This window comes from Hevea brasiliensis, chromosome 8, assembly GCF_030052815.1.
Source record: "Hevea brasiliensis isolate MT/VB/25A 57/8 chromosome 8, ASM3005281v1, whole genome shotgun sequence".
NCBI lineage: Eukaryota > Viridiplantae > Streptophyta > Magnoliopsida > Malpighiales > Euphorbiaceae > Hevea > Hevea brasiliensis.
The window spans coordinates 1522756-1594324 of record NC_079500.1 but is presented as its reverse complement, the minus strand read 5'-3'; the positions used below and the strand labels follow the sequence as shown (position 1 = coordinate 1594324).

Genomic DNA, 71569 nt, shown 5'->3' with positions numbered 1-71569 from the left:
AGGCATTGTTGTTCCCTCTTCCATATATGGATTAACTTCTATGATTCATAATTGTGCTTCAAATCAGCTCATAGTGGAGCACTACAAAGTCTTGGCCTTTCAAAGCCTTGAAGATTTTGCTCTTTTGGATTCCTCGTCCTTTAGAATTAATGTAAGTTTAAATGGTACATTGACGGATCTCTCTTTGGAACACTGAAAGAACCATTCTTGGTAAAGAGAGGACCTGCAAATTGAACCAGATTTTGCTCTTCGAAGGGTGGTTCATCGCATCATCTCCCTAGCAATCTCAATCGAACAAGATTGATGATATGATTAGTCTCTTCCCTTATCAACTGCAGGTTCACTCATTGTTTTAGAGAGGCAATAAAGAAATTTATTATTATTATTATTAGCTGATTCACTTGCTAACCAAGGTTATAACCTCTCGGCTCTCGCTGATGCTGCTTATCCTGCACCTCCGTTGGCTCTTTTCATTGTTTCTGCTTGCATTTGGCAAAGGTGGTGTTCTGCAAATTTTGAACACTCTAACCCATGATCGTGTCATAAGGACATAAACTTTGGGACATTATTAGGATGATATTTTTTTTGTTTATTGGGAGGTTAGAGGAGTGGGGACTCCAAAACGGCAATGGATAATATGTTTTTAACCACTGAACCAAACTATGCTACTAGGATAAATTGTTCAATTTTCTATTGGCAATTTTTTATAAAATAAAAATCCAATGAAACAATGATAAATAAATAAATAAGATGGTTCAATTTTTTGTTAAATAATTATCATTGAGAAAAAGATAATTATTTCAATGTATGTTGTCACCTACAATGACAGACACATCATCCTCACAAAGAAGCAGAGTTTGATAAGCAATGTATACTGAGTCATGTCCTGCGATTTGGAATGAGTCGACATAGCTGTCAAAGAATTCCTAATTTAGACAGATTACAATTATTATAATTTAATTTAAATTTCTAATTTTTGCTTCAAAAAAAATATACAAATTTCTAGTTTTAGAATAATGAGTAATATAGATAATTGATTATTGAAAGAAGCCTAACGGAATGTACTCTTTTTATCTGTTCACATCAATAATTTAAACATTGTCCACCACAGAAAAGTGAATAATTGTGGACCTGCGTGTTTGTACCTCAAATTTGTAAAGGGAAGTATGAAATATATCGTAAGACAACTTTAAGAAAACAATTAATAATACATAATGAAATTATAGAGTACTATGATTAGAAAATAAAATGGGTTAGTCTATCATATTATATATATATAAATATCATATTGAATCATTAGATTTATCTCTTAAATTGAACTATATCTCAAAATTAATACCCTCTTGATCAATCTCCTTTATAAATAAAACAAAAATGTGAAATTAAAGGAGCCATGACTCCACCAAACTTAATTTCCACAATTTCATATGTGTATAAAAGTTTCTTGGAACCATTGAAATCTTTTTCCATTGTTAATAGACCTTTGAAATCTGAAAAAATTTTCAATTGATTCTTGAAATTTTTATGTTTTTTCATTGTTATCATTATTTATGGCTCCCTAAAATCTAAAAATTTTGATTTAATCCTTTGATTTTTCATTAATTTTCACCATTATTCTAAGCCCTTCATTCTTCAAGTTCTAGTTCCGTCCATAAAGTTATAACAACGCAAAAGTAAACTAATTAAGATGATTCATTGTTTACAAACAACTAAATCAGAATTAAATATGTCAATTATACTATTTATATTTTTAAATATAATAAAATTATGAGCTTAATGGTACTGGAGTTGTCTCTAATACTAGAGGATCCCAAATTTAAATTTTAATAGGAGCTAGCGAATTGTAAACAAAAAAAAAAAAATACGTTTTATCTTAGGAATTAGCTGTTTGAGGTAGCTTCAGGACTTGCCTGTTAGTTGTGGCTGGTTTTGGTTTCTCTTTTCCATCTTTGGTCCATTCTGGTTCTGTGTATCTGAATTTCTTTCTTTGTGCTTTTGTTCTAGTTATTTTGATGTTTTGGTTGTTTCTTCTGAGGGTTTTTTTTCATCACCATTAGAAGTTAGTTATCTAGGATGGGTGCAATTGTGACGCCCCTTACCCGTCTATTGTATAGCCAAGCAAGAAGTGCCACATTCGGTGCCGGAGCACCCTATCTTGTCTTGTCATGTCTATTGTAAATTTTAATGTCCTTTAAATCAGGTAATTTACGTGTAGAAATTTTTTTTTTTTTTTATATCTTATTTTTGTGGAGACCCGAACAAATCCTCCTCTGTTTTATTAGCATCTGGCGGGTTCCACTATCACCTGTTAACATATTCATAGTCATCTCACATATTTCCATATCATATTCTCTTTTATCATATCATTCGCAACTATTTATGAGATCTCAAAATGAAGTGTCATCTATTGCATTCATATTGAAATTCATAGATAATAAATTATAAGTTTTCATTTCAAGTCCAAAATAAAATACATCATAAACTAGTAATTACATAATGACTAGACATAATGAACTAAAATACTAGGCTACACATGGGCCCTACCAAAATACAAAAGACTGATGAGGTGACTCTGATCGGTGGCAGATCTGGTCGAAACTCTGTCCGAATACTACTGTGGCGGCTGCTGATCTTCAGTACCTACGCGATGGAAAACCAATGCGCTAAGCATAATGCTTAGTGGTGCATAATTTATAATAATAATAATTAAACAATTGAAATAATATTTACAAATCATAAATTCTGGGTCTTTTACATTTTTTTTTACACTTTGGAATCAATTAAAATTATTGGGGTCTTTCCTGTTTACTTATTGTATATTCAGTATTAATTAATTATTATCAATGCCCAAGAATCCTATAACAAATTATAAAAGCTGGATACACGGGAGTATACGGGTTAGACAGCCATATGTCTACCCTGTATACATCCATCGTGCACGAGGCCACCGTCGCACGAGACCATTGTCAGGCTTGTAAAGCCAGAAATAAAGTAGGCACAATGGCCAGTAAGTAGGCATATAGCCTGTAGAACAATCATACCAGACATATATTGTCAGTTCATGATTTGCTCTGTAAGCAGTACTGCTATCTGTGATCCCTAATTGGTATACCAATTTATCCAAACTAAATAAATAAGTCTAGGTATACTATGGGCAATTAAACATTTTTAATTATTTTAGCACTATTCACTGTTACTATTTTCTGGTACTGTTCATTGGTACCATTAATTTCATATTAATGGGACATTAGTCCCAATTTACATATTCATATCATTTTTAATATTTAATTATCCTTATGAGTATTTTAATTATCATATATAGCATTTTTGCCATGAACCTTTCTTTAGGTTCATGTTGATATGTTATCTTTATCTAGGAATTTGACTAGGTTAGGATGTCTATTTAGTCACACTTCCTTCATAACAATTGCTCCTCTATGTTTAAACTTGAATTTCAGTTTTTGAATCACTGAATTTGGGGTTATATAACTCAACTTATGGTCAAAATACCATAACTAGTCCCTTTGCCTCTAAGCTGTCCAGAATTTATAATTTCTAGTCAATAAATTTTGACCAGTCATTTGATCATTTTATTGTCATTTTTAGACTTAGGTTCCTCCACAAGATATGTTCCTCTATGTCTTAGGGACTCCCAGGTACAATTTCATAATTTTTCAAGCTTGGTATAGTGAGTTATGGTCAATGTATTAACCTGGACTCTCAGTCCTATAAGGGCAAAAATCAACTTGAGTATGTTTGACCCTCTTTTTAGGGTCTTTACACTTAGAATTTGGCAAAGGTGTCTAAATCAATATTGTATCCCTAAGTATCATGTTTCTACATCATATTGGCAAATCTCAAATGGAATTTCCTAGTGGGAGTTATGGCCAAATGAACACACAGGTATCAAATGGCATTCTGGGTTCAACTTAACATTTTCTAGATTTCAATTCCTAACTTTGGCTAATATTTTCCCTAGGATGCAATGGTTTCTAGAGCTTGGTCAAAACATAAAAATTGTTGTGCTATGTCTTATAAAACTTATGGCACTAGTTTCACTCAATTTGCAGCTTTGGAGACCAAGTTATGGCATTTTTGCCAAAACTGGTCAAGCATACCAAAGGAACAGTATTTTGGTCATTTTCTGGGTTAGCAGTTCCAGTGACCCAACTTGTGCTAATAATTTGAATTGGTTAAAAGCAAAACTGGGTTAAGTGGTCTTCATGAAAAGTGTATCCCTATGTCTAAACTTTCCATGGGTAAAATTTTAGGTCATTTGGACCAGTATAGAGAGAGTTATGACCAAATGAACACGTACTGTTCATTTGGTCATTTTCTGGGTTGGCAGTTTCAGTGACCCAACTTGTGCTAACAATTTGAATTTGTTAAAGGCAAAACTGGTGATGTGGTGAATCCGCAAGTATACGGGTCGTATCAAGTAATAGAGTGATAAGTAAAGTATCGTTCCCACGAGGAATTATGTTTGAGTACTAGACTATGGTTATTTCGATTATTTAGACTAATGACAATTTGTAAGAACTAATTTTACTAAATTCAGCAATTTAAGTAGAAAATAAAGAAAATAGGTAATGGGTAATGTAAATAAAGTGTTAATCTAAGCAAAAATTAACTAAATTAATAATGGGTAAGCAAAAACAAAGACTAATTAATAGTAAAATTGATTCCAAAGTTGGGGTTTATGAATTAAGTCTATTGGGATTTATCTTGGATCATCCAATTTTAAAAGAAAATAGAGTTTGAAGGTGATTGATTCTAAAATCCTTTGATATCTTTTTCAAGCAAACCAAAGAGTATTTTAAGAAAACCAAACCTACTTTCGTACGATATTTGATTAACTTAAAACCCATTAAGTTTTGTAATCAATCAATGAATCCTCTTAAAACCCTAGTTTATTTCTAAATCTAGGGGATTTCAAGTTCTAATCCTTGATTATCTATCAATGATTTTCACCTTTCGGTCCTTCAATCAAAGATTAAAAACTAGACCCAATGGGATCCAACATTAGGTAAGTCATAAAGCACACAAGGAAAAGAATCAAAACTCATATTTATATAAATCTAGATAAAACCCAATCCAAATCCACAAATAGATTCAAAATAGTGCAACCCAACTCTGAAATCTTAGAAAAACTATTCTATCATGATAAAATTTACAAGAGGAAATGATAAAACTAGCAAAAGAAACATAAAAATAGACTAAGAAATAGAAAAACCCAGGGGAAGGAGAGCCCAAAACTCTGAAAAACTGCAGGTGGACATCACTTGGCAGCAGCTCTCCAGCAGAAATGGCGTGCTCCTTCTCCTTCTTATTCTTTCTTGCGTTCTTTTTTTTTTCTTTTCTTTGTTTCTTTCCGTTTTTCTCTCTTTTCTCCCCCCTTGCAAAAGCTAGGAAATGATGAATTTATATGGTCCCAAAAAGTTGCCCTAAAAGTAAATAAGAGCCAAGGAGTGGATAGGAAATGAGGTGTAAAATTATCCAAGTCAGCAGCACTATTCACGTTCTGGGCAGTCTGCTTAGGGTTCGGCTTAACCCTAAGCAGCTTCTTAGCAAATTTTAGCCTCTGGTCGCACTGTCTGCTTAAGGTTAAGCAGACCTTCAGCAAATCTCGGCAGACTTAGAGTAGAATGGACTCTTCTGCTGGTGCTTGACTTGTGCTGCTCCTTAAGTACTGCCGCTTTACCCTAAGCATGACCTTAAGCAAAGTCTCAAGCAAATTTCGGCTAACTTGCTCTTTCAAAGCTTGATATCTTCAACTTTCCTCCATGCTTAAAGAATCCCAAATTTCTTCAAATCACTTCCTAATGCACTCATTGATCCTCGATTTGCCACAAAATCCTATCAAAAACAACAAAATTACAAAAATCAAATATAAAGTATCTAAAATTAACAAATAAACTAAAATAAAGCTAAAAACATAAAATATACTAAAATATAAGGGCAAAATGGATGCAAAACTACCCTAAAATGCCTATATGAAATGAGTGTAACAACTGGGTTAAGTGATCTTCATGAAAAGTGTAGCCCTATGTCTAAACTTTCCATGGTTAAAATTTTAGGTTATTTGGACCAGTATAGAGAGAGTTATGACCAAATGAACACGTACTGTTCATTTGGTCATTTTCTGGGTTGGGTTGCAGGGAAATCCGAATTTGGACAGTATTTAGGTCAAGTTTTGGACAGAATTTGGGCATGGTTTCTTCATGGAAAATGGGTTATTTTGGGTCTAGTTTCACCTCCAATTGGCCTCATACCAATTGGGGTCACACAATTTTATTTATGGCCCAAAATGTACACTGCCCTCAACAAACACAACCTGCAGAAAATTGACACTTCCAAAACTCAACCTCCTCCAACTTCCTTACTTCAATTTGCATGCAATACACTTCTATAAGCAACAATCTCATCCCAATAGATCAATTTCAACATTTTACACAAAGTCCTCAACATTTACACAAACCCTAGTTTTCAAAGTTTCAAATTTACACAAACACTACACAATCAAACACCCAAACATTTCAACTAATTACACATTCTCATAGAACCATTTTTCATCACTTAAAAGCAATAAATTTCAAGTTCCATGGCTGCCAAAAATTCAAGGGTTCTTTCCTCTAGATTTTCTTTTTGTTTTAATGGTATTTATGCTTAGCTAAACATGCTTTTCATGTTTAATAAAGAGAAGAAGAGGGATTAGTGCACTAACCTCTTGTGACCCACTTCAAACTTTAATCTTTCTTCTTCTAATGGGTATCTAAAGCTTCCTTATGGTGTGGGCTAAATTTTTTATGAAGGGGTCTATGGGTTTTGGGGAGGAGAAAGCTTGGAAAATCAAGCTTTAAGAAGAACAAAAATGGAGGGAGGGAGACACTAAGGGAGACGGCAAGGAGGGAGAGAGAAGAGGAAGAAGAAGAGGGTTGGTGGGTTTTGTCTCTTGTGGGTATTTATATATATATTTATGTGTACTTTATTATTTTTAAATTTCATAAATCTATTTCCTTTCTTTTCTTTTCTTTCATTTCTTTTCTTTTCTTTCCTTTTCTTTTCTTTTCTTTTCTTCTTCTTTCTCTTCTCATTTTTCAATTTCAAATTCATAAAATTAATTTATGTTAATTATTCTATTTCCAAATTTTAATTTGACATTTAAGTCAAAATTCACATCTAGGGGTGAAATGACCAAAATGCCTTTCATGGTGTATATCGGGTTATTTTTATTATTTTTGTACCAAATAAATAAATTCTCTAAATTTTATTTTATTTCTCAAAATTTTTCCTATATTTTTTTAATATTTATTTCATTAATTTATGCCTCCTCACTATAGTTTAAGTGTAGTTCCAGACATTTTTATTGTCCGTACAGACATTAGTCATCAGAACAGTAAAATGTACGGACTACCTTTGGTGAGGACGTTACAGCAATTGGGTTCGATCTGTTCATCAAGTATTCTTTTTTTGGTGTTTTCTCCCCTTTTTCTCATTAATAAATTTATTTGCTTATATAAAAAAAAGTTTTTGGGTTAGGGATCTTAAATTTCAGATCGGAATTAATTAATATTTTTAGTTAACATTTTAATAAAACTAGGGTTGATTCTCTAAATGTAAGAACGTTACAAGTGAAAGATTTAACGTTACAAGTGAAAGATTTTTTCCCCCCTTTTTTTCCCTTTATTAAAAGAAAAAGAAGGGCAATCACCAAGGAATCTTGCTTTGGCTTTAATCCCATGAGAGGACGAGAATAGTGCAAGTGGAGGATCATGCATGCAAATGCATCACGTTACCAATTTCAAGCCTTGGCATGAACTCTATATAAAGGGGGCATTGCCAAGAAGTGAAAACCACACAAGCACTTGAAACCATAATATCGTCTTTTGGTTATGGCTTCTAAGCACTCTCTTCAGCTGTTAGAGATGCTTATCTTCCTCATAAGCTTTTTGGCTCTTGCTAAGCTAGCTTTAATGGCAGATTGTGTCCCGGAAAATTTTAACCGCACTTATTTTCCAGATGACTTCATTTTTGGGACAGCCACTTCTGCTTACCAGGTATAGAACTTTATTCATTGATGACCTGGGATTGTAGCAGTATGTGCTTTCCCAACATCCGTTTCTTAACTTTTCTAAATAAAAGGATGAAGCTAGGGAAGAAAATAATGAACAAGTAGATTAATTCTCATTGTTCATCACTAACTATCTAGGTATAACTATACATTTGAATAATTGTTTAAAGTCTTATTTATGGTATTCAGATCGAAGGTGCAGCAAACATATCAGGCAAAGGACCTAGTGTTTGGGACACATTTACTCATGAGTATCCAGGTTACCTTTGTGTGTGTGTGTGTGTGTTTTGAGATATATTTATGTGCAAAATTTTAATTATTTCTATGTAATCTTGCAGAAAGGATAAAGGATCACAGCACCGGAGATGTTGCAGTTGATTTCTATCACCGCTACAAAGTATAATAATCAAACTTCTTATTTTTCTTTTCCCATCAAATCCTTGTTCCATGTCAACAATAAATTAAACAAAATTTGTGAAATCAATTTTGTAGGAAAATATACAAAACGTGAAGAGTATGGGTTTTAATGCTTTCAGATTCTCCATTTCCTGGCCAAGAGTTATACCTAGTAAGGACCTTATCAAAATTTGAAACTTTTCAACATGTGTTGCCATCATATGAATTTTACTACATGTTTATGATTTTTACATTTTCCGTCTTCTTAAATATTTTTCTTTTAAATATCAATATTTAGGTGGAAGAAGACGTGAAGGAGTGAACGAGGAAGGGATTAAATTCTACAACAGTGTTATCAATGAAACTATAAACCAAGGTGATAATTATTTCCTTTTCCTTGAAATGATTTAAAATAACTAATAGAAATTTTATGTCGTTAACATTTAGAAAACATTTTCAAAATGGTAATACAACAAATTTCTAATTTCTTTTCTTGTAAAAAAATCAGGTCTTCAGCCATTTGTTACTATTTTTCATTGGGATACTCCTCAAGCCCTAGAGGACAAGTATCGTGGCTTTTTAAGCCGGAATATCGTGTAAGGATATAGCTACAAATCACATTTTCAAAATATTGCTTTTTTTAATTTTATATCAAGTTAAATCAATAATAATATCTAAGTAAACATCTTATCAAATAATTTCATAAACTATGTACAGGGAAGATTACCGTGATTATGCAGATCTTCTCTTTGAAAAATTTGGTGACAGAGTGAAGTTTTGGATGACTTTCAATGAACCATGGTCTCTTAGTGGATTCTCATATGATGATGGAGTTTTTGCTCCTGGTCGATGCTCATCTTGGGTGAATCGTCAATGTCGTGCTGGAAACTCAGCCACTGAACCTTACATAGTTGCCCATCATCTACTTCTTGCTCATTCTGCAGCTGTACAATTATATAGAGGAAAGTACAAGGTATATATATGTAAAATGAATTAAATTGTTTACTTCTCAAGTAAAAATATATGCAAATTTGAGCTTATTATATTTACTGTGTAGGAAACTCAAAATGGCCAGATCGGGATCACAATTTTTACCTTCTGGTTTGAACCTCTCTCCAATAGAGCAGAAGATATTGAAGCATCCAAAACAGCACTTGATTTCATGTTCGGATTGTGAGTCTTTCTTCGAAAATAAGCTAGAAAAAGTAAGCATTTATTATGTAAAAAAGTCTTTTTTTAATAAAAACAATTTTATTTCACATTTCCTAGGTGGATGGATCCTCTGACCTATGGTCGATATCCAAGGATTGTGCGAGATTTAGCTGGAGATAGATTGCTCAATTTTACTGAGGAAGAAACTCATTTGCTTAGAGGATCATATGATTTTCTTGGGTTACAATACTACACATCATATTATGCAAAGCCAAATGCTCCGGTTGATCCAGATCATATTAGATATAAAACTGATAGTCACATTACTGAAACTCGTAAGTTTATATATAAAAATAATAAATAGAAGGTTTAAAGAAAATAATTATTTAACATGTTATTCATTGATAAGTTTTTCTTTATAAAAGAAGTTTAAATGATTTTTTTTATTTACTTTGCAGCTTATGATTATGATGGTAATCTCATTGGTCCACAGGTTAGTATGTAAGAAAATGAATTAATAAAAATATGATACAAAGAGAATTCAACATTTATGGATATATCAATAATATATAAATTAAAAATTGCAGGCTTATTCGTCTTGGTTTTACATTTTCCCGAAAGGTATCCGACATCTTTTAAACTATACCAAAGATACATACAATGATCCAGTAATTTATATTACTGAGAATGGTAAGCGGTTGATGTCTTTCTCACGTAAAAATGCTACATAGTCAATTACAATTATGTTTTGGCCTAATTTATTAATTTGAGTTTCTGTATACTATTTTAGGAGTCGACAATTTGAAAACTGAAATTGACAAAGCTGGTGAAGAGAACATAACTGCAGCACTTAAAGATGAATTCAGGATAGATTATTATAGAAAACATATGTGGAATGCTTTAGGGTCCCTCAAGTAAGTCAAATCTTTAAAATACTAATGTAGAAATTTTTGTTGGTTCTTAATTGATTTTTCTAATGATTGTTGGTTTTGGCAGGGATTACCATGTTAATCTCAAAGGTTACTTCGCATGGTCATATCTGGACAACTTCGAATGGAATATTGGTTATACTTCAAGGTTTGGTTTGTACTATGTAGACTACCACAACAACCTGACAAGAATCCGCAAAAATTCAGCTGACTTTTTCGAGAAGTTCCTGAATCCACTAAATACTTCAGAAAATATCGCCCAGATTACTTCAGAGTATTCAAGGAAGATTGGGAAATTCTACGTAATGTAGCCTGTGTTGTGCCTTGTAAAGGTGCCATATCAATCTGTGTTGCAATTAAATAATATCATCACTGGGCTACTTCTAAGCTCCTGTGATGCTGTGTGTCCCCTACGAGAGTTCCAAGCATGACTTGTTGTATTGCTATTCTATCTTTGAAATAAATGTATTTTCCTTTTGAGTTGTGTTGTATTGCTCTTGACTTGTAATTGCATTGGTTGGCTTTAAGAGTATATAGACTTTTAAGAATATATCATATTATATGACAATTCCAATTAATATTATTTTACAATATTTAAACAAAGAAATTTCAAAAAAAAAAAAAAAACTTAAAGTTTGAAAGAAATTAAAAATTATATTTGTTTAATGTTAATAAATTATATTATTTTCATATTTAGCAAAAATCTTTAAACATTAAAATCAAATAATCATTTGCACAATGCACAGATAAAGATTAATTATTATAATTTCAAATCATATCTGTAGAAAATTTAAGTTAATATAATTAAAATTTTGTACCATCATATTGAAAAGTTAAATACAAGAAATCAACAATGGAATACCGAATACCTACATAAGAACTAATATTTGGGATGTGAGCAAACATAGGCCAATACATTCCATATGGGGTGAAGTAAGATTTAATACTAATGTCAATTGGTTAGTTTTAACATGTAGCAATTGTTTATCTAAGTTTAAGCAAGTCCATATTTCATACTTCATAGATTTTAGCCTCTAGTCTAATTATTTATTTCACCCTTAAATTCAAAATTCTAATATGGTATCAAACAGATCAGGTCTGATTTCAATTCCATTTTTTGATGTTGTTGCTAGCTTGTCTGAATGTTCAGTTATAGTGAGATCCATTTCGTACCGAATCAATTTATTTTACTATTTTAATTTGATTTTGATTCTTAATTAAAAATTGATTTTATATAATTTTTTTATAATTTTTTATATATTTTCAGGATAATTATATATATTTATATACAATTAGAAATATATATATGCTTTCTTGATAAATTTAGTTATAAATATATTAAATTATTTTATAATATTTAATTATAATAAATATAATATATTATATAATATGTTTTCTAATTCTTAATTTTTTTGATAGGCTTCTAATTCTTAATTATATATGTGCAATTATATAATTAAAAAATAGGTAAAATGTGTATATATTATGTAATTATATTAACAGATAATTTTAAAGATTAAATGGTAATTTAAGTTTGACTTTTCATGACACAAATTGAATAAAATTATTTTAAGAATTAAAATTGAAATTAAAATCGAGATAAAATTAAACCGAAGTCAAAAAATTAAAAATTGAATCGAATTAATATCAAACTATTAAAAAATAAAATCCGATCGTACACCCTTAGGACTTAAGAGTTGGCAATCCGTGCTACCATTGATCAATTATTGGTATGAAAAGATTATTTTCTCTTAATAAAATTTATGATTTTTAAAAAATTGATATGAAAAATCCGATTTATTTTTTTAAATAAAAAAAAGTTCAAGAAGGTTTTTGATGAGATAAAATAATTGCTGAAATGAATTCAAATCAGCTCTTTAACTTTTCTATAATGTTAAAATAAATCCATTTTGACCTTTTAGGTTAAATAAACCCAAAAGTTTTTGTTTAGATTCAAATAAACCCACTTTTTGTCAAAAATATTAAAATAATTTTCAAATTTTTATTGATAAAATATTAATTTTTATATTTTAAATATTAAAATTTATTTATTATTTTTAATTAAAATAAAAATAAAAAAAATTAATAACACAACCAAACTCCAAAAATCAAAGAATCCCACAATCCATCTCAATGAATCCTAAGACCCACAAGCTCAATCAGCATCCATGGCTCCACCATATCTGCTCCATTTTTTTATTAGCTTTTTTTTTTTTTTACCATTTTCCATTTCAAAGCCTCATATTCTTGTTCCTTTTCATCATAGTCATCGAAAAATACCTTAAAATCAATTTTGAAAAACAAATGGGTTCTCCAATTTTGGGGATCTAGAATTGCTCAAGTGGAAGAAGTATAAAAAGCTTGATTTTAGTGCTGAACTTGTAAAGGGTATCATGGGGAGCACTACACCAAAAGAATTGGTGCTTCTATTTCTTGTTCTCGCAGCTTCGACAAGGATTAAAACATTCACTATAAAAAAAAAATAGATTTGTAATCTAATTTTTGCAACCGACTGAATTCAGGTGCTATTAACAACTGATTTATGATTTTAGATTTTTTAATAAATAGTTATTTTAAAAATAATTTAGTAACTGATTAAAAAATCAGTTACTAAATCGGTTGCTATTAGTAACCGATTCAATCTATTATTATTATTATTATTATTATTATTATTATTATTATTATTATTATTATTATTATTATTATTATTATTATTTACAGCGATACATCTATTCAAGAACTTATTGTTGCTCGAGTTATTTATAGTGCAGCTCTCTACAGGTTTCGACTAGGTATATTTTAGTATGGTGATTTTGCCTTATTATGGATGGGTTAATGTAGCAGTGATTGAAATTCTATTGTATTTCAGACTAGATCTGAGTTTGTTATTTGCATTTCGGCTTTGTGTTTGTTTGGTAAGAGAGAAAATTGGGTAAGAAAGTAAATAAATTATGAGCTTTGTTCTGGGTTATGGGTTATTTTTAATGAATTCTTGTAACGCCCTCACCATAGGTAGTCCGTACATTTTACTGTTCCGACGACTCATGTCTGTTCGGACAGTAAAAAATGTCTGGAACTATACCTAAACTATAGTGAGGAGGCATAAATTAAAGAAATAAATGTTAAAAAAAAATATAGGAAAAATTTTGAGAAATAAAATAAAATTTAGAGAATTTATTAATTGGTATAAAATAATAAAAATAACTCGATGAGCACCATAAAAGGGCATTTTGGTCATTTCACCCCCCAGAGGTGAATTGTAACACCCTAGGCAAATCCCACATCGACAAAACACGGGAGAGATGCTGGGTTCATAAGTTGACAGTTCGTAACCCCTATTGACGCGTTTTAAAACCGTGAGGGCTTCAGCCCAGAGCGGACAATATCACTAGTGGGCCGGGCCGTTACATTTGTGGTATCAGAGCCGCTCCGCGTGCAACCTTGAACGATGGTGGGGCAAACCTCAGCGAGGACGCTGAGTCCCATAAGGGGGGTGGATTGTAACACCCTAGGCAAATCCCACATCGAAAAAACACGGGAGAGATGCTGGGTTCATAAGTTGACAGTTCGTAACCCCTATTGACGCGTTTTAAAACTGTGAGGGCTTCAGCCCAGAGCGGACAGTATCACTAGTGGGCTGGGCCATTACATTTGAAAGCGGACAATACTAACTGGAGAAGGATCGGGCTGTTACATTTGGTATCAGAGCCGCTCCGCGTGCAACCTTGAACGATGGTGGGGCAAACCTCAGCGAGGACGCTGAGTCCCATAAGAGGGGTGGATTGTAACACCCTAGGCAAATCCCACATCGACAAAACACGGGAGAGATGCTAGGTTCATAAGTTGATAGTTCGTAATCCCTATTGACGCATTTTAAAACTGTGAGGGCTTCAGCCCAGAGCGGACAGTATCACTAGTGGGCCGGGCCATTACATTCCCACATCGGCAAAGCACGGAGATGGTCTTGGGCTCAAAAGTAATGATATATAAGATGGGGGAACTAATCACTAGAGGTGCCTTTTGGTGGAATGGCCTGGAGAGTTGGAAGAACTCCAGGGTTAAACGTGCTCGCTTAAGAGAAATCCTAGGATGGGTGACCTCCTGGGAAGTTCTCCATTCCACCTATGAGACAAAACCGTGAGGCTTATGGCCAAAGCGGACAATTCCTCTAGTGGTTTGAGCCCAATCGTTACATGAATTTTGACCTAAATGTCAAAATTTAAAATTTAGAGAATGGAATAATTAACATGAATTAAAATTACAAGTTTATGAATTTGAATTAGGAAAAAGAAGAAGAGAAAAGAAAAGGGAAAGAAAAGAAAATAAAGAGCTATGTCGACATGCATTCTCCAATACAGAAAAGTGAAGTTATAGGGCAAAATGTTATTAGAATTTAAAACGGGATATTTTATCATACATTTAAGTTCATACTGAATCTCTCGACAGTAGTTTGCCTCTCAATTTGAACAATATCTCAAAATTAGAGCCTTTATCTCATTTATAAATAAAAAAAAAAAAGTGAAATGAAGGAGCCATGACTCCTACAAACTTTGTACAATTTTATTTTTATTCGTATATTTTTCATAAATACTTAAAGAAATATATATTTGTCCTTCCGAATTTTAAAAATTTTCTTGAAACCATTGAAATCATTTTTCATTGTTAATCATCTTTATTTCTAGTGCTTTGAAATCTAAAAACTTTCATTGAAATTTTTATGTTTTTTCTTTCTAATCATTAATTGTTCGCAGCCTAAAATCTAAAAATTTTTGTTAAACCCTTTAAACATTTAGATCTTTTATTGCCACCATTATTCTTAGCTCTTCAATATCTAGAAGTTTGAGTTCTGTCTGAGAAGATAATTAGATAAAGAATATGCAAACTAAGATATAGAGAGAGAATTAACCCCCAAATATATATATATATATATATATATATATATATATATATATATATATATATATATATATATATATATATATATATATTTAACATGGACATATTTACTGCAGCCGGTCAGATTTGAAATAATTAATATTTTCTGTTGACATTCTAATAAATCTAGATTCTCTATATGCAATTTTCTTTGAATTAATTAAATGTAAGAACGTTGCATGTTAAACATCTTTTTCCCCCTTTTTTAAGAGAAAAAGGGGGGCAATGTCCATGGAATCTTGCTTTGGCTTTGACGCCAAGAGCCGACGAGAATAGTGCAAGTGGGAGGATCATGCATGCAAATGCATCACGTTACCGATTTCAAGCCTTGTCATGAACTCTATATAAAGAGGGCATTGCCAAGAAGTGAAAACCACACAAGCACTTGAAGCCATAATATCATCTTTTGGTTATGGCTTCTAAGCACTCTCTTCTGCTGTTAGGGGTGCTCATCGTCTTCCTCATAAGCTTGCTGGTTCTTACTAAGCTAGCAAAGGCAGATGATTGTGATGACATCCCAGCATATTTTAACCGTAGTTATTTTCCAGATGACTTCATTTTTGGGACAGCCACTTCTGCCTACCAGGTATACAAACCTTCATTCATTGCAGCAGCATGTTCTCTCCCAACTTCTATCTGTTTCAAATAATATAGGGAAATTCTTGTCTAGACTAGATTTGTCATGGATTCAATACATAAATATGTAGGAATTATGTTTTAAATAAGTAGGTCCCATCATGTATCTTGTGTCTTGGATCTCTGATGGATTGATTTTAGGTAAAAAAAAATTCATAATAACCTTCAATCTCATGTTTTAATTCTCTAACTAATACGTTGGAGCTAGCTAAACAACTAGTGAAAAGAGTAGATTAATTCTTAGTGATTATCCACTAATTAATACATAAGCTCCTTATGCATTCGTTAGGCAAAGAATTTATTAGTCAACTTTTTTCTTACAAATAATTGTTTTACTCATTTATTGTATTATCTAATAAAATTTTTATTGCTTATGAAAAAAAAAACTCATTTATGGTATTCAGATCGAAGGTGCAGCAAACATATTGGGGAAAGGACCTAGTGTCTGTGACACATTTACCCATGAGCATCCTGGTATCATTGCGTGTGTTTTTGTTTTGAGATTATATTTCTATGCAAAATGTTAATTATTTCTATGTAATCTTGCAGAGCGGATAAAGGATCACAGCACTGGAGATGTTGTAGTTGATTTCTATCATCGCTTTCGAGTATAACATAAACATTTTTAATCTTCTTTTCTTTCAAAATCCTTTTCTTTGTCAATAATAAATTAAAAAAAAAAAATGATGCTGTAGGAGGATATAAAAAACATGAAGGATATGGTTTTTAATGCTTTTAGATTCTCCATTTCATGGCCTAGAGTTATACCTAGTAAGTACCTCTATCAAAATTTTAAACGTCTCAACATTTTTTGAACTTTGCTACATTACATAATTTTCTTCCTTTTCCTTCTTTTTATTTTTTGAATTTGAATATTTAGGTGGAAAGAGACGTCGAGAGTAAATGAGGAAGGGATTGAATTCTACAACACTGTTATCAATGAAACAATAGCACAAGGTGATAATTTTCTCTGGTGATAATTATCTCCTTTTCTTTAATGCTATGTTTAGATAACAAAATTTGAAATATGAGATTTTGATTTAATTTTATATAAATTATTAATAAATTATGAATTTCAAATAGCAATATTTTAATTACTAAGAACTTTTAGAGTGGATTTTAAATAATATCATTTTATAAATCATTTCAAATACACATTTAAAAAAGATTTTTTCCACATTTATGAGTCTAATCTAAATTTATGACTCTAATAAATTGAATAAAACCTATAATTTTATCAAATTCAAATTTTACATTTTAAATTTCCCATCTAAATACAAGGTTAAAATATCTAAAACAGTGAATAGTAATTTAATGCCATTAATATTTAGAGAACATGTTCAAAATGGTAATTATATTGAAGGGCAATGTGCCTACTATTTTTTTTTTTCCATTTTAGAAGCTTAAAACACCAAGCATTTATTCAAAAGCTTGAACAACTGCAACTAATTAACTAATTTACAGTCTTTTAGTTCCTCGATTTTCTTTTTATGAAGGGAAAGAATGAACTTCACCATCTAGTCCCTTAAAAGAAGTTATAAAATTACATCTAACTTCTAATTTCTTTTGTTCCAAAATTTCAGGCCTAATTCCTTTTATTACTATTTTTCACTGGATACTCCTCAAGCCGTAGAAGACAATTATGGTGGCTTTTTGAGCCGTAATATTATGTAAGTATGTAGTTTTAAATCACATCTTCAAAATATTAAAATTTCAAATTAATCTTTGTATCAATTTCAATCAATCATAAATATTCTCATCTAAGTAATAAATCATCTTTCCAAATAATTACATAAACAGTGTATAGGGAAGATATTCGTGAATATGCAGATATTCGTGAATATGCAGATCTTGTCTTTGAAAGATTTGGTGACCGAGTGAAATTCTGGATAACTTTCAATGAACCATGGTCACTTAGTGGATTCTCCTATGATCAAGGAGTTTTTGCTCCTGGTCGATGCTCATCTTGGGTGATATTCGGGTATTAGTTTAGATATTGCCATATACTTCTCTCAAGTGGTTTAGATATCATATCAGATTTAAAATTCAATTGTATACTTTCTTATACGTAACTAGCTTATATATACTTTGTACTTATATACTGTTTATATACAAAGAGAGAAATACAAGTATCAGAGCTTCTGTTCTCATCATGAGTTCTTCCTCTTCAGCCACTTCGTCCACCTTGACTTCATCCTTCTCATCCTCTCCTTCATCTGCTCACCACACCTTCTCTATCAAGCTAACCAACAAGAATTATCTTGCTTGGAAAGCTCAGTTTTTACCTCTATTTAACTGTCTAAAATTACAAGGATTTGTTGATGGCACTTTCACTGCTCCTCCTAAAACTATTGTTAGTTCCACTACCTCTAAACCTGTCCCCAATCCTGATTATGAAAGTTAGTTTCAAAAAGATCAAATGCTCCTAAGTTGGCTACTTTACTCCATTACTGAGTAAATTTTTCCATATATTATTGGGTTGTCATCTTCTTTAGAGGTCTGGCAAGCTCTTGCCAAAGCTTTTGGCTCAATTTCTCAAAATCGATAGCTCCAAATCCACATTGAGCTCTAGGAGCTGAAGAAAAATGATCTCTCTGTTTCTGAATATCTTCATCGTGCAAAGCAGTTATGTAACGGCTTAGTCCACTAGTGATATTGTCCGCTCTGGACCGAAGCCCTCACGGTTTTAAAACGCGTCACTCGGGGTTACAAACCACCAACTTATAAACCCAACATCTCTCCCGTGTTTTGCCGATGTGAGATTTGCTTAGGGTGTTACAATCCACCCCCTTTATGGGACTCAGCGTCCTCGCTGAGGTTTGCCCCACCATCGCTCAAGGTTGCACGCGGAGCGGCTCTGATACCATAAATGTAACGGTCCGGCCCACTAGTGATATTGTCCGCTCTGGACAGAAGCCCTCACGATTTTAAAACGCATCACTAGGGGTTATGAACCACCAACTTATAAACCCAGCATCTCTCCCGTGTTTTGCCGATGTGGGATTTGCCTAGGGTGTTACAAGTTAGCTGACGAACTACAAGCAGCAGGTCGACCTCTTCAACCTGCAGAATTCAATGCTATCATTTATCGGAATATAGGAGCTGAATATCATCCTATAATCACTGCCTTGAATCTTCGGACTGAACCTATTTTGTTTTATGAACTGTATTGGCAGCTTGTAACACATGAAATCTTAATCAAAAGTGCACATGAACCTCCTATTGTCAACACTGTTATTCGATCTTCACTAAATTCGCCTCTCTTGCCAACCCCTGCACGTCCTGCTTCTTCTTTCATCAATAATAATTTCAGGCCTCATGCTCCATGTCAAATTTGTGGTCTTAAAAATCACACTGCTAATAAGTGTCGCAGGCGATTCAATCCTTCTTTTAATAGTGGTTTTCGTACATCTTCTCCACAAGTAAATTATCATTCTGTTCATTCACATTAGCAACCTACTCCTGCACCAGTCAGTTGGTTTCCTAACACTGCAGCCAATTTCCACATTACACCTGATATGTCTACTCTCAGTGTTGCACATGAGTACAAGGGTGATGATCAAGTCCATGTTGGTAATGGACATGATGGTCCTATTTCCCACAACAGGTCGCATTTATTAAGCTCGTCAGGTCAAGTTTAATGAGTCTGTGTTTCCATTTAGGCTTCCTGTCATGTTGCCTATGCCCTCTGCATCCAACTCGTCTGCAAATACGCCATGGCTTGTATTGACTGGACATTCAACACCTCACTTGGCAACTGGAGCAAATTCAGGTCAGTTACTAAATCAATCTCCTCCTTTATCTCCTATTTTGAATTCAACCTCATCTCCATCAAGTATTTCTCCTTCCCAAAATCAGTAAATTTTCACTACTAATCAACAACTTGTGTCATCAGATCTCCCAACCCCTGCCTCACCAAACCACTCTGTTTCGAATTCTAATACTAGTCAAGTTATGACTGCGTCTACTTATCCATCCCTCAATCTGTCTATTGACTTATCTCGTTATCCTCTTACCTCCTCTCACTCTAACCTGCTGCACAATCTGATATGCGCACACATGCTAGGACATTACGGCCTAAAACTATGCAGAAGCGTATTGTCAATCTTATTACTAAGGACACTGATTATCTAAAGTTTGAACCAAAGACTTATACCCAGGCCAGTTCTTATTCTGAATGGAGAGATGCTATGTCCCAAGAGATTAATTTTTTAATGCAGAATCAAACATGGGAGTTAGTATCTAGACCACCAAATAAAAATATAGTTGGGAACAAGTGGATTTATAGAATCAAAAGAAAACCTGATGGTTCAGTAGACAGGTATAAGGCTCGTTTGGTAGCCAAGGGGTACTCTCAATAGGATGGATTAGATTACGATGAGACATTTAGTCCAGCAGTGAAGATGTCAACGGTTCGCACAGTGCTCTCTTTAGCAATGGCACATGGTTGGCCAATCTGACAACTCGACATATCTAATGCCTTTCTCCATGGCTATTTGGATCATTAAATTTTTATGGACCAACCAAAAGGATTTGTTGATCCTGCTTCTCCCTCCTATGTTTATAAGCTACAGAAATCATTATATGGGCTCAAACAGGCACCACGAGCCTGGTTTTGTCATTTGTCTGGCTTCTTACTTCAGCTAGGATTTATTGCATCTAAGGCTGATTCCAGTCTCTTTATTTATCGCAATGGTGGTGTCTCTTTATTCATCCTTATATACATTGATGACATCTTGGTTACTTGTTCTGACAATTCTTATTTATAGTGGTTCATGTCTAAGATCAAGGAGGCTTTTCCGATTAGAGATATTGGAGCATTACATTATTTCCTCGGCTTAGAGGTACATCACACTTCTGCTGGCTTATTGCTTAATCAACAGAAATATATTGTGGATCTTCTTTCTCAAGCATCAATGCTGAATTGCAAGCCCTGTCAAACTCCTATGGCCACCACTCCCCCACTTACTAAATTCAATGGAGTCTCTTTTGATGATGGTGTTCTCTATCGGTAAATAGTTGGTGGATTACAATATGTGACCTTAACCCGACCAGATATCTCTTTTACAGTCAATAAATTGTGTCAATTTATGCATAATCCAACAGATGATCATTGGAAAGCCGTTAAGAGATTGTTGCGTTATCTTTAACACAATAAATCATATGGTAGGTTTTTTGCTAAAGACTCACCTTTGGACTTGCAATGTTTTTCGGATAGTGACTGGGGTAGTGATATAGATGATCGTCGGTCCACCAATGGGTATGCTGATGCATGCATTTTATATCATCATTTAGGAGTAATTTTTGTACATAATTTACCCTTGTTAATAGCTATTATTATAGATATTAGTATATATTTAGTCAATTTTACAATTTTCACATTTCTTAGTTTAATTTTTGAAATTTATTTGTTTTGTAGGGTAAATTTGGAGAAATTTGATGTATTTTGATCAGAGTAGCCATTTGGAGGAGATTAAAGTTGAATTGCAAAAATTTTGAAGATGAGTAAAAAAATGGCCGAGAGCGACACTACTGCAAAGACAACCGATTCAGCTTATGTCGCAGGTTGTGTCGAATCATCAGATATTCAGGCAGATTGTTGCACAACCTGCAGCACAACCGAATTAGCTTATGTCGCAGGTTGTGTCGATCGTCAGATATTCAGGCCGAGAGCTACACAACCCGCGACACAACCCGCGACACAACCGACTCAGCTTATGTCGTTTTTACTGGAAATGGCTGACGTGGCATTCTCATTACTCTGACTTTTTACCTCACTTTCTCTGGAACCTTCCCCCTTTTTACCCATTCTAGGGCAGACCCTTAACCCATATAAAGTCTCCTTTATCATTTTCTTTGGAGATAATGAGCAAGGGAGGCATTTTTGGCAAGAAAAGAAAGAGAGAAAGAGGGAGCACGTGAAGGGAGCAGCAACAGCTACAGAGGGGCTCGTTCTGCACTTTTCTGCAGCAGCTTCATCTACATTTTTCTGGGTTTTTCTACTCCTTAGCTTACATTTCCATTATTTCTTCATTTATACATTTGGGTTTGTTTAGAAATTATGATTAGTGAGTAGTTATTTGAGATTCTAGAGATGGGTTTGTAAATATTATTTTGTATTGTGGTTTTGAACTGATTTAGCCATTTAAATGAGGTTTGTTACATTTTGATTTATTGCTTGTGAGCTTGTTGCTGTAACACCCTAGGCAAATCCCACATTGACAAAATACGGGAGAGATGCTGGGTTTATAAGTTGGTGGTTCGTAACTCCTAGTGACGCGTTTTAAAACCGTGACGGCTTCGGCCTCAGAGCGGACAATATCACTAGTGGGCCGGGCCATTACATTTGTGGCATCAGTGTAACACCGAAGCCCTCACGGTTTTACAACGCGTCACTATGAGTTACGAACTGTCAACTTATGAACCCAGCATCTCTCCCGTGTTTTGTCGATGTGGGATTTGCCTAGGGTGTTACAATCCACCCCCCTTATGGGACTCAGCGTCCTCGCTGAGGTTTGCCCCACCATCGTTCAAGGTTGCACGCGGAGCGGCTCTGATACTACAAATGTAACGGCCTGGCCCACTAGTGATATTGTCCGCTCTGGGCTGAAGCCCTCACGGTTTTAAAACGCGTCACTATGAGTTACGAACTGTCAACTTATGAACCCAGCATCTCTCCCGTGTTTTGTCGATGTGGGATTTGCCTAGGGTGTTACAATCAGAGCCGCTCCGCGTGCAACCTTGAACGATGGTGGGGCAAACCTCAGCGAGGACGCTGAGTCCCATAAGGGGGGTGGATTGTAACACCCTAGGCAAATCCCACATCGACAAAACACGGGAGAGATGCTGGGTTTATAAGTTGGTGGTTCGTAACTCCTAGTGACGCGTTTTAAAACCGTGAGGGCTTCGGCCCAGAGCGGACAATATCACTAGTGGGCCAGGCCATTACAGTTGCCTTGCTTGATGAATGGGCCCTCATTAAGTTAAGCTTTAATCCTTAATAGATGGACTGAAAAGTGAATATTAGGGATAGATAATCTTGCAATAAACTTGGTTTTCTTGGTGTTAGAGATAAGCTAAGAAGATTAAGGGGAACTTTCCAAAAATCAATTAGAGCATTAATTGGGTTTTTGTTAGGTTTGAAATACCGTGAAAACAGGGTCTGATTTAATAAAAACCAACTTTGAGATGCTTGAAAAAGATTTCAAAAATTTAAGAATTGATTTCCCTCAAAATTGCAATTCTCATGTGTTTGGCTAAATTAGGGATAAACCACATGCAAATAATATGGAAAATCCAATCTCTAGAATCACTTTAATTTTTATTGAATTTAGATTTAAATCCTCCAAATTTCATAAATAGCAATTTCAATTTAAATTTTAGCAATCTAGTTTAATGAATTTAGTTAATTGTTTGATTTAGCTTAAATTCCTCAAATACAAATTTTAATTCCAAATTTCATTTTACATCTTTAAATTTTGTCATTCTAATTAGCTTATACTTTTATTTCCAATTTAAGCACAATTCCCTGTGGGATCGATATCATTTTTAAAACTATACTACTGTGACCCGTGCACTTGCGGATTACAGCTATCATATGCTCTCTACCTCGATCGCAACTTGATTTCTTGGATGTCCAAGAAGCAGCCTACAATAGCTCGCTTCTCTACGGAAAGTGAATATAAAGCTTTAGCCAATGCCACTGTTGAAGTTATGTGGGTTCAATCTCTTTTATGTGAACTTGGTTATCCTCTTCCACAGCCTGTTGTCCTATGGTGTGACAATGTTGGAGCTATTTATCTCAGTGCCAACCCGATATTCCATGCTCGCACCAAACACCTCAAATTAGACTATCACTTTGTGCGAGAGCAGGTAGCCAATGGTACAATCCAAGTTCGATTTCTTTCTTCTGAAGATCAGGTAGCATATATCTTAACCAAGCCTTTAGGCCAACGTTTGTTTGACAAGCACCATGACAAGCTTCGGCTCTAAGTTTTACCGCCATTAGCTTGAGGGGGGGTATTCGGGTATCAGTTTGGATATTGCCATATACTTCTCTCAAGTGGTTTAGATATCATATCAGATTTAAAATTCAATTGTATACTTTATTATTTTTCTTATCTGTAACTAGCTTATATATACTTTGTACTTGTATACTATTTATATACAAAGAGAGAAATATAGTTCACAATTCAAGCCAAAACCTCTACAGGTGAATCATCAATGTCGTGCTCGAAACTCATCCACTGAACCTTGCATAGTTGCTCATCATCTGCTTCTTGCTCATGCTGCAGTTGTACAAGTATATAGAGAACATTACAAGGTATGTAGACTATATATATATAATTAATTACATTGTTTCTTTCTCAAGTAGAAGTGCACATAGATTTGAGCTTATTATTATATTGATTGTGTAGGCAACTCAAAATGGCAAGATTGGGATCACACTTTTTACCTTCTGGTTTGAACCTCTCTCCAATAGAATAGAAGATATAGAGGCATCCAAAATAGCCCTTGATTTCATGTTTGGATTGTGAGTCTTGCTTCCAAAATAAGCTAGTGATTAAGCCTTTATATGTACATAAGTCTTTGATTAATAAATAAACACGATTTATTTCATATTTTATAGGGGGATGGATCCTTTAACCTATGGCCGATATCCAAGGATTGTTCATGATTTAGTTGGAGATAGATTGCTCAAGTTTATTGACAAAGAAACTCAATTGTTTCAAGGATCATATGATTTTATTGGGTTACAATATTACACTTCATATTATGCAAAACCAAATGCTCTAATTGATCCAGATCATATTAGATATAAAACTGATAGTCACGTCACTGAAACTCGTAAGCTACATATATATAAAGAAGTCCAAAAAACATGTTATTTGTCGATAAGTTTTTCTTTTTAAAAAAGTTTAATTGATAACATGTTTTCCTTTTTACTCTATAGCTTATGATTATGATGGTAATCTCATTGGTCCACAGGTTAGTATACAAGAAAAAATGAAATGATAAAAATATAGTAAAAAGAGAATTGGACATTTATGGACATATCACTAACATAGAAATCAAAATTTGCAGGCTTACTCATCTTGGTTTTACATTTTCTTGAAAGGTATTCGACATCTTTTGAACTACACCAAAGATACATATAATGATCCAGTAATTTACATTAGTGAGAATGGTAAGCATCAATGCCTTTTTCATTTAAGAATGCTAGCTAGTCAATTACAATTATATATATTTTGGTCTTATTTTTTGAGTTTTTTTATATGTTAATTTAGGGGTTGACAATCTCAATAATGAAACCCATTCCATTGAGGAAGCACTTCAAGATGAATTTAGGATAAACTATTATCAAAAGCATATGTGGAATGCATTGGGATCTCTCAAGTGAGTCTAAACTCGAAGATACTAATATAGAGGTTTCTGATAATCCTTAATTAATTCTCCTAATGATTGTTGGTTTTGGCAGGGATTACCATGTTAATATCAAAGGTTACTTTGCATGGTCATATTTGGACAACTTCGAATGGAATATTGGTTATACTTCAAGATTTGGTTTATTCTATGTAGACTATAAAAATAACCTGACAAGAATCCCTAAAAATTCAGCTTATTGGTTCACGGAATTCCTGAATCCACTGATTACACAAAACAAGGTCTACCAGATTATTTCAAGGAATTCAAGGAAGGTTGGCAAATTCTACATAATCTAGCTTGTGTTGTGCCTTGTAAAGGTGCCATATCAATCTGGCCTTTGTCTCTTGCAATTAAATAATATAACTAGGCTATTGCTCAGCTCCAGTGACCTAGCTTGTGGTGTAATGAACTTTAGAATAAATATGAATAAAACCAAAGAATAAGGAATATGGAAACATTAAAACAAAACGTGTTCCTCAAATTGATATTTATTTTCCTGAAAGAATAAGGAATACAGAAACATTAAAGCGTGGATCCTTGTTTTCTATTTTTCAATTGCTCATTATTAACGTGTTCCTCTGCCTCCAGCACATGATTCTAGTAATACTCATTAGTCAATGCCTGCCTACTTTCCTCCATGGCTTCACATGTCTGGCTGTCCTCATCATATCTCCCTCTAACATGTAACAATTCTCCCCGTATTATGGCGAAATTTTACTTTGATTTTTTTTAGCCTAATTATTTAATTTTCACAACATTTATCAAAAAATATTTGAAAAAAAAAGTTTAAAAAATGAGAACAGTTTTTTATTTTCAAAAAATAAAAAAACTAAAAACCAATAGTAAATTTGAACGCACTTTTAATAATTCAATTTAAAATCATCTTAAGCATTTACATTTAGTACATGTTTAGCATTGTAATTCAGAGTTAAAATTATTTGTCAAAATAAAATTTTAGATGATATTTAAAAAATAGTTTTAAAAAATTATTTTGTTACTTTAATATTTTAATAACTAAAATTTATTAAATTTAATTTTAAATTATTTTTTAATACTCTCTAATTTATATGATTTATTCTTTTTTTCAACAGTAACTCTCACCCTAATGCTAATCAGATTCCCAATAATCTTACTAGATAAATGTACGCCTTAGCATGTAACGATAGATATCATGAATTAGCTCTTGATATCTTTTACGACTTTCAATAAAAAAATATAAATAAATAAAAGAAAGTAAAAGAACCAAAAAATTAATGTTTATGTGGTTGATGCAAAAATAAAAATATTTATTTCTCTATCCTTTGTTTTTTTTTTTTTTTTTTTTTTTTCTCATCTCTTTTTTCTATATTTTTACCATATTTTCTTTAACTTTTTCTCTCCCTTAATTTTAATTTTATTTTTTTTGATTTTATACCGACAATAATTGGATCTACCGATAGAAAATAACATAAATTAAAAATTTGTATTCAATTTTAATAATCAATGGATGAAAATGGATTATTGTATTAATACACATCAGCAGTACTTTACTAATAATATTGAATATAAGCGATTGAATATACTTTTCTAGTAATAATATAATGTTGAATGCAATGATCAGAATTATGAATCTTATACTATTATTCTTTTTAAATTTTAATAAATTACTTTAATAGGAATCTTATACTGTATTATTTAACATATATTCTCATATACCACTATAATAAATATTAAAATTAGTATTAAAAATTTTACAAAATTATTAATTTTGATGCCTATAAAATTAATATATAACAACAATATAAACAATTGCTGTTAATGGTACATAAAAAAGGTATTATTGCATGTGTTGTTATTATTGAAAATTTTTGCAGCAATAATTATTAATGTCAATAATAATTTTTTTACACTAATTATAATTTTATTATAAAATATATACTGCTTTAATTTTATAGCAACAATTCATATATTACTGCCGTAAACTTATGATAATAAATTTTATACTTTTTTAACATTTTTTGTAATGTGCTCACACATATGATATTTATAATTTTACATTTAATCCCTCTGATGCTTAGCTCCACCAATGTGCAACCGATTAGGCAACTTTCACTCTTGAGATTTTATTCGTTTGATAAGTATTAATGTTTAATTTATAGAAAAAAAGTATTAATGTTTAATGTTTAAAACCAATTAAGAGTAGTTTGATCGGTCTTCTTTTTTTATCTTTAAGATGTAGTGAGTGGAGAGATCTCAAATTCAAATCTATCTATCTACCTATTTTAAGATTATTTACATTTTTACTGAGAAACAGAGACAGCACCTCCTATTTAGTCCATCAATTATTGTGCCTCCATTGAATAAAAAATAATGTTTAATGCTTGAAATATTGTGTTCTCTTATTAGTTTTTTCAGTTAAATTATTTTATCAAATTTTTTTAGTTAACATTTTAAATTTAGATTTGAGTGTCTTGAATTAGATCTATTGATGTTAGGTTAGTTTCTTAGACTTATTATCTCTTTTTTTTTTTAACTATTTTTTCATTAATAAAACTGATTCTAACTTATCAAAGAAAAAAAAAAACTTCTTTTTTTTTTTTTTCTTTTTCTTTTTCTTTTGTCTGCTCACACCCCACCACAGAAAGAGCAAAGTGATCAATAATTGCAGTGGAGAGTCTTCGTACTTCAAATTTGGAGAAAAAGGGAAGTGTGAATAGAAACTTTGCAAATGAAGTTAAAAAATGAAATTTAGGGTAGAGATGTGATAAAATAAGAAAACAAGAATCTTGAAAGATAAGAAGGAAAAAGAACTCGATGATAATACTTCGATGATAAATTATGTACAGAAAAAAAGAATTAATTAATGACAACTGACAAGATAATTTTACATGCAAGTTTTTTTTTTTTATAATAAAGTTTAATAATTAATTAATAAAAATTATAAGATAAACATAATATAACCTTTTCATAAGATAAAAAACGGATAATTTTTTTAATAGGTAAAAAATTTTATTAAAATAATGTCAGATAACTCACGAAGAAAGAACTAAAAAATAGGGTTCAAGAACTGGAAAAAAAAATATAAACACAGACAATAAAGATCTTCTATTTAGAGATGATTTGAGTATAATAAAATATTCTTTCAAGTAGTACTTAATCCTTTCAGAATACTTTCTTTTCGGGAATTTGTTATCTTTATAGTTCACAGAAAAGATTAAATCATCAAATATCAATAGAGAAATAGACCGCACTAACAGAGTCTATTATAGAAAATTATTATCTGTACTTATAAGATTTAAAGTTTCAAATAAAAAGAAATCAACAATTCATGCATAAATAGATCATTAAAATACCATAAAAAAATTCTGTTCATTAAGTGAAAAAAACAAAACTCCAATAATGGGGAAATATAATCCCAATATTAGGAAGAAAACCTCATATTTATTTTTAACGGACACAAACCTGAGTAGATAAACCAAATAGGTTTCAAATGGATACAAATGTTAAAATTTATTAAAAGAAATTTTGGATTTGCTATGTTTTGTTTTGATTTTGTGATTTTAGAACTGTGGGGGCAAGGGGGGAGGCGTGAGGCGAAATATCATCCATTAGAATTATATAAAATGCACCAGGTAATGCCCAGGAAAGATGGTGGAGTCACAATGGTCTCACTTAAGTACCACCTCCTTAGACAGCATTTCCTAGACATGCACTTCATACAATCCTAATAGAATCAAACCACTGGTAAGTACCGTCTTCCCATAACACTACCACGGTACTAAGGATTTATGCCACGAAGGCATAGATAGACAGGAGTCGCCACCCGGGTAATAACCGGGACATATTCAGTGTTTCTTCCGAGGGTCATAGATGGCAACTTACTCCTTGCAGAGTTTCCACAACCGTCATTACCATAGCCCAATGTCTAGGTTCGGGATAGTAGGTACGTAAGGGGAAGGTGTTAGGCACCCCTTACGCCTGGTCTAATCTCGTTAATTCGAGTGCCAGTCCTCTACTAATGTTTCTAGAAGTCTTGTTTATTATTCCTTTATTAAACTTTATCCTAAAAAATGCAATTTTAATCCTACACACGCAAGTAATTCACAAAAAGGGTTGTTGTTTACATACAATTTTCATGCACAAGTAATTCCTATCTATGGGGTTGCTAATTATTTAAATGATATTTACCAGATGACTAAAATTAATTTATTATTGAGAATTTAATTTACAAACAAATTCAATTTCAAATAACCCTACGTTTCTATTTAACCTAATTAATTAATTTTCACCAAGTTACCCTAAGGATAATTAAACTAAGTTAATTATGTACATGTGTAATTTATTCTAATATCACATAAGTCCCAAACAATCACAACCTAAAAAAGATTTCTAACATGCAAATTTATTTTACAATTACCAAGTATTAAATTAAATTTATTTTACATGCCAATGTTAGTTTAATTTACAAACAAGATTAATTTTAATTTACAAAGTATTTATTTAAATTAATTACATGCAAAAGTCAGTTAAATTAAAAACAAAGTTAATTTTAATTTACCAAATAAAAGTTCTATTATTACTACAATTTCATACCAATGGTTATTCGAGAAGTTTAGAGCTACTTACCTGTTGGTCAATGAATTTGCCATTAGGGCAAGCTACCCTTAAAAAAGGGTCTTCTCTTCTAGTATGGCAATGATATCCCTGGCTTACTCCCGTTTAGCTCCATATAAGCTCCACGCAAATGCCCTCTTTGGTACTTACCTTAGGGCTACTTACCAATTTTGTTTGTAATAAAAAATAAAGAAACTAAAGAAAATAAAAGAAATAAAAAATATATTAATAACAATTTACGTTGGATTCTAACTCTAGTCTCCTAAAGGGTTAAGATTCCTAATTAGTTACAACTATCTAATGGTCTAAGTCTTCTAACATGATCCAAACACTTTATAACACTTCTTGAATTAAAAGAATATAGAAAATAGATCAAATATCAATTAAAACCTAAGAAAATACAAGAATATGCATAAATATACAATTTTCAAATTCTGGCAGATTAACAGTAGCAAGAAATTTGATTTTTTAAAAATAGTTAAACATGCCTAAAAATCATAAAAAAATTACAGAAGATAGCTTACATATCATACAATAACATAAAATTTATAAATCAAACAAAACCCTAGCCGAATGATCGACATAAATCGTAACTCTTCTAAGTGACAGAATCGTACTACTTTTTTGTAAAATTCATAACTCATTAACCACAAAAGATATGAATGCAAAACCAATTGGAAAAGATTCATAAGATTCTGAAGTTAATTTTAGACACTAGATTTGCACAAAAATATTAAGGAACAAGGGAGATATGGGCTCCACAAGTCGGATATCCTGCAAATCAGATTTTACAGGAACCCTAACTTCAAACAGCCATAACTTACAAAATATTAAAGCTTTTTTAGTGATTCTTGAGCCTAAAATTAATGGAATTTCGTGTAGAATATGAATATAATTTTTACAAATTTTTTACAGATTCAGAAAATAAAGAAAAATAATAAAAATACGAGAGACAGAAACTAAACATGTGCAGAGTTGTGTATCCCCTCAAATTAAACATGATTACATGATCTATATGAACATATAAAATAAATTGAAGACAAAGAGCATAGAATTAAAATATTGTGTGGCATAGATCTTGAAAAGAAAACAATAAAAACTGACCTTCCAGAAATCTTGTATGAAAATCTCCTTGAAGAAAAAAAAAATAATAAGGAAGAACTCAAAGAGTCTTAAATATCTCTAAATTTCTTATAACTCTGAATTTTCTCTGCCTCTTTCCTCCCATCATCCCCTTCTTCTCTTCTCTAGTAGGGTATTTATAGGGTTTTGGGAGAGAGGTGTGATAGGGTTTGGAGTCTTAGGATGATAAAGTTTAGATGACTTAAACAACTACAATTGCAGAATTCGAATAAGACTGGGATATGGGTGAGGTGTTTCAACCAATTGGAAGACAGGAAAAAATAGAAGGCACCAATAGAGAATGAGGAAGAGGTGTGGTAGGATTTGGAGTCTTAGGGTGATAAAGTTTAGATGACTTAAACAACTGCGATTGCATAATTCGAATAAGACTGGGATATAGGTGAGGTGTTTCAACCAATAGGAAGACAGGAAAAAATGGAAAGCACCAATAGGGAGTGAGGAAGAGAGTGGGGCCAAGGAGGAGAGAGATATTTTGTTATTTTAATTTTTAGAAAATAATTAAATGGGTCCCATTTAAAATTCCTAACTAGGCTTTCTTAGGCCCATGGAGCCCAATTAAACTTAATTAGATCCATTTAAAAAACTACCCATATTAAATTTAAACAAAATAAAATTTTATTTAAATTTAATTAAATTAATTTTCCCAAAACTTTATTATTATTTTTATTTTTTCAAGATCATGCCACGAAATTAATAATTCAGCTCAATGCCTCCAATTACATTTCTGATCATATAATTTTTCATCATCGGGTTTCCCACGGCCTCAATGCACATACTCATCACAAAATAAAGGTCTACAGTTTGCCCCCCACTTTGGCGAAAGTTGAAATCAATGCGAAAGCATTGCTCAAGTTTCGTCAAAGTGAAACTCGAATTTCTAATAACTATGAAACATTGGCTATGAGGATCAAGTATATCTTGCTCGGTCGACATACTCTATATTATGAGACTAGCTACGGTCTCATAACTTGATAATCGTGTGTCATGTGAAAAATGAGTGTATCTTGCTCTGTCGATACACTCTGCGTCATGAGACTAGCTACGGTTTCATAACAGTGATAACTGTGTCATGTGAAAATTGAGTGCATCTTGCTCTGTCGATACACTCTGTGTCATGAGACTAGCTATGGTCTCATGACAATGGCAACTGTGTGATTTGAAATGTTGTGGATTCGTATTTAGGACCGCAGTCCTAAACTACCTACGTATCCCCCTCGCTATCCTGAGGAAGAATCAGACCCACTCGTAGTTCGACAATTGAAACTGTGGTGATGCATGTTCTTCTACGCCTTACACACCTACAGGTGACATATTGATGCGTGTTCTTCTACGCCTTACACAACTATGCCATATGCCCTAAACAATATCTAAGGACTTACCAAAAAATATCTGTGATGAAATGTTGTGGGTTCGTATTTAGGACCACGGTCCTAAACTACCTACGTATCCCCCTCGCTATCATGAGGAAGAATCAGACCCCCTCGTAGTTTGACAATTGAAACTGTGGTGATGCATGTTATTCTACGCCTTACACACCTACAGGTGACACATTGATGCATGTTCTTCTATGCCTTACACAACTATGTCATGCACCTTAAACAACGTCTAAGGACTTACCAAAAAATATCTAATTCATGATTTGAAAAAATTGGAATGACTGGGTCTCAAAATTCTCTCTGATTTTTATGTTTTCTATATGCTACTTCCTATCATAGGCATGCTGATTTTACTAAAGATTCTAAAAAAACTTAGTCTCTGGGGGATCTCTTTTTGCAAAAACTTTTTTATAACCTCAAAATTTTTTAGAAGAATTATTCACCAAAAAAGACTTCCTCAAGGTCACAATACAATTTTCCTCTGATTTTTCTTTTTCTTCTCTCCCCCATGCTTCATTATTCTACAGCTATTTCAAAACTTTTTCTGCCTTGACTCCTTTCTCTTCCATGAACTCAATTCTTTGTGCCCTAACTTTTGCCTGAAATGTTCTTTCGAGTTTTCATTTCAGCGGGCTTGCTCTAACTTTTGCTTAAGCGGCCCTTTTGGGTTTTCCACCTAGCGAGCTTTTTTTTTTTTTTTTTTTTTTTTGAAATTAGACAATTACCAGGGCATTCATATCAAGCACCTATCTTGTCATGCTCAGAAGACATAGATTAAATCATAATAATGCAGTTCAATTACTTAATCATTTGATGTATTCCTCAAGACACAAACATTCACGATCATAATTAAATAAAACCCATCCCTAATCAATGCAATAAAACTTCTTTATTTATTCAGGTAGACCATTACTCTCTCTTACATTTAGTTTTGCCAAATTTCTAACCTTCCAAAGTTAGAAATAAGCTTTATAACCTGCCAAATGGCCTTTTCAGGTTTTCCATCCAGATCTTCTCTCATCTCTCCTTTTGCCTAGACTGCCTTTTACAGGTTTTCAATCTACCATTTTTTTTCTTTTCTTTTCTTTTTTTTCTTTGACCCTTATTTTTGCCTAGACCGTCTTTTGTAAGTTTTCAGCCTAGCGGGCCTATCTCACACAAAGTACCGTTTGAGCTTGTCTAAGTTGACTGGTTCTTGAAATTCATTCCCATCCAGGTCTGATATTCTTACAGTAGCAAGATCTTTTTGACTATGTGTGGACCATCCTAGCTTGGGTTAAGCTTTCCTCTTAAATCAAAAGGGATAGGCCGAGCTTATTTCAAAACCATGTCTACCTCTTTGATCTTTCTTAGCTTCACCTTCTTATTAAAGGCTCTAACTATCTTCCTCTGATAAGCTTGCATATGATACAAGGCTTACATACTCTTTTCATCAATCAAAGCTAATTCTTCATATCTCTTCTAAGCCCACTCATTTTTTTAGGATCTTAGCTTCTAGCATCACTCTTAAGGATCTGAGCTCTCGCTTAATGGATAGCATTGCTTTAGTCCCATACACTAAAGAGAATGGAGTTGCCCCCGTGGATGTCCTTGCAGTACTACGATAACCTTAAAGAACATAAGGGAGTTTTTCAGGCCTATCCTTATATGTTTTGAACATTTTTTTCCAACTAGAACCTTTCCATTCATATGGGGACCACACATTCCTGCATGTACTTCTTTCATTATTTGCTCAGCCTATTTTTCTATCACACATAAGAGTTTGTAGAATTGCCCCCCAGCTAAAGTAAGTTGAGCAGCTAATTTATGAATTATTGCTCTATCTCTTTTGTAGGCTTATTGCGAGTATTCTCTCACTTCCAGAGACCTCCTTATGTCTTCATATCATTTTCCTTCTCCTTCTAGGTCTACAGGTGCCACTATTAATTCTTCATAGCATGAAATTTTACTCCTCATTAGGATAACTAGCCAAGTTAACTTTTGATCATTCTTTTCCTATGGGGACATTAGCTTGGCTTGGGAATCAGCCATCTAATTTTAAGCTCGAGGCATGTGCTTCTTGGTACTTTGTTAACAAGGCTATAAATTTATCTCTTTCTTCTTGGGTTAAATCTTCAGTTAACTTAATGTCTTTAGGATTATTTGGTGTACCCAAATTAATAGAGATCGATTTTGATGCATTAATAGAAACTGATTCTAAATGATTATGAATGCCATGCATATGCCCATTAGAATAAACATCAAACAAGTAAGCAGAAGGACTGGTTATGTTGTTGATCTTCGCCTTAAAATCAGCATCAAGTACATCAAAAATGGAAACATCTGTATCACTACTATGAGCATTGCAAAAGACAAACTCAAACTTAGGAGTGTAACTTTAGGTGCTTAGCTTTCCATGCTGTCCTTAGATCAATGGTCTTGATTTTCTACTTTAGCACTTTCACATGTAGTAACCCCTAATCATATGTCTAGATAATTGCCCCTCTTTTTCAAGAACTTAGGAGGTTTTGACTCTTTTTCCTCTTTAGTTGGCTCATAGCCCAAACCATACCTTGTGATCTACCCCTTCATTTCAAGAAAAGTCACCAGACCATCTATACTTTCTTCTAGGCCTGTGCTAAGGAAAAACTTCATCCCTTTCTTCATAGTAGCCACCTTTAGATCCATCTAGTTTTTATAGATCCCAACAACTTGAAAATCAAACACTAGTGGAACTGAACCATCTAGTTGTAATGCAACTACCTCCTCATCAAAATTGATCAAAATGTCTAAAGGACCCTCATCATAGCTAGAATTATCACAAATGTCAACAACCATTATAGACTGAGGTTCATTGGGCTTTTGGATGGGTTAGATAGGTTCACTAGGCTTTTGGATGGGTTGGATAAGTTTATTGGGCTTTTGGATGGGTTGGATAAAGTCAATAATTCTGTTAGGGTTATTTGGGGTGATAGAGATCATGTAGAGACCTGGTGTAGGTGGAAATTTTGGCTAGGCATGGGGCTTTTGGGTTGATTTTCTGGGTCAATCATCCTTTTGGCATCAATTAGGTCTTAGATATCATGCTTAAGTTGAAAGCATCAGTCGGTGTCATGACTGTGGGCTTGGTAGGACCGGTAACATTGGTTGATATCATAGCTAGGTGGGAGTGGATTTGGTAGTGGTCTTGGTGCTAAGAGCTATAGGAGGTCTTGAGCTTTGAGACGCTCAAAAACTTCGGATAAGGGTTGGCTGAATTGGAAAATCTCCTTGGGGTGTGAGACACAATTTGAACTTCAATAACTTTAATGCCACTTAATTGGCCTACCTTGGGGCCTCTTTTTAAAGTTGACCACAATTGTCTCTTCTAGCTCAAACATCTTGGCATTCAATATTTCATTAAGCATGGCCATAATTTCTTCCATCCTAAGTAGTGCAGGTGAAATCCTTACTAGTCTCTTCCCATCCCTAACCCAAGTGACCTGATAAGAAGTCTTTTTGGTGTGTTTCGAGGCTATGTTTTCTCAAAAAATAGGATTTTAGGGTTAACCTAAGCATGCTATGTACATGAATGCAATGCATGAATGGACCATTTTTTTTCTTTTTTTTTTTCTTTTTTTTTTTTTTTGCCTTTACTTTTACAAAACCAAAACCAAACCATACCAATAGAACCAAAACTGAACCAAAACCAAACCATATAAACTGAACTAAAATCGAACCAAAGACTGAATCAAAACCGAAAAAAAAAAAATCTCCAGAACTGAATCTTCGCCCCCTTATACCTTCAACTTTCACGTGCAGGGTAAGAAAAAAATTCTATCCTAGGCTATGGTACACTGGACACACCAACAGGGGGTGGTCCAGGACGATCCTTCCCTCACAAACAAAGGATTTATATCCTTAAAGTGTAACCATAAGTAAGCATCCTCTTGCTTAACACGGGTTTTGAAATGGACTTGGGCCTATACACACATTGGGTTTATGCATAGGCCTAGGTTCATCTCAACTACCACTAGAACTTATGGTTTAAATAGTAAGGTTATAAATCCAGCACAACAAAAATCTACGAGGCACCTAGGGTTGAAATCTATGGCTCATGGGCTTCATTGGGTAGGAAAAGGGTCACCCATGCGAGAGCTTGTCCATTAAGCACAACGGCCGGAGCTGTGGCTCTTTTATATACTCGAAGGTACGGGCATGGGGTGCTAGCATTCACCAATTCGTCATAGCTCGAGTAGAACCATGGTCTCCTTGGCTAGTACTAACGAGGCTAAAAGGGTAAGGGTGATCCGTGTGATAGTGTAGTGCAATGCAAAAAGTTTAACAAAGGAATAATATTAGACTAATAGAAACATGTTGGAGTAACTATCCATTTAGTCCCCAGTGGAGTCGCCAAACTATGGGATGAGGGGGGCGTGAGGCGAAATATCATCCATTAGAATTATATAAAATGCACCAGGTAATGCCCAGGAAAGATGGTGGAGTCACAATGGTCTCACTTAAGTACCACCTCCTTAGACAGCATTTCCTAGACATGCACTTCATACAATCCTAATAGAATCAAACCACTGGTAAGTACCGTCTTCCCATAACACTACCACGGTACTAAGGATTTATGCCACGAAGGCATAGATAGACAGGAGTCGCCACCCGGGTAATAACCGGGACATATTCAGTGTTTCTTCCGAGGGTCATAGATGGCAACTTACTCCTTGCAGAGTTTCCACAACCGTCATTACCATAGCCCAATGTCTAGGTTCGGGATAGTAGGTACGTAAGGGGAAGGTGTTAGGCACCCCTTACACCTGGTCTAATCTCGTTAATTCGAGTGCCAGTCCTCTACTAATGTTTCTAGAAGTCTTGTTTATTATTTCTTTATTAAACTTTATCCTAAAAAATGCAATTTTAATCCTACACACGCAAGTAATTCACAAAAAGGGTTGTTGTTTACATACAATTTTCATGCACAAGTAATTCCTATCTATGGGGTTGCTAATTATTTAAATGATATTTACCAGATGACTAAAATTAATTTATTATTGAGAATTTAATTTACAAACAAATTCAATTTCAAATAACCCTACGTTTCTATTTAACCTAATTAATTAATTTTCACCAAGTTACCCTAAGGATAATTAAACTAAGTTAATTATGTACATGTGTAATTTATTCTAATATATCATAAGTCCCAAACAATCACAACCTAAAAAAAGATTTCTAACATGCAAATTTATTTTACAATTACCAAGTATTAAATTAAATTTATTTTACATGCCAATGTTAGTTTAATTTACAAACAAGATTAATTTTAATTTACAAAGTATTTATTTAAATTAATTACATGCAAAAGTCAGTTAAATTAAAAACAAAGTTAATTTTAATTTACCAAATAAAAGTTCTATTATTACTACAATTTCATACCAATGGTTATTCGAGAAGTTTAGAGCTACTTACCTGTTGGTAAATGCAGTTGCCATTGGGGCAAGCTACCCTTAAAAAAGGGTCTTCTCTTCTAGTATGGCAATGATATCCTCAGCTTACTCCCGTTTAGCTCCATATAAGCTCCACGCAAATGCCCTCTTTGGTACTTACCTTAGGGCTACTTACCAATTTTGTTTGTAATAAAAAATAAAGAAACTAAAAAAAATAAAAGAAATAAAAAATATATTAATAACAATTTACGTTGGATTCTAACTCTAGTCTCCTAAAGGGTTAAGATTCCTAATTAGTTACAACTATCTAATGGTCTAAGTCTTCTAACATGATCCAAACACTTTATAACACTTCTTGAATTAAAAGAATATAGAAAATAGATCAAATGTCAATTAAAACCTAAGAAAATACAAGAATATGCATAAATATACAATTTTCAAATTCTGGCAGATTAACAGTAGCAAGAAATTCGATTTTTTAAAAATAGTTAAACATGCCTAAAAATCATAAAAAAATTACAGAAGATAGCCTACATATCATACAATAACATAAAATTTTCTTGAATTTCATTAATAATAAAAATTACGCTTATCAAAAAAATTACTATTCTAACAATTCATAGTCAAATCTTCTCTCAATTACATTTTTCAAGTTTTTTCACTTAATATGCTGCTATCTAAATTAGGTGTAATGAGGTGACCTATCGGTTTAGTTTAGTCGATGAGGTTAATGCTAAGTTTTTCTTTATTTTATAATTAATTAAATTTTTTACTTATAAAAAAAAGACTGACGTAATAAAAGATATAGTGAAATATGTTTTATAATTTTTTTGATTATTCAAAAAAATTTTAATGTAATATTATAATTAATATATAAAAAAATTTAAATGTAATATTATAATATCATTTTCAAGTTTAAAAATGTAGAAAAATAGGCTTCCTGAATGATAAACAAGATAAGATTTTAATTGACATTTGATATCAATTTTTTCTGGCTTACTCAATTGCATATATTCGTCATGAAATTAAAATAGAATATCCAAATCAAATGCTCGGTTAATAGAATCAGTTACTTTAAATTAAAATTATTATTATTATATTTTATATATTTTTTAAAATTGGATTCATAAAAAAATTATAAAATTAAATAGTGAGATAGATTATTATCGAATGAAATGTGCTTTCCATCAAATAACTAAATTAAATGTTTTGCTAACATAATCGGATACTTTAAATAAAAATAGTTCCTATTATATTTTATATAAATAATTTATTTTAAAATTTTTTATATAAAATTATAGTAATATAAAAATTAAAAAAAAAATTAGTGTCATCTTCATGTGATTCACGAGCCGCTGATGTAAAGTGCGTCAATGAAGATGATATGGCAGAGAAAGAGAAGTATATATTACTTTTTGAACAGTGCACAGCTAAATCAGATTTTAGTTCGATGAGATATTGACATCTAGAGGTGGCACATTTTTGTTTGATGAATCAATCAATTCCATTGATTTAAAGTGATTTATAATTATTTCAATTTATATAAAATTTAAAATTATTAAAATAGATTGATCCCTAAAATTTAGAATTAGTCGATGATCTTTATGATTTGATTTGAAATTAATTCATTTAATTTTGCTTAATTAATTTGTATTTTAATTAAAAAATGAAATTAATGAAAATTATTTTTTTTTAAAATATTTTAATTTAAAATGATCTGCAACTTATATAAAAATTTTTTTGTATAATGCTAACTAAAATTTAATTATGAATTAGCTACTAGTAATTGATTCCAGTCAAAATAAGTGGCTAATTATATAAACTCTATTTTTAAAACTTTTTATATTAGCTTATAGTTGATTTGATTTTATTTTTTATTTAAAATATATTATTTTTTTAAAATTTATATACTATAAAATTGTCTTGAAATAAATTTTTTATATTAGTAAATTATTTAAAATTGTAAAAATAATATAAAAATATTATGAATAATTATTAAACTTGTTGATTTATTCTTATAAAATAAAAAAATGTATATATATAAAAAAATTAATTATATTTTTAAAAAACTATATTTTTAGTTCTTATATATATATATTATATAATAAATTAATAATTACATAACTATTTTAATAATAAAATAAATAATATATTCTTATTAATCGTTTTATATACCAATAACAATTAGCTATCATACGTATTATTGATAACAACCATCAGCTATATGATGATTGATGAATGATGAAAAGATTTTGTCAAGAAATTGGGAATGAGGTGGTCCAGGTGGATGATTGTCGCGGATGTGGTAATTTCTAATTTGTCGTTAGCATGGAATGATTTATCATTCATTTAAATTTTATATTAAATTTAAAATAATTAAAATCTAAATAATTCATAAAATAGAATCACTCTAATGATTTATATAATTTAATTTAAAATAATTCATAAAAAATAAGTTCAAATGAAAGATGAATACCCATATATTTATAAATTCAGCAACTGCATCTAAGATTAAATTTTTTTAATTAAAATTTTAATTTTTTTATTAAAAATTATTTTTTTATAATTTTATTTTTTATAAGAAAACTAAAACCTGATACTTATCAAATGAGATGAGTAATATACATCGGATCAAATCAAATTAGACTTTTTAATAATTTGGTTACATAATGTTAATTATTTTTTTTTCTTAAAAAGTATATATTAAAATCATTTTGGGAAGGCCATTAAATAAGTTAGTAACAAAAATTTTTAAATCTCAGATATTATAAAGTTTTTTATTTTGAAAATTCCCCCTCCCTCCTTCCGTAATGATTAATAAAGTTCCACCCCACTTATACCTTTTGAAAAGCATTATCAATTAAAGCATTCCACTAATTAAAATAATTCATCAATAAAGTCATGTAAAAAGTAAAGAGATCCATACATTGGGGACCAGATCAAACAAAAGAAAAGAGTATGTATTCGATCTGCTTCACATGTTGGGAAAAGGAACTTTCTATTTGGTGCGTAAAGGAGAGGATATGGTTGGAGTATGCTCCACCGCTTTTGCTGTTATTAGCTATGTCAGATGTTCAAACTTTTTCAGTTTCTTCTGCTTAATGAATTTTGTTTTTTCTTTTTAGTCTCTGAAAAAAAATTTATAAAAAATATTGTATAAATCACACTTACACAAATTAAAGAACACAAAATTTAGCATGTTTTTGTATAATCCTACCCATCAACAAATCCTCTAATTAAAAAAAATAATTATATAAACACTAATTATTTTTTTTATCCTTAGTATCACTTAAACAAAACTCATGAAATTCGGTATACCTCTCTATTTCGTGAGCTCTCTACACTATAATGGCCAACCAACTACTCATTTATATAGGCAACTAAAATGTAATCTTTTTGGGACTTCTAATTATTAAATTTCATCATTTAAATTCTATTAAACTTTTTATTTTATTTAATCTCCTAATTCTAATTCAACTTGGACTCAAGAAAACAATTCATCATTGAAAAAATAAATCATTAATTTTTTGAGACAAAAATAATTTAAGGTATTAAGAAATCACTTAATTTGAAAAGCTTAAACTTATAGGTGGAAAATTCAAAAATTGTTTTATATCTCTAATATATATTCGCATGTGAAACTATTCAATTCAGAAATTTAAGTAAATAGGTGAGAGTCTCAAAAAAAATTTTATGCAAAAATAATTTTATATTTTTAACACAATGAAGCTTCTGGCTTAAAAATTATCAGCTTAAAAGATTAAAAGATGAGCTATTATATAAAATAATCAATTTTTAATATTCTAGACATAATGATCTTCTCCCAGTAGATCGTCATGTTTCACATACTATAATTATACCATCCTGTCTCTTCTTTGCAATTAGCAATGATTCTGGCATGATATATGTACGTTCTTATTATGTCCCCCTCAAGGAGACGTTCGACATTATTATGTGATAATCAATTTGGATAACTAGAGTTGTTTATTTTCTTGGGATTAGGAACTGAACAGTTTCAGTCAGTCATATGATATGTGGATCCCATTTGAATTATGTGCTTCAAATCAACTCTTAAAGGAAAATATTTTTTTTCTTGAATCTCTTTCATGCATGCATATATATGTTCATCCTTCTTCTCCAAAGCCTTCTTCTTGGATTTGTTGTGGTAAGTTGAATTTGGTAGTCTAATGCAGGCATTGTTGTTCCCTCTTCCATATATGGATTAACTTCTATGATTCATAATTGTGCTTCAAATCAGCTCATAGTGGAGCACTACAAAGTCTTGGCCTTTCAAAGCCTTGAAGATTTTGCTCTTTTGGATTCCTCGTCCTTTAGAATTAATGTAAGTTTAAATGGTACATTGACGGATCTCTCTTTGGAACACTGAAAGAACCATTCTTGGTAAAGAGAGGACCTGCAAATTGAACCAGATTTTGCTCTTCGAAGGGTGGTTCATCGCATCATCTCCCTAGCAATCTCAATCGAACAAGATTGATGATATGATTAGTCTCTTCCCTTATCAACTGCAGGTTCACTCATTGTTTTAGAGAGGCAATAAAGAAATTTATTATTATTATTATTAGCTGATTCACTTGCTAACCAAGGTTATAACCTCTCGGCTCTCGCTGATGCTGCTTATCCTGCGCCTCCGTTGGCTCTTTTCATTGTTTCTGCTTGCATTTGGCAAAGGTGGTGTTCTGCAAATTTTGAACACTCTAACCCATGATCGTGTCATAAGGACATAAACTTTGGGACATTATTAGGATGATATTTTTTTTGTTTATTGGGAGGTTAGAGGAGTGGGGACTCCAAAACGGCAATGGATAATATGTTTTTAACCACTGAACCAAACTATGCTACTAGGATAAATTGTTCAATTTTCTATTGGCAATTTTTTATAAAATAAAAATCCAATGAAACAATGATAAATAAATAAATAAGATGGTTCAATTTTTTGTTAAATAATTATCATTGAGAAAAAGATAATTATTTCAATGTATGTTGTCACCTACAATGACAGACACATCATCCTCACAAAGAAGCAGAGTTTGATAAGCAATGTATACTGAGTCATGTCCTGCGATTTGGAATGAGTCGACATAGCTGTCAAAGAATTCCTAATTTAGACAGATTACAATTATTATAATTTAATTTAAATTTCTAATTTTTGCTTCAAAAAAAATATACAAATTTCTAGTTTTAGAATAATGAGTAATATAGATAATTGATTATTGAAAGAAGCCTAACGGAATGTACTCTTTTTATCTGTTCACATCAATAATTTAAACATTGTCCACCACAGAAAAGTGAATAATTGTGGACCTGCGTGTTTGTACCTCAAATTTGTAAAGGGAAGTATGAAATATATCGTAAGACAACTTTAAGAAAACAATTAATAATACATAATGAAATTATAGAGTACTATGATTAGAAAATAAAATGGGTTAGTCTATCATATTATATATATATAAATATCATATTGAATCATTAGATTTATCTCTTAAATTGAACTATATCTCAAAATTAATACCCTCTTGATCAATCTCCTTTATAAATAAAACAAAAATGTGAAATTAAAGGAGCCATGACTCCACCAAACTTAATTTCCACAATTTCATATGTGTATAAAAGTTTCTTGGAACCATTGAAATCTTTTTCCATTGTTAATAGACCCTTGAAATCTGAAAAAATTTTCAATTGATTCTTGAAATTTTTATGTTTTTTCATTGTTATCATTATTTATGGCTCCCTAAAATCTAAAAATTTTGATTTAATCCTTTGATTTTTCATTAATTTTCACCATTATTCTAAGCCCTTCATTCTTCAAGTTCTAGTTCCGTCCATAAAGTTATAACAACGCAAAAGTAAACTAATTAAGATGATTCATTGTTTACAAACAACTAAATCAGAATTAAATATGTCAATTATACTATTTATATTTTTAAATATAATAAAATTATGAGCTTAATGGTACTGGAGTTGTCTCTAATACTAGAAGATCCCAAATTTAAATTTTAATAGGAGCTAGCGAATTGTAAACAAAAAAAAAAAAATACGTTTTATCTTAGGAATTAGCTGTTTGAGGTAGCTTCAGGACTTGCCTGTTAGTTGTGGCTGGTTTTGGTTTCTCTTTTCCATCTTTGGTCCATTCTGGTTCTGTGTATCTGAATTTCTTTCTTTGTGCTTTTGTTCTAGTTATTTTGATGTTTTGGTTGTTTCTTCTGAGGGTTTTTTTTCATCACCATTAGAAGTTAGTTATCTAGGATGGGTGCAATTGTGACGCCCCTTACCCGTCTATTGTATAGCCGAGCAAGAAGTGCCACATTCGGTGCCGGAGCACCCTATCTTGTCTTGTCATGTCTATTGTAAATTTTAATGTCCTTTAAATCAGGTAATTTACGTGTAGAAAATTTTTTTTTTTTTTTATATCTTATTTTTGTGGAGACCCGAACAGATCCTCCTCTGTTTTATTAGCATCTGGCGGGTTCCACTATCACCTGTTAACATATTCATAGTCATCTCACATATTTCCATATCATATTCTCTTTTATCATATCATTCGCAACTATTTATGAGATCTCAAAATGAAGTGTCATCTATTGCATTCATATTGAAATTCATAGATAATAAATTATAAGTTTTCATTTCAAGTCCAAAATAAAATACATCATAAACTAGTAATTACATAATGACTAGACATAATGAACTAAAATACTAGGCTACACATGGGCCCTACCAAAATACAAAAGACTGATGAGGTGACTCGACGGTGGCGGATCCGTGAAACTCTGTCCGAATACTACTGTGGCGGCTGCTGATCTTCAGTACCTACGCGATGGAAAACCAACGCGCTAAGCATAACGCTTAGTGGTGCATAATTTATAATAATAATAATTAAACAATTGAAATAATATTTACAAATCATAAATTCTGGGTCTTTTACATTTTTTTACACTTTGGAATCAATTAAAATTATTGGGGTCTTTCCTGTTTACTTATTGTATATTCAGTATTAATTAATTATTATCAATGCCCAAGAATCCTATAACAAATTATAAAAGCTGGATACACGGGAGTATACGGGTTAGACAGCCATATGTCTACCCTCAGATACATCCGTGCACGAGGCCACCGGGCACGAGACCATTGTCGAGCTTGTAAAGCCGTAAATAAAGTAGGCACAATGGCGATAAGTAGGCATATAGCCTGTAGAACAATCATACCGGACATATATTGTCGGTTCATGATTTGCTCTGAAGGTGATCGCTATCTGTGATCCCTAATTGGTATACCAATTTATCCAAACTAAATAAATAAGTCTAGGTATACTATGGGCAATTAAACATTTTTAATTATTTTAGCACTATTCACTGTTACTATTTTCTGGTACTGTTCATTGGTACCATTAATTTCATATTAATGGGACATTAGTCCCAATTTACATATTCATATCATTTTTAATATTTAATTATCCTTATGAGTATTTTAATTATCATATATAGCATTTTTGCCATGAACCTTTCTTTAGGTTCATGTTGATATGTTATCTTTATCTAGGAATTTGACTAGGTTAGGATGTCTATTTAGTCACACTTCCTTCATAACAATTGCTCCTCTATGTTTAAACTTGAATTTCAGTTTTTGAATCACTGAATTTGGGGTTATATAACTCAACTTATGGTCAAAATACCATAACTAGTCCCTTTGCCTCTAAGCTGTCCAGAATTTATAATTTCTAGTCAATAAATTTTGACCAGTCATTTGATCATTTTATTGTCATTTTTAGACTTAGGTTCCTCCACAAGATATGTTCCTCTATGTCTTAGGGACTCCCAGGTACAATTTCATAATTTTTCAAGCTTGGTATAGTGAGTTATGGTCAATGTATTAACCTGGACTCTCAGTCCTATAAGGGCAAAAATCAACTTCAGGGCAGTATGTTTGACCCTCTTTTTAGGGTCTTTACACTTAGAATTTGGCAAAGGTGTCTAAATCAATATTGTATCCCTAAGTATCATGTTTCTACATCATATTGGCAAATCTCAAATGGAATTTCCTAGTGGGAGTTATGGCCAAATGAACACACAGGTATCAAATGGCATTCTGGGTTCAACTTAACATTTTCTAGATTTCAATTCCTAACTTTGGCTAATATTTTCCCTAGGATGCAATGGTTTCTAGAGCTTGGTCAAAACATAAAAATTGTTGTGCTATGTCTTATAAAACTTATGGCACTAGTTTCACTCAATTTGCAGCTTTGGAGACCAAGTTATGGCATTTTTGCCAAAACTGGTCAAGCATACCAAAGGAACAGTATTTTGGTCATTTTCTGGGTTAGCAGTTTCAGTGACCCAACTTGTGCTAATAATTTGAATTGGTTAAAAGCAAAACTGGGTTAAGTGGTCTTCATGAAAAGTGTATCCCTATGTCTAAACTTTCCATGGGTAAAATTTTAGGTCATTTGGACCAGTATAGAGAGAGTTATGACCAAATGAACACGTACTGTTCATTTGGTCATTTTCTGGGTTGGCAGTTTCAGTGACCCAACTTGTGCTAACAATTTGAATTTGTTAAAGGCAAAACTGGGTTAAGTGATCTTCATGAAAAGTGTAGCCCTATGTCTAAACTTTTCATGGTTAAAATTTTAGGTTATTTGGACCAGTATAGAGAGAGTTATGACCAAATGAACACGTACTGTTCATTTGGTCATTTTCTGGGTTGGGTTGCAGGGAAATCCGAATTTGGACAGTATTTAGGTTAAGTTTTGGACAGAATTTGGGCATGGTTTCTTCATGGAAAATGGGCTATTTTGGGTCTAGTTTCACCTCCAATTGGCCTCATACCAATTGGGGTCACACAATTTTATTTATGGCCTAAAATGTACACTGCCCTCAACAAACACAACCTGCAGAAAATTGACACTTCCAAAACTCAACCTCCTCCAACTTCCTTACTTCAATTTGCATGCAATACACTTCTATAAGCAACAATCTCATCCCAATAGATCAATTTCAACATTTTACACAAAGTCCTCAACATTTACACAAACCCTAGTTTTCAAAGTTTCAAATTTACACAAACACTACACAATCAAACACCCAAACATTTCAACTAATTACACATTCTCATAGAACCATTTTTCATCACTTAAAAGCAATAAATTTCAAGTTCCATGGCTGCCAAAAATTCAAGGGTTCTTTCCTCTAGATTTTCTTTTGTTTTAATGGTATTTATGCTTAGCTAAACATGCTTTTCATGTTTAATAAAGAGAAGAAGAGGGATTAGTGCACTAACCTCTTGTGACCCACTTCAAACTTTAATCTTTCTTCTTCTAATGGGTATCTAAAGCTTCCTTATGGTGTGGGCTAAATTTTTTGTGAAGGGGTCTATGGGTTTTGGGGAGGAGAAAGCTTGGAAAATCAAGCTTTAAGAAGAACAAAAATGGAGGGAGGGAGACACTAAGGGAGACGGCAAGGAGGGAGAGAGAAGAGGAAGAAGAAGAGGGTTGGTGGGTTTTGTCTCTTGTGGGTATTTATATATATATTTATGTGTACTTTATTATTTTTAAATTTTATAAATCTATTTCCTTTCTTTTCTTTTCTTTCCTTTCTTTTCTTTTCTTTCCTTTTCTTTTCTTTTCTTTTCTTCTTCTTTCTCTTCTCATTTTTCAATTTCAAATTCATAAAATTAATTTATGTTAATTATTCTATTTCCAAATTTTAATTTGACATTTAAGTCAAAATTCACATCTAGGGGTGAAATGACCAAAATGCCTTTCATGATGCATATCGGGTTATTTTTATTATTTTTGTACCAAATAAATAAATTCTCTAAATTTTATTTTATTTCTCAAAATTTTTCCTATATTTTTTTAATATTTATTTCATTAATTTATGCCTCCTCACTATAGTTTAAGTGTAGTTCCAGACATTTTTATTGTCCGTACAGACATTAGTCATCAGAACAGTAAAATGTACGGACTACCTTTGGTGAGGACGTTACAGCAATTGGGTTCGATCTGTTCATCAAGTATTCTTTTTTTGGTGTTTTCTCCCCTTTTTCTCATTAATAAATTTATTTGCTTATATAAAAAAAAGTTTTTGGGTTAGGGATCTTAAATTTCAGATCGGAATTAATTAATATTTTTAGTTAACATTTTAATAAAACTAGGGTTGATTCTCTAAATGTAAGAACGTTACAAGTGAAAGATTTAACGTTACAAGTGAAAGATTTTTTCCCCCCTTTTTTTCCCTTTATTAAAAGAAAAAGAAGGGCAATCACCAAGGAATCTTGCTTTGGCTTTAATCCCATGAGAGGACGAGAATAGTGCAAGTGGAGGATCATGCATGCAAATGCATCACGTTACCAATTTCAAGCCTTGGCATGAACTCTATATAAAGGGGGCATTGCCAAGAAGTGAAAACCACACAAGCACTTGAAACCATAATATCGTCTTTTGGTTATGGCTTCTAAGCACTCTCTTCAGCTGTTAGAGATGCTCATCTTCCTCATAAGCTTTTTGGCTCTTGCTAAGCTAGCTTTAATGGCAGATTGTGTCCCGGAAAATTTTAACCGCACTTATTTTCCAGATGACTTCATTTTTGGGACAGCCACTTCTGCTTACCAGGTATAGAACTTTATTCATTGATGACCTGGGATTGTAGCAGTATGTGCTTTCCCAACATCCGTTTCTTAACTTTTCTAAATAAAAGGATGAAGCTAGGGAAGAAAATAATGAACAAGTAGATTAATTCTCATTGTTCATCACTAACTATCTAGGTATAACTATACATTTGAATAATTGTTTAAAGTCTTATTTATGGTATTCAGATCGAAGGTGCAGCAAACATATCAGGCAAAGGACCTAGTGTTTGGGACACATTTACTCATGAGTATCCAGGTTACCTTTGTGTGTGTGTGTGTGTTTTGAGATATATTTATGTGCAAAATTTTAATTATTTCTATGTAATCTTGCAGAAAGGATAAAGGATCACAGCACCGGAGATGTTGCAGTTGATTTCTATCACCGCTACAAAGTATAATAATCAAACTTCTTATTTTTCTTTTCCCATCAAATCCTTGTTCCATGTCAACAATAAATTAAACAAAATTTGTGAAATCAATTTTGTAGGAAGATATACAAAACGTGAAGAGTATGGGTTTTAATGCTTTCAGATTCTCCATTTCCTGGCCAAGAGTTATACCTAGTAAGGACCTTATCAAAATTTGAAACTTTTCAACATGTGTTGCCATCATATGAATTTTACTACATGTTTATGATTTTTACATTTTCCGTCTTCTTAAATATTTTTCTTTTAAATATCAATATTTAGGTGGAAGAAGACGTGAAGGAGTGAACGAGGAAGGGATTAAATTCTACAACAGTGTTATCAATGAAACTATAAACCAAGGTGATAATTATTTCCTTTTCCTTGAAATGATTTAAAATAACTAATAGAAATTTTATGTCGTTAACATTTAGAAAACATTTTCAAAATGGTAATACAACAAATTTCTAATTTCTTTTCTTGTAAAAAAATCAGGTCTTCAGCCATTTGTTACTATTTTTCATTGGGATACTCCTCAAGCCCTAGAGGACAAGTATCGTGGCTTTTTAAGCCGGAATATCGTGTAAGGATATAGCTACAAATCACATTTTCAAAATATTGCTTTTTTTAATTTTATATTGAGTTAAATCAATAATAATATCTAAGTAAACATCTTATCAAATAATTTCATAAACTATGTACAGGGAAGATTACCGTGATTATGCAGATCTTCTCTTTGAAAAATTTGGTGACAGAGTGAAGTTTTGGATGACTTTCAATGAACCATGGTCTCTTAGTGGATTCTCATATGATGATGGAGTTTTTGCTCCTGGTCGATGCTCATCTTGGGTGAATCGTCAATGTCGTGCTGGAAACTCAGCCACTGAACCTTACATAGTTGCCCATCATCTACTTCTTGCTCATTCTGCAGCTGTACAATTATATAGAGGAAAGTACAAGGTATATATATGTAAAATGAATTAAATTGTTTACTTCTCAAGTAAAAATATATGCAAAATTGAGCTTATTATATTTACTGTGTAGGAAACTCAAAATGGCCAGATCGGGATCACAATTTTTACCTTCTGGTTTGAACCTCTCTCCAATAGAGCAGAAGATATTGAAGCATCCAAAACAGCGCTTGACTTCATGTTCGGATTGTGAGTCTTTCTTCCAAAATAAGCTAGAAAAAGTAAGCATTTATTATGTAAAAAAGTCTTTTTTTAATAAAAACAATTTTATTTCACATTTCCTAGGTGGATGGATCCTCTGACCTATGGTCGATATCCAAGGATTGTGCGAGATTTAGCTGGAGATAGATTGCTCAATTTTACTGAGGAAGAAACTCATTTGCTTAGAGGATCATATGATTTTCTTGGGTTACAATACTACACATCATATTATGCAAAGCCAAATGCTCCGGTTGATTCAGATCATATTAGATCATCATATTATGCAAAGCCAAATGCTCCGGTTGATTCAGATCATATTAGATATAAAACTGATAGTCACATCACTGAAACTCGTAAGTTTATATATATAAATAATAAATAGAAGGTTTAAAGAAAATAATTATTTAACATATTATTCATTGATAAGTTTTTCTTTATAAAAGAAGTTTAAATGATTTTTTTTATTTACTTTGCAGCTTATGATTATGATGGTAATCTCATTGGTCCACAGGTTAGTACATAAGAAAATGAATTAATAAAAATATGATACAAAGAGAATTCAACATTTATGGATATATCAATAATATATAAATTAAAAATTGCAGGCTTATTCGTCTTGGTTTTACATTTTCCCGAAAGGTATCCGACATCTTTTAAACTATACCAAAGATACATACAATGATCCAGTAATTTATATTACTGAGAATGGTAAGCGGTTGATGTCTTTCTCACGTAAAAATGCTACATAGTCAATTACAATTATGTTTTGGCCTAATTTATTAATTTGAGTTTCTGTATACTATTTTAGGAGTCGACAATTTGAACACTGAAATTGACAAAGCTGGTGAAGAGAACATAACTGCAGCACTTAAAGATGAATTCAGGATAGATTATTATAGAAAACATATGTGGAATGCTTTAGGGTCCCTCAAGTAAGTCAAATCTTTAAAATACTAATGTAGAAATTTTTGTTGGTTCTTAATTGATTTTTCTAATGATTGTTGGTTTTGGCAGGGATTACCATGTTAATCTCAAAGGTTACTTCGCATGGTCATATCTGGACAACTTCGAATGGAATATTGGTTATACTTCAAGGTTTGGTTTGTACTATGTAGACTACCACAACAACCTGACAAGAATCCGCAAAAATTCAGCTGACTTTTTCGAGAAGTTCCTGAATCCACTAAATACTTCAGAAAATATCGCCCAGATTACTTCAGAGTATTCAAGGAAGATTGGGAAATTCTACGTAATGTAGCCTGTGTTGTGCCTTGTAAAGGTGCCATATCAATCTGTGTTGCAATTAAATAATATCATCACTGGGCTACTTCTAAGCTCCTGTGATGCTGTGTGTCCCCTACGAGAGTTCCAAGCATGACTTGTTGTATTGCTATTCTATCTTTGAAATAAATGTATTTTCCTTTTGAGTTGTGTTGTATTGCTCTTGACTTGTAATTGCATTGGTTGGCTTTAAGAGTATATAGACTTTTAAGAATATATCATATTATATGACAATTCCAATTAATATTATTTTACAATATTTAAACAAAGAAATTTCAAAAAAAAAAAAAAACTTAAAGTTTGAAAGAAATTAAAAATTATATTTGTTTAATGTTAATAAATTATATTATTTTCATATTTAGCAAAAATCTTTAAACATTAAAATCAAATAATCATTTGCACAATGCACAGATAAAGATTAATTATTATAATTTCAAATCATATCTGTAGAAAATTTAAGTTAATATAATTAAAATTTTGTACCATCATATTGAAAAGTTAAATACAAGAAATCAACAATGGAATACCGAATACCTACATAAGAACTAATATTTGGGATTTGAGCAAACATAGGCCAATACATTCCATATGGGGTGAAGTAAGATTTAATACTAATGTCAATTGGTTAGTTTTAACATGTAGCAATTTGTTTATCGAAGTTTAAGCAAGTCCATATTTCATACTTCATAGATTTTAGCCTCTAGTCTAATTATTTATTTCACCCTTAAATTCAAAATTCTAACATGGTATCAAACAGATCAGGTCTGATTTCAATTCCATTTTTTGATGTTGTTGCTATATTTTAGTTTCGAGCTTGTCTGAATGTTCAGTTATTGTGAGATCCATTTTGTACCGAATCAATTTATTTTACTATTTTAATTTGATTTTGATTCTTAATTAAAAATTGATTTTATATAATTTTTTTTTATAATTTTTTAGATGTATTATATATTTTCAGGATAATTATATATATTTATATACAATTAGAAATATATATATATGCTTTCTTGATAAATTTAGTTAAAAATATATTAAATTATTTTATAATATTTAATTATAATAAATATAATATATTATATAATATGTTTTCTAATTCTTAATTTTTTTGATAAGCTTCTAATTCTTAATTATATATGTACAATTATATAATTAAAAAATAGATAAAATGTGTTTATATTATGTAATTATATTAGCAGATAATTTTAAAGTTTAAATAGTAATTTAAGTTTGACTTTTCATGACACAAATTGAATAAAATTATTTTAAAAATTAAAATTGAAATTAAAATCGAGATAAAATTAAACCGAAGTCAAAAATTAAAAATTGAATCGAATTAATATCAAACTATTAAAAAATAAAATCCAATCGTACACCCTTAGGACTTAGAGTTGGCAATCCGTGCTACCATTGATCAATTATTGGTATGAAAAGATTATTTTCTCTTAATAAAATTTATGATTTTTAAAAAAATTGATATGAAAAATCCAATTTATTTTTTTAAATAAAAAAAAGTTCAAGAAGGTTTTTTGATGAGATAAAATAATTGCTGAAATGAATTCAAATCAGCTCTTTAACTTTTCTATAATGTTAAAATAAATCCATTTTGACCTTTTAGGTTAAATAAACCCAAAAGTTTTTGTTTAGATTCAAATAAACTCACTTTTTGTCAAAAATATTAAAATAATTTTCAATTTTTTTTGATAAAATATTAATTTTTATATTTTAAATATTAAAATTTATTTATTATTTTTAATTAAAATAAAAAAAAAATTAATAACACAACCAAACTCCAAAAATCAAAGAATCCCACGATCCATCTCAATGAATCCTAAGACCCACAAGCTCAATCAGCATCCATGGCTCCACCATATCTGTTCCATTTTTTTATTAGCTTTTTTTTTTTTTTTTTTACCATTTTCCATTTCAAAGCCTCATATTCTTGTTCCTTTTCATCATAGTCATCGAAAAATACCTTAAAATCAATTTTGAAAAACAAAAGGGTTCTCCAATTTTGGCGATCTAGAATTGCTCAAGTGGAAGAAGTATAAAAAGCTTGATTTTAGTGCTGAACTTGTAAAGGGTATCATGGGGGAGCACTGCACCAAAAGAATTGGTGCTTCTATTTCTTGTTCTCACAGCTTCGACAAGGATTAAAACATTCACCATAAAAAAAAATAGATTTGTAGTCTAATTTTTGCTTGCAACTGACTGAATCTGTTTTTCTACCGAAATATATAATCTGGGACATTATCAATCTTAGAAAAGTTTTCTTGGAATTGCGAATTTTGAAGCTTTGAGATTTTCAGCTCCAAATATGATATTAATTTACGATTTCCTTCTTCTAATCGTAGTGTTACCTTTTGGTCATTTTCCTTTTGCTAAGTCGTGGGGGATTATTTATTCGAATGAGTAACTTGAAAAGAATTTAGGAAAATTTTTAAATAGATTCAGTTTATCATATCAATTAAAGCAATCTCATCATTTTATGATAATATAATCATAATGAAATATAAAATTTATTTTTTAATTATTCTTAAATTATGAATAATATGAAATGATTTATTTATTATTTTTTTTCAGATTGATTTTGCAAGTTATCCTTAATTGAATCCTTGATTTAGCAGGCCATTTTGTCCCCAGTTGTCTACGCATAGTCACACCCCATTACAGAAAGGTGATCGAACTTTGGAGTGCCAATTTTTTATTTGGTGTGTTAAACTCTCAAACCAGTTCCTGGGAACAAATTGGCTAGAGTGCTTCTGGTAATGAAGTAATAACAAGTAAGAGTATCTTTGGTCTTGGTATTTAAATCTGCTTTTTCAAAAATATTTTTTAAAATATTATTGAAAATTCATTGAAAAAGCTATTTAATTATTTTTAAAATTTCACTATAACAAATCTTATAATTAGTAATAAAATTTTGCTACTTATAAAACTAACATATGGCAGAGGCAGAAACATAATATTATTGCTGCTAATAATATTTTTTTTTTTTTTACAATAATTATAATTTGGTTATAAAATACCTATAGCCACAATTTTATAACAGTAATTCATATATTGCTGTCTTAAACTTATGAAAACAAATTTGATACTTTTAATAATATTAAAAATTTTTATTGTTGCATATAATTTTTTATAGTGTTTTTATAATTAAAATATGTTAAATTTAATATAAAATAATTTTTAATGACACTTAATAACATATTTAAGATAAAAAGTTTTTATAACAATAGTTAAAACAATAATATCAAACAAACCTTGAATTAAATTATGCAAATATGACCTCTCATTTGAGAAAGCAAATCCCTGGTCTCACCATGTTTTTTTTTTTAATCATAGATATTTTCGAGATTTTTTTTAAATGGAAAAATGAATCTCTACATAAATATAATCCAACTATTGGAATCAAATAATTATGCATAAAGTCCAATGTTTATAAATATTCCCCATCATAATCATAGTGCTAGTGCTACACTATAGCTTATTCCAATCTGTAAATAGACCAATGAATGAAATAACAATTTGGAACTAGCTTAGTTAATTTCTCCAGTAATTTTAATGGTGCATTCCCTTTCATTGTTTTGATGCATTTTAAAATAAACTTGAAATGCTCTTTGTGAAGTTAAATCTTGACCGTTAAAAAAAATCTCATTTTTTGAGATCATTTTTCATAACAAAAGATATAAACAAAAATAAAGAAGATAAAATATAAAGAAATAATTAAATATATTTGTTAGAGAGTATTAAAATTAAATTTCACATGTTTTAGTCATAAAACTTAATAATAATAATAATAATTTAATATTTTTTTCCAAACTATTTTTTTAACATTTAAAATAATGTTATTGTTAAAAAATGTTTTTCTAGCTCTAAAACCTCAATGTCAAATGGGCATACACTTACAAAGCTGTGTTTGAAGCTTGATTCAAATCTCTCGGTTCACAATTCTCATTGATTTTATTTATCCTGAGTCACCTTCGGAGTAGATTTCAATATAATTATGATTTCGTGTAGGGATCTTATGTGGAATAACAATTTAATTAAAGAAAGCCTATTCAAATTGAATTAAGAGTTTAAAATTAAATAGGAAGATAAAAATTATACTAGAAAGAATTAAATAATAATAATAATAATAATAATAATAATAATAATAATAATAAGAATAATAATAATAATAATAATAATAATAATAAAAGGCCAAAGTGGATGGTAAATCCAACTTAAAGTTGGAGTAGGATATTTTGTCCAATTTGGACTTGGATTGTGTACAGAGTCCATCTTGTTGTCATTATAATTAAATGGTAGACGATTCTCCAATAAATGAGTTGCAGCCAAAGCAGTGCCTGGCCATAAAGTGAGTAAAACGAATGGTGCACTGAAGTTGAGTTGCAAGGCCACCAAATTGTGAGAGTTGAGTGTGTGCAGTGTGATGCACTATTTGTGAGTGACTTTGAGGAAGAAATATAATTTTGTGCCTGTAATTATTTTATCTTATTAGTGGATTTATTGGTGGAGTAGATTAGTTATTTTAAAAAAAAAAAAAATTTATTAAATAATTCAATTTAATATAAATTTAGCATATTTTGGGGTTGTTTGATTCACCCGTTGAGTGTAGCTGATAGCAGATAGACATCTAAATAGGTGAATTAAAGTGTTTGGTAACTTTAAAAAAATAAAGCTGATAGCTGATGGGTGGTTGATATGGTATCCATCAGTTGCAGTTTGTATCAACTCTATTTTTAGAGTTATTTATCATCAACCGATAACTAATTTGATTTGATTTTTTATATATTTATTTTTGTTGGGAATATACAAGTGTGGAATTTTCACATAAAAAAAAAATGGGATGAATGAGAGAAATATAAGTGGGAATTACCCATAGACTCATTACCTTAATATTTTTATTTTGGGTTAGATATGGTGTCAAACTCAAGAATGCATTCTTTCACAAGGCCTATTAAAAAAGAATTTTCCCTAAACGCTTTGGACTCCTTAGATCTCTAACAATTTTTAGTGCTTTGCAATCTGAAAGTTTTCACTTGATTCTTGAAATTTTTATGTTTTTCTCATTGGTATCATTATTTGCAGCCTAAAATCTGAAAAAAAAAAATTTCATTCTCTGTTGACAAAGAAAAAAAAAAAAGCTACCCATCATCCACCACAGAAAATTTCACCACCTGATCTTAACCTTTACCTCAAAGCAGTCGATCGAACTGATAACATACAAATTACCAAAGCAAAATAGCGCACAAAAAGTAGACAAATGCCGAAAGGCTACAGGTGCCTATTCTAAGTTGCATTCACAATGCTACGATACAGCTAGCGAACTTCATTTAGAAGACTGCCAACCTCTACCACCTGCAAAACGACCACGTTCTCGATGATGATATGGTTTCCTTCCGTGGCATGGATGGGCAACCAAATTAAATTGTTGGGCTGGTTGATCGTTTTCAGGAGTAACACCACAACTGGTTCGATATGTAGTCCGCTGAACATCATTCCTTGGCCTTCCACATTGGTACTTATTGTTGGGTGAGCAGGTTAAATCTGGAAGCCCATCCCAATTGCTGGTCAATTAAAGCATTTTTGACCAATAACCCCATGCCAAGGTGACGGTCCAGCATCAATATTCATCTACCCACACCATTAAGAAGTGACCCTTGATTGGGATTGAACTGTTGCAGAAATGGCATTTGAAAGGGATAGCACAGTGTTTATACTGTTTACTCTATGATATATTATTAGCTGGAAATCCAATAGAAATGGCTGCATTATGTGATTGCCGAGAAGGCAGCCTATCTACTCTCCATCTGAAGGTGGGAAAACACCAGATGGTGGTGCCATTTGTGAAAATGGTGGAAGAAAAAAGCCACTTCCACTATGAAAATCCTGTCATCGTGTGAATTGTTTCAGGTGAAGGTGCTGCCTTGTGATGCGTGTAGAAGCAGTCAATTCAGAGATCGTGCTCTGGTGGTTGATGATTTGATTGTTCCTGGTGGCACTCTGCACGCGCGATGCTATGATTTTTGTTGCGCGGATACGCTATTATGTTTATTGTTTCCTGCTTGGTTTTCTGTTTTCTTTTTTTAAAGCAATGGCTAAAATTTTATTAAGAAAAGATCAAAGAAAACATACAGTTATCATAGCTTTGGTAGCTTTGAGGGGGTTTTTTGCATCTTTTATTGGTTTTAGTTTAGGTGGGCGTGTTTGGAGAGGTCCTATTGGTCTTGGAACTGACCCACACCAATGTTCTGATTTAGTGGTGACTGACCCACACCCACCAATGTTTGCAGCTCTGAAGGAGTATTATTCCTATCTCTTCAATCTTGAAGTTTTAGTTCTGTCTATGAAGATAAACAACGCAAATGCAAACTAATTGGATGCCATTATAGAGAATTAACCCCATCAGTGTTCCATTTAATGCAATGAAGAGAAGGTGGGGACCTGCTTATATAAAAAAAAGAACGTGGGGACCATGATATCTGACTCTTACTATTCTTCTTGTAAACCCTAAGTTTGATACAATCCGAATCATGACATAGTTGCAAACCTGCGTATGAGGGTGCTTGCTTTTCATCCGCATTGCCGTTTTATGAAAGATAATCCCACAAAGAGTCAAAGAACAAGCCTGAGAATTTTTAAAAAAGATTTCATTCCATAATAGCCAAATAGACAATAACACTCTAAAGAATAAGCACATCATAAATTGAGATTGCATCTCCCCTTTCGCTAAAAGCTTCCATTACAAAATAGTGATCCAATATCAAAAGGCATACACCAACATACCTTCCACCACTTGAGGGGAAAAAACTCCAGATTTTCCAAAGGAAGGGACTTTGCGGTAGAAGGTTGCTTGACTCCCCAAAAGCACCACAGAGAGGTATTTATTTTCTGAAATAGGAAGAAGACCAATAAAAAAGAGCCTATCACGAACAAGGATACACTCCATTCAAGCAAACCATGTGAAGAGTTCAACTTTGTGATGAGCCAAATTGAACCATACAAATGTACCATTAACTCTGTGGATGTTACCAAATTCTCTTAGCAACAGTTGGCCTAGTGAACTAACAGTGAATATACCTTTAGGATGAGGTTTCGAAATAACCCTATCATTCATTAAAGGGCATAGAGTGGTGTTCAGAGTTAAATCTTTCGGATTCAAAAATTGTTGAAGATTTCTCCCTTAAGATTCCTATTCCAAGTTAAGTTCCACTCCCATTTGTGATCATTCCCTAGCCACACATCTGAAATCGTTGCATCTTGATCAACTGTCAATCTAAATAAATTAGGAAAAAACCGCTTTAATGTTCCTTACATAGGCCTCCAATTTCTCTAATGCGCAAAGGGTATAAAGAGATGGGTTAACTTGAAGCTTCATAGACCTTTGACAAGCTGGTTAGCACCCACCTCCAATTGTGTCAAATGGAACACAGATGGTTACACGCTAGGTACATTGGGTAGAGGTGGCATCGGGGGCATTCTTCGTGATTGTGATGGTATTGTACTTTTTCTGTTCTCTTGCCCTGTGGAGATCGTTGATTCTAATGAAGGGAGTTCCTTATTGTTCATAAAGCCATGCTTATCTCCACTTAACAACTCCCTTTTCTCTCACACTACCATGAGAAAATATTTGAGACCGATTCCAACAATGTGCTCTCCTCGCTCAACGGTGCATCAGAGGGACCATGGAGATTGACTAAATGGCTCAATGGAATCTTCAACTTTGTCTCACTTTTACCACGTGTTAGCTTTAGGCACATTCTGCATGAAGCTAACCATTTTGCAGGCCAGCTAGCAAGGTCTGGTTGTAGTCGTTTTCATGATTTCTTCGCTCCTTTATAGGTTGTTTGTTTTGCATCTTATCTCCTTTGTTTTGCGCCCTGTATCTCTCCTAGTAGGGTTTTTTCATTAGCTAGGCGGTTAGTTTGATAGGCGAATGTATTGAGGATGCTCTACTGACATTGGGTTCTGCTTTAAATGGTTTTTCCCCAATACTTCATTTATTTTAATTTATTAAAACTCCTATGCTTGTAAAAAAAAAGGGCTAATCAGATAGCCACACATCATACCAAAATAAAAAAAAACCTTTTCATTACCAACATTTGAAGCTATATTGGCAAAAGTAAGAGATGATGTCTATAATGTGAAATATTTAAATTTTTTATTTTTATCATATATTCAATAATTTTTTTATAATATTAACATCCTAAAAAAACTTTTTTAACTATATGGTATTTTTTAAATATGTAGTATTGATTCCTTCAAAATATATAAACAATAAATATAATTAATTATTATTTAGATACATATTATATATAAAATTAATTCAGTACCGGAGCTTAAAAATTTATTTAGTTGGGATTATTTATTTAATTAGTTAATTTTAAGTGTGTGTATATATATACATTTTTAATTACTATTAAAATTTAAAATAATTATAAATCTCTGAATATAGATGAATTTATCCATGCTAAATTTTTCCCTATTATCAATAAAAATTTTGCTTATAAAAAAAAGGATTTGCACCACATTATTTGGTATCTTGAAAATTAACAGATAATAAAGTGGCAATGAAGAGATGTAAGATTTTATAAGCACTTGACAACCTAATTGAGAAAGAATTTTTCCCTTCTAGAAAGCCATTTTCTTCTCAACCTTTTGGTATTATCGACCGCCAAGTTGAGAAGCGCTTTGGGCTTGAAGCCAAAGGCAGATAAGGAGCTATATCTACACGTTGCATGGGCTGCAACGTCCTTGACCAGCAATTAAGAAACATTTAATTCCAACAAGCACACTCTTGTGAAGGTTAAACCTACGACCAGAAAGAAAAGAGAAACCTCTAAATAATTTGATGATGTTAAGAATAGAGTCCTCATTTGGCTGTGAGAAGATTAGAGTGTCATCGGCATACTGCATGTGGAAGATTTTTGGACCTTCCGTGGATGCTAAAACTCTTAGAACAAGTTCCGGCTAAAGGCTTTAGACATAAGGGCACTCAATGGTTCAACTGCTAGAATGAAAAGAAAAGGAGAAAGAGGGTCTCCTTGCCTGAGTCCCTCGTATAATCTTAACTCCTTCGCGGGCGATCCTTTGATAATGACACTTGTTGTAGCTCCACTTATACATTCCATGATCCATTTTCTCCAAGCGACACCAAAGTCCATAATTCCATTACATTATCTAAGTGTTACCACTTAATAGTGTCAAAAGCCTTTTCGAAATCCACTTTCAGTAATTATATATATATATATATATATAATCTGAATAAGGGGTTATTGCTGAGAGTGAATTGGCATTTTTAATTATTTTTTATGAACTTGAATGCCTCGACTTCACCTCCTAAAAACCAAATTATATATATACTAGTTATATTTTATTATGAATACAATAAAAGAATTTTTGTCGAGATTTTTTTTTTGTATCATTGGAACGAGAATCTTAAGTTTTCTGATTAGAATTAATTAATATTTTTTGCTGACAATATTGTAATAAAACTAGGGTTGATTCTCCATATGTAAGAACGTTGCATGTAAAAAAAAATATTAATAAACAAAAAACAAATTCCCCCTTTTTTAAAAGAAAAAATGGGGCATTCTCCTTGAAATCTTGGTTTGGCTTTAATTAATGAGACGACACGAATAGGGCAAGTGGAGGATGAAGAATGCAAATGCATCACGTTACCCATTTCAAGCCTTGTCATGAACTCTATATAAAGGGGGCATTACCAAGAAGTGAAAACCACACAAGCAGTTGAACCCATAATATCGTCTTTTGGTTATGGCTTCTAAGCACTCTCTTCAGCTGTTAGGGATGCTCATCGTCTTCCTTATAAGCTTGCTGGCTCTTGCTAAGCCAGCATTAATGGCAGATCATGATGATGAAGTCCCAGCAGATTTTAACCGTACTTATTTTCCAGATGACTTCATTTTTGGGACTGCCACTTCTGCTTACCAGGTATAAACCTTTATTCATTGGTGACCTGGGATTGTAGCAGTATGTGCTTTCTCAACATCCATTTCTAAATAAGATTCAATCTCATGTTTTCCCTTCTCTAAGTACTAACTAAAATGATGAAGCTAGGGGAAAAAAAAAAAACCCTAACGAACAAGTTGATTAATTCTGAGTGTTTCTTGACTAACTATTTATGTATAATAATATATATAAATAATTGTTTCACAATTTGTTTATGTATTCAGATAGAAGGTGCAGCAAACAGATCAGGCAGAGGACCAAGTGTCTGGGACACATTTACGCATAAGTATCCAGGTTACCTTTGTGTGTGTGCGTGTGTCTTTGTTGATGCTATATTTATATGCAAAATGCTAATTATTTCTTTGTAATCTTGTAGAAAGGATAAAGGATCACAGCAATGGAGATGTTGCAGTTGATTTCTATCACCGCTACAAAGTATAATAATTAAAATTTTTATTTTTCATTTCCCTTAAAATCATTGTTCATTGTCAACAATAAATTAAACGAAAATTTTGAAATCAATGTTGTAGGAAGATATAAAAAACGTGAAGGGTATGGGTTTCAATGCTTTCAGATTCTCTATTTCCTGGCCAAGAGTTATACCTAGTAAGTGGTTTATCAAAGTTTTAAACTTTTGAACATATGTTGGCATCATATGAATTTTGCTAAATTACATATTTATTATTTTCTACTTTTCCCTCTTATTTATTTATTTTTTGAGTTTGATTATTGAGGTGGAAGGAGAAGTGAAGGAGTAAACGAAAAAGGGATTGAATTCTACAACAATGTCATCAATGAAACTATAAACCAAGGTGATAATTATTTCTTATTTCTTTGAAGGATTTAAAATAGTGAATAGAAATTTTATTCATTAAAATTTAGAAAACATGTTCAAAATGGTAATGAGGCAATGTGCCTACTAATTTTTTTTTTTTTTTTTTTCATTTAAAAAGCATAAAACACCAAGCTGTATTTATTTGAAAACCTGAACAAAAACAATTAATTATATTAACTATCTTATATTACTTCTATTTTCTTAATTTTCTTTTTATCAAGGGAAAGAAAGAACTTCATCTTCTAGTTCCTTAAAGAAGTTAAAAATTACATCAAATTTCTAATTTCTTTTTGTTGTAAAAAATTCAGGCCTTCAGCCTTTTGTTACTATTTTTCATTGGGATACTCCTCAAGCTTTAGAGGACAAATATGGTGGCTTTTTAAGCCGTAATATCGTGTAAGTATATAGCTACAAAATAAATCACATTTTCACAATATTAAAGTTTAATACTTTCATATCAATTTCAATTAATAATAATATATAAGTAAAAAGACATCTTATCAAATAATTATATAAAATATGGACAGGGAAGATTATCGTGAATATGCAGATCTTCTCTTTGAAAGATTTGGTGATCGAGTGAAATTTTGGATGACTTTCAATGAACCATGGTCTCTTAGTGGATTCTCCTATGATTATGGAGTTTTTGCTCCTGGTCGATGCTCATCTTGGGTGAATCCTCAATGTCGTGCTGGAAACTCAGCCACTGAACCTTATATAGTTGCCCATCATTTACTTCTTGCTCATTCTGCAGCTGTACAAGTGTATAGAGGAAAGTACAAGGTATATATATATATGTAAAATGAATTAAATTTTTTATTTCTCAAGTAAAAATATTTGTAAATTTGAACTTCTTATTATGTTTACTATGCAGAAAACTCAAAATGGCCAAATTGGGATCACACTTTTTACCTTCTGGTATGAACCTCTCTCCAATAGAAAAGAAGATATCGATGCATCCAAAACAGCCCTCGATTTTATGTTTGGATTGTGAGTCTTTCTTCTAGGCTACTTCAATTGAGCCTTTATTATGCAAAAGTCTGTATTTAATAAAGACAATTTTAATTCATATTTCCTAGGTGGATGGATCCTATAACTTATGGTCAATATCCAAGGACTGTGCAAGATTTAGTTGCAGATAGATTGCTCAATTTCACTGTCAAAGAAAGTCAATTGCTTAAAGGATCATATGATTTTCTTGGGCTACAATACTACACTTCATATTACGCAAAGCCAAACGGTTCAATTGATCCAGATCATATTAGATACAAAACTGACAATCGCATTACTGAAACTCGTAAGTTTATATATATTAAGGGTGTAAGGGGTTGGCCTGGCTAGGTGTGGTTGGACTTGCCCATGTTAAATTTTTCCTAGTTTAATTTCAATAAAATTACTGCTTATTAAAAAAATAGAAGGTTTAGATAGAAGAATTATCTTTACAAGTTTTTTTAAAAAATCAATATATTTAATTCAATGATATCCAATAAAGTGTGAAATTATATATAACATGTCGTTCATTGATAAGTTTTTCTTTATATAAAAGAAGTTTAATTGCTAACCATTTTTTTTTTACTTTACAGCTTATGATTATAATGGTAATCTCATTGGTCCCCAGGTTAGTATGTAAGAAAATGGATAGATAAAAATATAACAAAAAAAAGAATTAGAAATTTATGGACATATCACTAATTATATATAAATTGAAATTTGCAGGCTTATTCATCTTGGTTTTACATTTTTCCGAAAGGTATCAGACATCTTTTGAACTATACCAAAGATAAATACAATGATCCAGTAATTTATATTACTGAAAATGGTAAGCAGTTGATATCTTTTTCATGTAAAAATGCTACCCAGTCAATTCAATTATATTTCGGCCTAATTTATTTGAGTTTCTATATATGATTTTAGGAGTTGACAATTTTAATAATGAAACTGAATCTATTGAGGAAGCACTTAATGATCAATTCAGGATAGACTATTATAAAGAACACATGTGGCACGCTCTAAGATCCCTCAAGTAAGTCAAATTTCTGATATACTAATTAATATAGAGATTTTTGTTAATCCTTGATTAATTTTCCTAATGATTGTTGGTTTTGGCAGGGATTACCATGTTAATATCAAAGGTTACTTTGCATGGTCATATCTGGACAACTTCGAATGGAATATTGGTTATACTTCAAGGTTTGGTTTGTACTATGTAGACTACAAGAACAACCTGACAAGAACCCGCAAAAATTCAGCTGACTTTTTCGAGAAATTCCTGAATCCACTAAATACTTTAGAAAATATTGCCCAGATTACTTCAGGGTATTCAAGGAAACTTGGGAAATTCTACATAATGTAGCCTGTGTTGTGCCTTGTAAGGGTGCCATTTCAACCTGTATTGCAATTAAATAATCATCACTGGGCTACTCCTTAGCTCCTGTGACGTTACTTGTGTTCTATATATTAAATATTTGGTGATATTTTGTCCCCTACGAGAATCCAAGCATGACTTGTTGTATTGTAATTCTATCTTTTTTTTTTTTTTTTTTTTTTTTTTTAAATCAGCAGACAAAAAAAATCTTTATCATCAATTATAAATAATATGAATGCATAAACTAAGCCTAAGTGAAAAAACCTGGGTAGAGCAAGCGACTGTGAAAGCCAATCAAAGATAATAATCCCAACAAGAAGCAAACCAGCAAAACAAACAGACCCAGCAGTCCCAACCAAAGCTCAAGGCACAAACAAGAAGCTACCCATTAGTGCAATCATACGCATTAAGAAAACAAAGAAACACAAGACAAACAAGCAACCCAGCAGTACAATAAAACAATCAACCAACACTAAAGAGAAACATACTTAATTATCACAATAATTCCTCCACACGAAAGGTCACAGGAAGGCGATGAAGTCATCAGTCCTAGAGGACCCAGTCTTTGCCAAATGGTCAGACAATTGTATAGATAAAATGAACCGGGCATAGCTCCACCGAAAAGCTAGCTTAAGAGAAGGAGGTTTATCCAAGTCTTATATTTAACTCAATTCTCTTATCCCAAACCAATGGGACAACAAATTGATTTGCTTCTCTCCTTATATTAATAAAGGAGACATTTGGAAGAATAGCTTTCTGATTCAGAGATGATTTAAAGAGATTGAGAAGATGCCAAGGTCCCTCACTTGAACCCGTCATCCAGTAGATAACATTTGAAGAGTCTGATTCAAATATAAAGCGGCAAGTTGAACCAAAGAAAGGACGGAGATGTTTCGTTTAATTGCAGTGCTTTGTAGATTGCTTTGAGTTTGCCTCATTTGAGTTTGATTTTCCAATAGAGAAAGAAAAAAAGGCAAATAATGCATCCTTGATGATCTCTCAAGATTCCAGAAATGCCACTCCTTCCTGGATTCCCTTGAGAGGCTCCATTTGTGTTCCACTTGAAAGATTGAAGTGGAGGAGGAGTCCAATATAAAATTGGTCTCATCACACTTTGATTTTTCCATGTAACACCCCAAATTTTGAAATAATACTAATAGATGTTATTATAAATTGGAGATTAAACTTATAACATTTTGGGGAGAAAATTTAATATCAAGTTGAATTTAAAAGTAAAGTTTTAGAAGCTTTTGGGTGGAAAATTGACTTTTGAAAAAATTAAGGACCAAAATGAAAATTCTCCATAAAAAAGACATGTGGCAGCTCATCTTCCTTTCATTTTGGCCATGTGAAGTTTCTGCTATAGCTTATAAAAACAAAAAAAGAAATAGCAAAAAGTAAAGAAGAATCAGGGAGAAGTGAAAGGAAGAAAGAAGAGAAGAAAGGAGGGGGCGCGGGGTGGTGAGGGGCGGGCGAGAATGTAACGCCCTCACCGTAGGTAGTCTATACATTTTACTGTTCCGACAACTAATGTCTATTCGGACAGTCAGGATGTCTGGAACTACACTTAAACTATAGTGAGGAGGCATAAATTAATGAAATAAATATTAAAAAAATATAGGAAAAATTTTGAGAAATAAAATAAAATTTAGAGAATTTATTAATTGATATAAAAAAAATAAAAATAATCCGATGGGCACCATGAAAGGCATTTTGGTCATTTCACCCCTAGATGTGAATTTTAACTTAAATGTCAAATTAAAATTTGGAAATAGAATAATTAATATAAATTAATTTTATGAATTTGAAATTGAAAAATGAGAAGAGAAAGAAGAAGAAAAGAAAAGAAAAGAAAAGGAAAGAAAAGGAAAGAAAAGAAAAGAAAGAAAAGAAAGGAAATAGATTTATGAAATTTAAAAACAATAAAGTACACATAAATATATATATATAAATACCCACAAGAGACAAAACCCACCAACCCTCTTCTTCTTCCTCTTCTCTCTCCCTCCTTGCCGTCTCCCTTGCTCTCTCCCTCCCCACCATTGTTATCAAGCTTAAAGCTTGATTTCTCAAGCTTTCACTCACTAAAACCCATAGACCCCTTCACAAAAAATTTAGCCCACACCATAAGGAAGCTTTAGATACCCATAAGAAGAAGAAAGATTAAAGTTTGAAGTGGGTCACAAGAGGTTAGTGCACTAATCCCTCTTCTTCTCTTTATTAAACATGAAAAGCATGTTTAGCTAAGCATAAATACCATTAAAACAAAAAGAAAATCTAGAGGAAAGAACCGTTGAATTTTTGGCAGCCATGGAACTTGAAGTTTATTGCTTTCAAGTGATGAAAAATGGTTCCATGAGAATGTGTAATTAGTTGAAATGTTTGGGTGTTTGATTGTGTAAATTTGAAACTTTGAAAACTAGGGTTTATGTAAATGTTGAGGACTTTGTGTAAAATGTTGAAATTGACCTATTGGGATGAGATTGTTGCTTATAGAAGTGTATTGCATGCAAATTGAAGTGAGGAAGTTGGAGGAGATTGAGTTTTGGAAGTGTTAATTTTCTGCAGGTTGTGTTTGTTGAGGGCAGTGTACATTTTAGGTCATAAATAAAATTGTGTGACCCCAATTGGTATGAGGCCAATTGGAGGTGAAACTAGACCCAAAATAGCCCATTTTCCATGAAGAAACCATGCCCAAATTCTGTCCAAAACTTGAGCTAAATACTGCCCAAATTCGGATTTCCCTGCACCCAACCCAGAAAATGACCAAATGAACAGGTCATAACTCTCTCTATACTGGTCCAAATGACCTAAAATTTTACCCATGGAAAGTTTAGACATAGGGATACACTTTTCATGAAGACCACCTAACCCAGTTTTGCCTTTAACAAATTCAAATTGTTAGCACAAGTTGGGTTACTGAAACTGCCAACCCAGAAAATGACCAAATGAACAGTACGTGTTCATTTGCTCATAACTCTCTCTATACTAGTCCAAATGACCTAAAATTTTACCCATGGAAAGTTTAGACATAGGGATACACTTTTCATGAAGACCACTTAACCCAGTTTTGCCTTTAACAAATTCAAATTGTTAGCACAAGTTGGGTCACTGAAACTGCCAATCCAGAAAATGACCAAATGAACAGTACGCGTTCATTTGGTCATAACTCTCTCTATACTGGTCCAAATGACCTAAAATTTTAACCATGGAAAGATTAGACATAGGGCTACACTTTTCATGAAGACCACTTAACCCAGTTTTGCCTTTAACCAATTCAAATTGTTAGCACAAGTTGGGTCACTGAAACTGCCAACCCAGAAAATTTCCCAAAATACTATTCCTTTAGTGTTTTGACCATAACTTGAGTTCTATAACCCCAAACTCATTGATTCAAAAACTGAAATTCAAGTTTAAACATAGAGGAGCAATTGTTATGAAGGAATTGTGACTAAATAGACATCCCAACCTAGTCAAATTCCTAGATAAAGATAACACATCAACATGAACCTAAAGAAAGGTTCATGGGAAAAATGCTATATAGGATAATTAAAATACTCATAAGAAAAAAAATTTAATATTAAAAATGATATGAATATGTAAATTAGGACTAATGTCCTATTAATATGAAATTTATGGTACCAATGAACAATACTAGAAAATAATAATAGTGAATAGTGCTAAATTAATTAAAAATATTTAATTGCCCATAGTATACCTAGACTTATTTATTTAGTTGGATAAATTGGTATACCAATTAGGGACTACAGATAGCAGTACTGCCTACCGAGAAAATCATGAACTGATAATATATGTCTGGTATGATTGTTCTACAGGCTATATGCCTACTTTATTTCTGGCTTTACAAGCCTGACAGCGGGTCTCGTGCCCGACAGCTGGCCTCGTGCCTGACAGACGTATACTGGATAGACATATGGCTGTCTAACCAGTATACACCCGTACATCCAGCTTTTATAATTTGTTATAGGTTTTCTTGGGCACTGATAAAAAAAAATTAATTAAGACTTAAAATACAATAAGTAATCATAAAAGATCCCAATAATGTTAATTATTTCCAAAGAGCAATAAAAATGTAAAAGACCCAGAAATTATGAGTTGCATATATTGTTTCAAATTATTAAATTATTGTTATTATAAATTATGCACCACTAAGCGTTATGCTTAGTGCGTTGGTTTTCCATAGCGTAGGTACTGGAGATCAGCCGCAGCAGCCGCAGCAGCAGCACCAGTAGTGCACTAACAGAGTCCAGAGTCACCTCACCGGTCTGTTGTATTTTGGTAGGGCCCATGTATAGACTAGTATTTTGGTTCATTATGTTTAGTCATGATGTAATTACTAGTTTATGATGTATTTCATTTTGGACTTGTAATTAAACTTTGAGATTGAAATGAAAACTTGTAATTTATTATCTATGAATTTCTATATGAATGCAATAGATAATACTCCATTTTGAGATCTCATAAATAATTGTAAATGATATGATACATGAGAATATGATATGGAAATGTGTGAAATGAATATGGACATGTTAACAGGTGATTAGTGGAATCCGCCAGATGCTAATAAAATAAGGGAGGCTCTGTCTGGGTCTCCACAGAAATAAGATATAAAAAAAAAAAAATTTACACAAAGAATACATGTTTTAAATGACATCAAAAGTTTACAATAGATATGATAAAACAAGATAGGGTGCTCCGGCACCGAATGTGGCACTTCTTGCTCGGCTATATGGTAGACGGGTAAGGGGCGTCACAGAGAAGATGGCTAGAAATTTGTCTCTCCGGTGAGGGAGGATGCAGGAAAAAGGGAAGAGGAGAGAGAAAGAGGGAAACTTAAGAAAGATGTTAAAATTATGACTCAAAATCCTAGTGGAATTTGGAGAGGCCTTTTCCTAATTTGAGTGGGAGAAAATTTTCTTAATAGGATAGAGGAATATTTTCTATGTAGAGTAGAACTCTTATTTTAGTGTTAATCCTAAATTGAGTAGGACTCCTAATTAGATTAGGATTTAAAGAATTAACACTATAAATAGGAAAATGAAGGAAAATTTTATTTGGCTTTCAGCTCATGGAGTGAGGCTGTTGCCCATTGTAGAGGGAAGCCTAGCCAATTGCTAAGGATTTCGCTTTGTCCATTGATGAGGGGCACTTGCCCATTGCAGTGGAGAGAGGCTTCGGCCTAAGGTATAGTAAGGACATAGAATTCAAGAGAAAGGGATTCTTGTCCATTGGTAAGAGGGCTCTTACCCATATAGTTGAAGACACCCTTTGTGATGTAGTGTTATAATAGTAAATATTTTTAGTTATGTCTAAAGGAGACTGAAATTGACTAACTAATATATTTACTATGAGCAGTTTGATATAGTATGGGTTCTTTTGGGTGTAATTGGGTTTATGGGTAGTATAGTTTGAGTTTGTAATTAATGATTTATTATTTGAAAATAATGAAAGATGGCATTCCTGTGGATGTAGCCCTTTGTTGAGAGGGTGAACCACGTAAATATTGGTGTTTGTGTATTTGCTTTGTTTCTTTGTAGTTTATATGCTTCTGCGGTGCACAACAATTGGTATCAGAGCATGTGGATGATCTTGGTAAGTTTGATTGAAGGTAGAGCTATTGTGACATGTAGAAGTCACACATGGTGATGTAAGCTCAAGGTGGTGAAAAGTTAAAATTAAGGTGGAGCTCTTGATGCAAAATCAAGATGGTTGAGGACGCAAGAATTTTTTGAAGAAAGAAATAAGTTATACCCAAGATGAAGATTGATGAGATTGATGATTTGAAGGGTTCAAGCTCAAGCATTGAGATTTGATAATTTGATGACACCCAAGAATTTGAGGTATGCAATGGTTGATGGATTTTGAGTCAAGGTGGAGATTGTTAAAATTATGACTCAAAATCCTAGTAGGATTTGGAGAGGCCTTTTCCTAATTGAGTGGGAGAAAAACTCCTTAATAGGATAGAGGAATATTTTCTATATAGAATAGAACTCTTACTTTAGTATTAATCCTAAATCGAGTAGAACTCCTAATCAGATTAGGATTGAGAGAATTAACACTACAAATAGGAAAATGGTGGAAAATGTTATTTGGCTTTCAGCTCATGGAGTGAGGCTATTGCCCATTATAAAAAGGGGCCTTGCTAATTGCTGAGGATTTGGCTCCGCTCACTGATGAGGAGGCACTTGCCCATTGCAGTGGAGAGAGGCTTCGGCCTAAGATGGAGTAAGAACATAGAATTTAAGAGGAAGGGATTCTTGTCCATTGGTGAGAGGGCTCTTGCCCATATAGTTGAAGATACCCTTTGTGACGTAGTGTTGTAATAGTAAATATATTGAGTTATGTTTAGAGGAGACTAAGAGGAACTAACTAATATATTTACTATAAGCAGTTTGATATAGTATGGGTTCTCTTGGGTGTAATTGGGTTTATGGGTAGTATAGTTTGAGCTTGTAATTGATAATTTATTATTTGAAAATAATGAAAGATGGTATTCCCGTGGATGTAGCCCTATGTTGAGAGGGTGAACTACATAAATATTAGTGTTTGTGTATTTATTTTATTTCTTTGCAGTTTATACACTTTCACGGTGCACAACAAAAGAAATAGCAAAAAGTGAAGAAGAATTAGGAAGAAGTGAAAGGAAGAAAAAAGGGAATTTGTGTCTTTTCAGTGAGGGAGGATGCCGGAAAAAAGGGAAGAGAAGAGAGAAAGTGGGGGGAAAGATGAGAGAAAGAAAGAAGGAAAGTGGAGTAAGAGCAGGGCAAGAGATTTTTCACTCGTTTAGGAGAGTTTAGTAGATTT

General features: G+C 32.1%; 3 protein-coding genes across 3 annotated transcripts; all 3 read left to right on the top strand.

Moving 5' to 3' along the window:
• The first annotated feature begins 9161 nt into the window (after positions 1 to 9161).
• LOC131182202 (beta-glucosidase 24-like) lies at positions 9162 to 11028 on the top strand. The gene is made up of 7 exons (XM_058150908.1): positions 9162 to 9440; positions 9525 to 9640; positions 9737 to 9954; positions 10078 to 10112; positions 10207 to 10309; positions 10410 to 10533; positions 10616 to 11028. The coding sequence occupies exons 1-7, from the start codon at positions 9177 to 9179 to the stop codon at positions 10857 to 10859; spliced, it is 1104 nt and encodes a 367-aa protein (XP_058006891.1). The 5' UTR covers positions 9162 to 9176; the 3' UTR covers positions 10860 to 11028.
• Positions 11029 to 48517: 37489 nt separating this feature from the next.
• Positions 48518 to 51715, top strand: LOC131182442 (cyanogenic beta-glucosidase-like). The gene is made up of 13 exons (XM_058151995.1): positions 48518 to 48695; positions 48899 to 48968; positions 49046 to 49104; positions 49200 to 49275; positions 49402 to 49479; positions 49612 to 49699; positions 49821 to 50076; positions 50161 to 50276; positions 50373 to 50641; positions 50765 to 50799; positions 50894 to 50996; positions 51097 to 51220; positions 51303 to 51715. The coding sequence occupies exons 1-13, from the start codon at positions 48531 to 48533 to the stop codon at positions 51544 to 51546; spliced, it is 1683 nt and encodes a 560-aa protein (XP_058007978.1). The 5' UTR covers positions 48518 to 48530; the 3' UTR covers positions 51547 to 51715.
• A 9619-nt stretch (positions 51716 to 61334) lies between these two features.
• On the top strand, positions 61335 to 64872 carry LOC131182201 (beta-glucosidase 24-like). Its single transcript, XM_058150907.1, has 13 exons — positions 61335 to 61526; positions 61769 to 61838; positions 61921 to 61979; positions 62075 to 62150; positions 62279 to 62356; positions 62688 to 62775; positions 62907 to 63162; positions 63254 to 63369; positions 63459 to 63676; positions 63963 to 63997; positions 64096 to 64198; positions 64294 to 64402; positions 64489 to 64872. Exons 1-13 carry the CDS (start codon positions 61350 to 61352, stop codon positions 64730 to 64732), a joined length of 1629 nt encoding a protein of 542 aa, XP_058006890.1. The 5' UTR covers positions 61335 to 61349; the 3' UTR covers positions 64733 to 64872.
• Positions 64873 to 71569: the final 6697 nt, after the last annotated feature.

Coding starts and splice junctions, on each gene's coding strand:
- LOC131182202 (XM_058150908.1), top strand. CDS start 9,177: ATGTACAGGGAAGATTACCGTGATTATGCAGATCTTCTCTTTGAAAAA. Junction 9,641..9,736: donor CTTGATTTCATGTTCGGATT/GTGAGTCTTTCT, acceptor CACATTTCCTAG/GTGGATGGATCCTCTGACCT. Junction 10,113..10,206: donor GTAATCTCATTGGTCCACAG/GTTAGTATGTAA, acceptor TAAAAATTGCAG/GCTTATTCGTCTTGGTTTTA.
- LOC131182442 (XM_058151995.1), top strand. CDS start 48,531: ATGGCTTCTAAGCACTCTCTTCAGCTGTTAGAGATGCTCATCTTCCTC. Junction 48,969..49,045: donor ATTTACTCATGAGTATCCAG/GTTACCTTTGTG, acceptor GTAATCTTGCAG/AAAGGATAAAGGATCACAGC. Junction 49,105..49,199: donor ATTTCTATCACCGCTACAAA/GTATAATAATCA, acceptor TCAATTTTGTAG/GAAGATATACAAAACGTGAA.
- LOC131182201 (XM_058150907.1), top strand. CDS start 61,350: ATGGCTTCTAAGCACTCTCTTCAGCTGTTAGGGATGCTCATCGTCTTC. Junction 61,527..61,768: donor CTGCCACTTCTGCTTACCAG/GTATAAACCTTT, acceptor TTATGTATTCAG/ATAGAAGGTGCAGCAAACAG. Junction 62,357..62,687: donor CAATGAAACTATAAACCAAG/GTGATAATTATT, acceptor TAAAAAATTCAG/GCCTTCAGCCTTTTGTTACT.